This window comes from Gobio gobio, assembly GCF_949357685.1.
Source record: "Gobio gobio genome assembly, chromosome: 19".
NCBI lineage: Eukaryota > Metazoa > Chordata > Actinopteri > Cypriniformes > Gobionidae > Gobio > Gobio gobio.
In genome coordinates, this window is record NC_137112.1 from 24,773,888 (window position 1) to 24,845,976 (window position 72,089).

The 72,089-nt window shown below is 38.8% G+C and overlaps 2 protein-coding genes across 2 annotated transcripts; one reads left to right on the top strand and one right to left on the bottom strand.

The window, feature by feature from the left end:
* Window positions 1-4,558: 4,558 nt before the first annotated feature.
* On the bottom strand, window positions 4,559-34,324 carry LOC307143620 (uncharacterized protein; the record flags this gene model as incomplete). Its single annotated transcript, XM_079845347.1, has 15 exons — window positions 4,559-4,571; window positions 4,676-4,896; window positions 5,265-5,390; window positions 5,549-5,713; window positions 5,834-5,990; window positions 6,503-6,585; window positions 6,671-8,293; window positions 31,981-32,015; window positions 32,103-32,116; window positions 32,243-32,463; window positions 32,808-32,933; window positions 33,077-33,241; window positions 33,413-33,569; window positions 33,663-33,745; window positions 33,851-34,324. The coding sequence occupies 15 exons, from the start codon at window positions 34,322-34,324 to the stop codon at window positions 4,559-4,561; spliced, it is 3,663 nt and encodes a 1,220-aa protein (XP_079701473.1).
* A 12,153-nt stretch (window positions 34,325-46,477) lies between these two features.
* Window positions 46,478-49,648, top strand: LOC307143597 (uncharacterized protein). The gene is made up of 2 exons (XM_079845324.1): window positions 46,478-46,736; window positions 48,684-49,648. The coding sequence occupies exons 1-2, from the start codon at window positions 46,559-46,561 to the stop codon at window positions 49,370-49,372; spliced, it is 867 nt and encodes a 288-aa protein (XP_079701450.1). The 5' UTR covers window positions 46,478-46,558; the 3' UTR covers window positions 49,373-49,648.
* Window positions 49,649-72,089: the final 22,441 nt, after the last annotated feature.

The window sequence follows — 72,089 nt, forward strand, 5'->3', positions numbered from 1 at the left end:
TTAATGTATGAATCGGTTTTTAGATACTTTTTTGTATTTATTGTTTTTGATTGATAAAGGCCCTTCTAGGGACAAGTGTTGCAAATTAGCCTTTGGCTATATACACTGTGATACAGACATCAGATTGTTTAGTCAAAATGATCTATGTTGGTGGTATCTGTCCCTATCAAATAAATTATTAAATAAATAAAATAAAAATTTAACACAACACACAAGATCAAATATAAGATGTTGAATCACATGAAGCCTGCATCTCTGTAGACATAACTTTCAATAGAGTAGCCTGTTTATATTAGTTTAATAAATGGATCATTTGCTATATAGATTTCAGCTGGTTTGATGTTTAAATATGTGTATTTGTAAAATATTGACTTACTAAATTATACTTTTAGCTTATTAGCAATTTACATGAGGGTTTTAAGCTGGGAAATATAATCCAACGGCACATAACAACTAAAAGCCCATAGACTAGCACTGAAACAACTTAATTTGACATTTTTAACAGTCAATAAGTCTGCAAAAGATGATCGTAAAAAAGGTGAAGGTCTGATTGATTAAGAGTGCAGTATATGAGTTTGCCACAAATACATGTATGTGCAAAAATACACTGTATACAGTATGCATGTACAATTGATGAATTTTGCATTTACTGAACTGAATCAACAATGAACTGACTTGAGCTGTAATGACACTATTGGTTGTTAGAGCTGCTTTACAGCATAATTTGAATGTGTACTATTGTGAAGCTGCAAATTGGGAGCTCGTCCAGGATAAATTATGGTTTGGAGTTTTATTTGTTGTTTTTCAAGATTTTTTTTTTTTTTAGATTGATTGGAGTGTGGAAAAGGTTCACAGACTCTGGTGAGTGGTCCAGCTGGGTTAAGTTAATCTTTCCAACGGAGTTGCTGGTTGCTGATACAAAATATCCATAGCAGTAATGTGTTAATATGATCTAATTTTGAAGAATATTACAGAATATAAAAATGCAGTAGCCTAACCAGCAATATTTGCCTATAACTTCTCCATTGTTGTTCTGTCGTTGTAGAAGTAGGATGAATGGTTGGTGCAGTAGCCTATTTGTCCCGCCCCTCCTCGACTGTGATTGGATGGGTATAATTGACCGTTAGGAGCGCTGCATATTACCCAAAGTTGAACCGTTAAAAAAAGAAAAGAAAAGAAAAGAAAAGAAAAGAAAAAAGACCAGGCAAATCACCTCGGATTATGTATATAGCTACACAGTGACATCAGTTTGCCTAAATTAAAACACAGAAAGTTTAAACACGTGGTAGGGAGCAGGTGTAAGTTTCTTTCGTAGCTACCAACAAAAATTTTGAAAATACGAACATTTTCGTGAATCCGAAAATGTTGGTCAGAATGGCTTTACGAACGATTACAAATTCGTTCTGCTCGTGTTTCTTGAATTAGGGCCATTGTGTGTAGCCTAATTAATCGGTAAATGGGTGTGCCATTAACAGAAAATGCAGTTTCCCAAATGAAACACAAAAGTAGTTTTGAGCGATGTGTCTAATGTGAACTTGTTTAGAGTTTGTTTTACAATTGCAAACTGAGTAGGCCTATTTGTAATATAATATGTCTAGTGTTTTGGTTGTTTCAGGTTATGGATATCTGAGTTCTGGAGTCGAAAGGCCAACTTCATATTAAACCCTACGGATTAAGAATGGGATGTTCATGTGCATAAAGGCAGACGTCCCAAAACTTTTGGCCACAAAGTGTTAATGGTTTCACTGAGTGGGCCTCAAGCACTTTTAGGGAGTAAGCAATTAAAAAAAAAAACTGTAATAATTCCTTGGATTATACACTCTAAAAAAAAAGGCTCGTAATCATATGGGAACCTTTTTAGTGCTATATAGCACCAATTTTGGTGCTTCAGTGGTTCTTCAGCGGTTCTTCAGAGGTGCTATATAGCACCTTAGTCAAAGAACCGGTGAAGAACCTCTGAAGAACCGCTGAAGAACCGCTGAAGAACCACTGAAGCACCACTGAAGCACCAAAATTGGTGCTATATAGCACTAAAAAAGGTTCCCCTATGATTACGAGCCAAGAACCATTTTTGGTGCAATATAGAACCTTTTTTTTTTAGAGTGTACACTGAAAAAAAAATTAAAATGTAGCCTATTTACTTTTTCTTTTGCATGCATATTTTTGAAATAAATATCATATATGGAATTTAACTAACAATTAACTAAGTTAAGTAAAGTTAATAATAAAAATAAGTACATTTAATTTGGCCAATCAATACTAAATAATCAAATAGATATTGACACCACATAATAGACATAGCACCTGAACACAGAGACCTTGGTACAAAACAAATGGTGACGGTAACATTCGATGGATCGTTTTTGAGTAGAAAATTAACTCCAAATGTTGGCAAGTTACTAAATAACAACAAAACAGTGTACAGCTGGAAAAATCAACCTAATTATTTAAGCCCTAGTGCATGATGGGAGCACCAGTATCAGAAAAGTTGAGTAGTTTTACTTAATTTTATAACGTTTATATTTACGCTTTAATTTCTACAAGCTTGAGTTGAGTACTAATATAGCATATACTTAGATTTTTTTATTCCTGCCTGAACTAACTTTTTCATGTAGAAATTACATTTGTTTTCTCTGTAGTCACCACTGAATCATTTTTATTAATAGGCCCAATGGATTCATAAATCTCTTTTAAAAAATGTGGAAGAACTACACCTGTAGGACAGCTGGAGGGTTTCATCTGATCAATAACATATTTTTAAAAAGAAAGAGACACAGGCTCAAACTGGTTAAAAACAGAGCAGGTGGCCAAAATGAGGTCCTCAAAAGGAAGTAAGATGTGTGTGTGTTTTTACCTTGTCCACAAAATAAAAAATAAAAAAAAAATGTCAATTTTGTATTAAGATTTAAGAAAGTATTTAGTATTATGCTTTCATAAATAAGAAGAACATCACTTTGGTTAGTATTAAGATTTAAGAAATTATTAGTCATCCATATGTTAACATCCTGCAAACACGAATAATTAAATAACCAACAACTTTCCATTGTTCTTTATTGTGGAAAAAGGTTCTTTAGAGTATTCAAATGTTCCTTACACTAAGATAAATGGTTCTTTTGTATTAGAAATGTTCACTGAAAGGTTCTTTGGTGAACCCAATTCTATGGCATCACTGGGAAAACTCTATTTTGGAACCTTTGAGCCTGTATGTCTGTTTGCAGCTGAGAGATAATATGATGAAAATGCTTTACAAGAATATCAAACTCACTCGAATCAGCTTGAGTTTGGTGCGATTTGTGGTGTGATTCTTCTGTCATCAAATACTGGTGTGCCTAAAACTGCTACAAGCTGACAGTCAGTCTGACTAAAGCAATCTACTCATCTACTTATGAATTGTGATTATGCTTATATTACAATAGGGTGAGTAGAGTGTCTATATAGCAATTGTCAAAGATAATATAGTGGTGTGCAGCCTGAAAACATTTAGAGAACAACAGATGTAAAGATACTTAAAGATGCATAGTAAAATTTCAGTTGTTTCCACACTCTAAAAAAAAGGTTCTATATGGCACCAAAAATGGTTCTTGGCTCGTAATCATAGGGGAACCTTTTTTGGTGCTTCAGTGGTTCTTCAGAGGTGCTATATAGCACCGTAGTCAAAGAACCGGTGAAGAACCTCTGAAGAACCGCTGAAGAACCACTGAAGCACCAAAATTGGTGCTATATAGCACTAAAAAAGGTTCCCCTATGATTACGAGTCAAGAACCATTTTTGGTGCCATATAGAACCTTTTTTTTTTAGAGTGCACTATGCGTGAGCTTCCGTTTCGGTTTCCAAATATAATTTGCCAGCATTCAATTAACACATGAAACTGTTTGCACATGATCTCTAAATATAAAAATCCAGAAATGTGTAACAAAGATTGTGTGTGTTTCCTTTTATGTTGTGATGTACACAAAAATAAAGAAACCAAAATATTGAGACTGAACTTTAATAAGGAATGCACACCATACATTTTCCAGTCAGCAGCCCCATAATGGTCTTATACAGTGAATGGTAAGAAAGGCATTACAGAGTGGTTATACTTAAAACTGCACTTTAACGAGTTTGTTTGGCCATATAATCTTAAGATATTAGGTTAAACTTATTTGGCTTGCTGTCCACTGATGAGGAGCAGCTTCAACTCGAGCTCTGATATACCCCCCACAGTGATTAAATATAGGATATGATTATGTCTATGTAGGCCAAGGTACCCAAGATAAAGGTGGAGTTTGGGGAGGTGGTGGGATGCTGGAACAGCGGAGACCGAGGAGAGGTTAGCAGCTGCTTATACTCTGGTGGTTGGCTGTTGATTGGAAGATTAGATGGGCTCGCTCCTCCTGAAATTGCATTTAGGAACTTCACTTAACTAGGACCCTCCACTGCATTCATTGTTACACAGCCCACCTGCAGGGTAGAATAACATAAATGTATTGTATAACCCCCCCCCCCCCACACACACACACACACACACACACACACACGCACTGGAAGAGAGAGAGAGAGGGGGGTTGTAATTACCTTATTTTTCCAACCTAGAAAAGACAGATGGAAAGATAGTTGTAAAACCAGGAAAAGATTATGAAATATAAAACCGATTATCTGTCACATTTATTTTAAAATAAAAAGATGAACTTACTGAATGCCCTGATTTTCCAGGAGGCACCTGTAAGTGGCGATCTCCTGCTCAAGACGACTCTTGATGTCCAGTAGCACATCATAGTCTCTGCCATGCTGCTCAGTGCCAGAGAGCACCTGACAAAGCTCTGCCTCGTATGTGTTGATACGTTTCTGGAAGCCTGCTAGCATATCGCTGTACATAGCCTCTGTTTCCAACAGTGAGCACCCCAGTGCTCCTTTCTGTGTAGGTGAAAAGGGGCAGAAAGAAAAAAGACAGATTTACATTTGTCCAAAGACAGTTAACTAGGCATTGAATAGAACAAAGCAAAGACAAGTTTACCTAAGATAACTAATCTAAATAACAAGGCTAAAAACCTTTGGCATACAATTGTAAAGAATAGATACAGCTTCACTGTCCACTTTGCATCAATTTAGTTTTGGAAGTCATGGATTAACACGCAAAAAAAATATTTCTAGTTATCACTTAACATTTAACATTAGTTAAGCCTTTTTCGTCCCTCAGATGATGTACCAAAACTCTCTTTCCACTGCCTCTCACAGCCCTTATATATTTCTTTCTATCACATTCTGTATTTCCTCTGTCTCACCATGCTGATTTGAGACTGTAGCTCGATCTCCAGGCTCTGCAAAGTACGTCGCAAATCTGAGATCTGTGACCTAGAGGTTTCTTGGCACTCTGTGTGGGTGGCAGCATCTTTACACAGATCTGCCATCTTAAAGAGAGTCACAAACACACACATATCATGTGAGCTATTTAACGCATCAGTCACTGAACTATATTGTTTCACTGTAATGCAATTTGAAATCAAAAGTCTGCCACTACATATGATGGCTGATTAGTGTTCACATGTAGAGGAATTAGAAGTCTCACCTTCTCTTTGAACCAGCACTCCTGTTCTCTGCAGTGTTTGTCTATGATGGTCTCATAATAACAACGGATTTCATCCAAAGCTTTTTCCAGGTCTTGCTGAGGAGCAGCATCCACTTCCACACACACTTTTGCGTTTGTCAACTGACACATTATTGCAGCCACATCCTATAACCACATATAGCTCAAGCATTAGTTGGGAATTTAAGTTATTTCTTCCAGTTATCTTCATTTAAAAATATACATCATTACAAAAGTCTTGTGCTACACAGGCAAACTGCTACAAACCTCCTGATGAATTTTCTTCAAATATACCAGCTCCTCCTGCAGAGCACAGATCTGCAGCTCCAAGTCGGCCTTTGCCAGGCATGTCTTATCAAGTATGCGACGCAGGTTATCGATGTCAGCCTTCACACACTGCCTTATCGATGACTCATTCTCATACCTGATTGGTGGAAAGGTCGGAGGGGAATTAAATTATCATGTCTAAACACAAAAATGATCTATGTATAAAGAAAAAGCTATATAGTATTGCATAAATACTGTCAAATCTATAAGATTAGGGTGTAAGCTATTTTTTATAGTTTCCACTATGACTGCATATATATTGTATTTATGGCTGGATTACATCTGTTCAAATGCACATTTGCATATGAAAGAATGTACGTACATTTGCTTGCATACATTTGAATTTATATATGTGCCACCCTGAGATTGTGCTTCATTTTAAAGGACTAATTTTCCATTGTATTTTATTTTTTATTTGTCTTTTAAAAAGTAATATCCCTTACTGTTTACTTGCTTGCGTGAAAAAGGAACACAAATTAGAGCTTACTATTAACAGATCTTTTTTTTTGGTTAGTTAACCCAAATTAATGAATACATTTATAAATATCTGTCAGTTTTCCAGAATGTTTTGAATGTTCTCCAAAAGAACTTGATGTTAAAATGCCTTACTTTATCCTGAAGTCATCAGCAGCCAATTTAGAGTTGTCAATACGCAGGAGGATTTTGCCATTGTTGATGGTAGCATCTTTAATCTATAATGAAGAGCATTGACATAGGAAACTATCGATGTAGCTCATTTATAACTTATAACATCAGATTTCCACTCTTAAGTTGTACCTTTTCCTGAAGGCAATCGATGGTGTTCAAGTAGCAACTGTAGTCCCTCTGGCAGACCGGCCCCTTCTTCTCATAGTACTCCCGGATCTGCCTCTCCAAAGTGGCATTGGCAGCCTCCAGAAAGTTTACCTTATCTAGGTAGGATGCCAGACGGTCATTCAGGTTTTGCATGGTGGCCTTCTCCGTCTTCTGGATGTAGTCATAATCCCTTCCATAGCACCCTCCAGCCATGATTTTTGCACCAAATCTTTCACCATGTCCTCCGTTGTACAGTCCACTATGACATTTGTATGCTCCATCAATTCTGTATTGTGGACATGGGGAGCAAGTATTCGAACCAAAAGAGCAGGAAGAGATGCGTGTCCTTCCTCCAAAACCACATCCATACACACTGTAGGCTTTGGGTGCGACAGTACCACAATGACGAGGAATGATTATGGACGTTGAAGTCATGGAACAGGTCTTGGAGAAGGTGCTGGAGGAGGACTTGGGGTTGGTGTCATAGCAGGTCATGGAGCAGGTCTCAGGGCAGGTGAAGGAGCAGGACTTGAGGCAGGTGTCGGAGCAGGTCTCAGAGCAAGTCTTCAGACAGGTCTCAGGGCACGGTTTGGGGAAGGTGAAGGAGCAGGACTTGGGGCAGATGTCGGAGTTGGTCTCAGAGCAAGTCTTCAGACAGGTGTCGGGGCAGGTCTTGGGGAAGGTGAAGGAGCAGGACTTAGGGCAGGTGTCGGAGCTGGTCTCAGAGCAAGTCTTCAGACAGGCCTCAGGACAGGTCTTGGGGAAGGTGAAGGAGCATGGCTTGGGGCAGGTGTCGGAGCTGGTCTCAGAGCAAGTCTTCAGACAGGTCTCAGGACAGGTCTTGGGGAAGGTGAAGGAGCAGGGCTTGGGGCAAGTGTCAGAGCTGATCTCAGAGCAAGTCTTCAGACAGGTCTCAGGGCAGGTCTGGGGGAAGGTGAAGGAGCAGGGCTTGGGGCAGGTGTCGGAGCTGGTCTCAGAGCAAGTCTTCAGACAGGTCTCAGGACAGGTCTTGGGGAAGGTGAAGGAGCAGGGCTTGGAGCAGGTGTTGGAGCTGGTCTCAGAGCAAGTCTTCAGACAGGTCTCAGGACAGGTCTTGGGGAAGGTGAAGGAGCATGGCTTGGGGCAGGTGTCGGAGCTGGTCTCAGAACAAGTCTTCAGACAGGTCTCGGGGCTGGTCTTGGGGAAGGTGAAGGAGCAGGGCTTGGAGCAGATCTCGGAGCAGGTCTCTGGGCAGATAATGGAGCAGGTCTCAGGGAAGGTCTTCAGACAAGTCTCTGGGCAGGTCTTGGGGAAGGTGAAGGAGGTCTCTGGGCAGCTTATGGAGCAGGTCTCAGAGCAAGTCTTCAGACAGGTCTCTGGGCAGGTCTTGGGGAAGGTGAAGGAGCAGGGCTTGGAGCAGATCTCGGAGCAGGTCTCTGGGCAACTAATGGAGCAGGTCTCAGGGCAAGTCTTGGGGAAGGTGAAGGAGCAAGGCTTGGAGCAGATCTCGGAGCAGGTCTCAGGGCAGGTCTCAGGGCAGGTCTTCAGACAGGTGTCAGGGCAAGTGATGGAGCAGGTCTTCAGACAAGTCTCGGGGCAGATTTTCGAGCATGACATGGTGGATAACTGCAGAGATGGGATGAACGCACAAGGAACACAGTCTTTGGAGTTGTCCTGAAGTAGATGGTACCTTTGAACCAAGCTCTGTCCTGTTATATAGTTGAGCTTGGGGGCGGGTTCTACACTTTGCTGATGGGTGTGGGTGCGTGTGTGTGTGTGTGTGTGTGTGTGTGTGTGTGCCAGATCCTGCATCCAGCACCTGTAGTATTGGTATTTTAAGACCAGATTTGTGTTTCCACCCTAATGAGGAAACTGCAAAGGAATTGATGTGTGTGTGTGTGTGTGTGTGTGTGTGTGTGTGTGTGTGTGTGTGTGTGTGTGTGTGTGTGTGTGTGTGTGTGTGTGTGTGTGTGTGTGTGTGTGTGTGTGTTCTTGATAAAAGATGGTGCCCCACATGGACAAAGCAGACAATTATGAGTAAGTTTAAAAATTCATACTCTATGACGACAGAACAAATAGCAGAGAGTTAGTTTTGGGTGGAGTTTCATTTATACACATGACTCAAAGGTCACTGAACAGACTAATGCATTTACAACAAAGACATGCTTAAGCACAACAAAGCTTAATCATCATGGTAAGGTCAGAGAGGCCAATTAAAATAATTTAAAGATAAAACGAGAAGTTAATTTTGAAATTACTTTCATTGTTTTTACACATTTCATGTGGTCTTAACAGAAAAAAAGGCTTAAGTTTGTGATTTCACCAAGGATATTCAAACCTGCTCCAACTAAAAAGTCTTTCAAGCTTCTTGAGGCTTCATTTCAATACAAGAAATCAGTTTAATATTTAAAGGTTTAATATGGAGGCTTATGTGAAACTACTCAGCTGATTATAAGATGTTTGTCAGCTAATTTTATACTTATTAAAAACATCAAGCAAGAGTGATTCAGGTAATTGACAAGTTAAATATGTTTTAGTAATATCACATATGATTTCATACACACACACACACACACACACACACACACACACACACACACACACACACACACACACACACACACGCACGCACGCGCGCGTCTGGTTCACTTTGTTTGTGGGGACTCTCCATAGACGTAATGGTTTAAACTATATTCTATCCCCTAACCCTAAAAATACCCTAAACCAAAAACACAGATTTATAAACATGATTCTATTAAATATGTATTAATAGATGTAAATAAAGAATAAGCCCATTTTCAACAATGAAACCTACATAGAACTTTGTAATCTCAGTGTTACACAAAACTCTCTTTTATTCATAGATTTCGGGAAACTTGCTGAATATTAACATACTGAATGAACGTTTAATAATTTTTTTTTTTACTTTTTAGAAAAGTAGAACTGTTAGACAAAAATAACTGTTTGCATGTTCAAATTGAGGGATCCCTGTTGCAGTAGGCAATTTCATAATCTTTTTTGGATTTATTTGCTTCCAGCATAGTTTTCTTCCAGTCCGATGTGTTAAGACTTGGATACCCGGAAAGAACCAGACAAGAAAAATACCTTGAAGATGGGTGTAAATGTGTGATCGTGCAGCCTGACAAATCAAGTAATTACCTACTTAATGAGTAATTAAACCATTTAGTTATTTTAGAGAAGCTAGGGCATACAAAGCAACGGAGTGTCTATAAGTACTATTTTTGACTTAATAGAATAGAAGCATGAGGAATTTTATGTGCAATACATTTTTTAAGATGTGCGTGAGAGTAAAATGGGATTAGGAGATAGACTCACCTGTTAGTGGTGATGCATGTATATTGTGATCACATACCATAAAAATACATGACAAAGGCAAATACATTTCTGTTGAATCTGTCACTGTGTCATCGGTGAAGGAAAACAATTTTGTTTTAATCTTATTGTGAATATATTGATATTTAGTAATTCTCTGGCCTAGGTGTTCCCAGTCTTGTTCCCCTTTCTCCTCTCCTATATTGCATTTGTCCTATTAAAATAAAGGTTTTATATATATATATATATATATATATATATATATATATATATATATATATGTATATATATATATATATATATATATATATATATATATATATATATATATATATATTTTTTTTTTTTTTTTTTTTTTTTCGTTAGCTTCTGTTTTTTTTATTTTATTTTATTTTGTGATTGTGAAGCACTTTGGGCAACTTGTGTTGTGGTAAACTGTGCTATATAAATAAATAAATACATACAATTATATCAATTTATTGAGATTTTTTGTAAGCTTGTATATAGTGTGGCTAATCTTTTTGTTTTGTTTTTTGTTTTTCAAAACTGGACTTTTTTTTATTTAAATTATGCTTGTTTGAAAAGTTAGTTTCAAAATAGCTTCAGCCACGCCTATCACCTTTATGCCAATAAAATGAGGCAAATATTGTCTCATTAAGACTAAATAAAAGGGTACACTTCATAATATTTAAATTTCACTCAGATGAAATTATTTCACAAAAGATCCACCCACTTGAACATTTTTGGCATCGCCTTTGGTACACACACTGTAAAAAGTGAACATTTGCAGTTGTGCTTTAAAGGGTTAGTTCACCCAAAAATGAAAATTATGTCATTAATTACTTATCCTCATGTCGTTCGACACCCGTAAGACCTCCGTTCATCTTCGGAACACAAATTAAGATATTTTAGTTGAAATCCGATCGCTCAGAAAGGCCTCCATTGGCACAATGCACGGTTCACTCTCAAGACCCATAAAAGGTACACTGTTAGAAATTTCTTGTAATTTTACAGGAAATTCCTGGCTAATAGTTGCCGTAAATTGACTGTAAACAGTATACAGGACTGTTATTGTAAAATGACTACAACAAGGTACTGTATTTAATACAACACAATCATGTAAATTTACTGGTACTTTCCAGGAATTTCCTGTATTTTCACAGGATTAAATACTGTAAATATTACGGTAAAATGTTATATTTATGGCAACTCAGTAGCCAGGAATTTCCTGTAATTTTAAGGATTTCCTGTAATTTCACAGGAGACAATATTGTAAATATTACAATTAAATGTTGTAACTTGGATAAATGTCCTCTTTCAAACTTCTGCAAAGAAAAACAAAACACTTAGTATTTTTTTATTTTTTTATTTTCTCTTAAAATTGAAGAGAAAACAGAGTGCACAATGCACAAACAATCAATCACTCATTTATTTACAACAACAATCTTTAACATGTAAAATCACTGTCCCTGTACCCTGTACATTGCAATACAAAAAGAGATGCTTTCCATCTGTTATTGCTATACATGAGTAATATAACAAAAGAGAAATATTCAGCAATTTCAAACACATCAATCCAATATTGTGATTAAGTTTATTGACATGTCTCCTAATGTCCTGTAGTGTCCCCTGCCCACTAATGTCCCTTACCCACCAAGTCCCAAACACACACACTTATCAGGTCACATTTAAGACTGATATCAGGGTATCTGCAGGTTTCACCAAGTCAAATTTAAGACTTTTTAAGACCTTTTCAAGACCATTATGAATTAAATTTAAGATATATCATGCAATAAAAAATAAAAAAAAACTTACAAAAGGAAATGCAGAATCACAACATTACTTGCAAAGCAAATTATTAAAATTGAACAAAGTATTAGTAAACTTGCACTTCCTCATGGCTCAATCCCACCAGGATTAATATACAAACACACCACCGGTCAAAAATTTGAGAACGGTCAGATTTTTTAATGTTTTTACAGAAGTCTCTTCTGCTCACCAAGGCTGCATTTATTAAAAATACAAAAAGCTGTAATATTGTGACAGTTCTGTTGTGACTGTTCTCTATGTGAATATATAGTAAAGTGTAATGTATTCCTGTGATCAAAGCTGAATTTATCATCATTACTCCAGTCTTCAGTGTCACATAACCCATCACTACTCATTCTCATATGATGATCTGATGATCAAGAAACATTTATGATTATTATCAGTGTTGAAATTTTTTTTTTTTTAGGATTCTTTGATGGATAGAAAGTTCTAAAGAACAGCATTTATCTGAAATAGAAATTAAAAAAAATGATTTCTGAAGGATTATGTGACTCTAAAGTCGGGAGTAATGATGAGCCATGGTGCACAATGACCAGCTCTAGAAGAAATTGTTGAATAAAGTAATTTTTTTTGTTTTATTGCGCACAAAAAGTATTCTCGTGGCTTAATAACATTAAGTTTAAACCACTGGAGTCACATGGACTATTTTAAAGATGTCTTTATTATCTTTCTGGCCCTTGAAAGTGTTCATTAAACTGCTGTCTATGCAGGGGTCAGAGAGCTCTCGGATTTCATCAGAAATATCTTCATTTGTGTTCTGAAGATGAACGGTCTGACAGGTTTGGAACGATATGAAAAAATGAATGACAGGATTTACATTTTTGGGTGAACTAACCCTTTAACAACTTAACATTTAGAATTACATTGGCTTTTGCATTGTTTTTCTTCATTATATGTCATTGTATGTATGCATCTACAGTATATTGTATGTCGCTTTGGACAAAAGGATTTCTTCCTAGTGTCTGTCCATTTCTAATTTGCATAACAGAGCTGATGGAAACGCTCTCCAATTAGAATGTTTTTTTTTGTGTGCCAAATTTGTATGAATGCACTTAATGAGCAAATGAGTTGGATGGAAACCTGTCTATTGACATCAATGCATAGAGTATATCATTGAGCCTAATAATGGACAAAAAGGTGATTAATGGGACTTTCCATATGAGAATGATGGATCTATTTTCTTTATTAGTGTGTAAACAGTTTAAACATACCTTTGGACAAATTCAAGAGTGCTTGAGTCCTCTTTAGGATACTGCAAGTTAATGTCGTTCCATGGAGATCATTGTCCGCATAGTGTCTCTCCTGAAATGCATTACAATATGATAACTAAAAGAGAACTAGAAAGCTGCACGACATAAACACACACAAGTGGCGATGTTGGCATGATGAGCAAAACAGTTACCCGATTTAAATTTGGCTGCTACTCCCTTCAAAGTAGTCTCCTTGTGCAGCGATATACAGTTCTCAGTGCTCCTGGCTCGGTTGGAACGCTCCCTGGAAGCCTCGGTGCTATCCAGCACCGTCTGAGACGTGTTTTAGATCTCCTCTACTGTGTCAAAATGGTGACAGTTTTCATTTTTGAAAACTTGCGTGTTTTCCACACGCTGTGAGCGTGTGTGTTGTTATGTTGGAGCATGCTGTATACGCTTTGATAATCTTAAATAATGCATGTTCCAGAGAGCGTTTAAACTGAGGCAGAAGCACTGGGAGCTGTGCATCACTGGACAACAAGACTACTTCAAATGGGATAGTGGCAAAAGTTAAATCAGGCATATTTTAGCTTTTTATAGTTACAGTCTCAAGTCTTTGATTTTACCTCATAATTATTTTTCACATCTACAACGGCCATGTGCCAGAATTCCAGCACAGTGCTATTAAACAAAAAAGGGAAGAATATACCTTGCACAATTAAGCAAGGTGTACTGGGCAGTGTCTCTCTCTGGATATCAGCAGCTGTGGCATTGGGCTACGGAATAAAAATGTAAACATTACAAAAGGTAAATTACACAGCAAATTCCAATTACTATTATTTTAATATTCCTTACAGTATGCCAGGCAGCCATATATAATTTGAGACAAAGAAAATGGTCCACTCAACACAGAAGAAAAAATGGCTAATATTTTTAATATACTGTATGCATGCTACACCATCTAAAACAGTAAAAGGATGTTAGCCAGTCAACTCCCTATAGCGGTTCAGACTGTCTATGGAATATTAGAATAATTGTGAATAGATAGTCTGTGTGAAGACTATATTATCAACACAATGGTATTGCACAAACAATTTACAAAATAACTGTTGGAAGAGAGAACGAGCCAGAGTAAGTGTGTGTGTGTATTTGCAAGTTATACTCACATCAGCCTTAATAATGCAGATGGTCTTGCTGCCATTCTTTACTTAATAGACATCCAAGACTTCACCCACACCTGTTGTCAATTACAAGACAGCAAAACAGAAGTCATAATAACGTTACAATAGCCTGTCCGGTAATCAATGCAATAATAACCTGAGCTAAGGAAGCTGACCGGGCTAATGCTTATTTTTGCAGTCTAACGTTAGTTCCCATTCAGTCGGTCACGTTCGATGTACATCGGACGTACCGACGAATTGGGATCACTTCTGGGAGCCCCTATCAGCTTCGAGCTATCTGGAACCGGCCAATGAACAATTGGCGTGCGCGATTTGCATCTCGCGCTCCGCCCCGCGGGTATAAACAGGAAGCGAGAGCGAATGCACGCTGTCATTCACTTCGGAGCCAAACAGCAGATAAAGAGGACTCTGAGATTACTGAGCATATCGCTGCTATCAGCAAGACTTTCGTTAAAGGACCGGAGAATCCAGGAGACGCGTGTTGGAGGAACGGCACACTTCAGCGGGATCCGCGCTGACTCATCGGCTGCCTCTGCAAGCAGAGAAAAACTGCTGTTTTCACAGCAACAGCACTGTTGGTCTGGTTGGGCGTTTTTCTTGCTGAGTACAGGCACGGGCTGCACACAATCACGTGCGCTGTCGCATTTCCCCCTGAGTGCTTCAGCACAGAGCGTTTCCTCACAAAAAGAGCTTCACGGGTGATGCTGCGTCTTTTTCAAGATGTCATACCACCCGTGCGTTTCTGGATGCGGTCGTTCCCTGTCGCCTGCTGACGGTCACAATCGCTGTCTCACGTGTTTGGGCAAACAGCACGCTGAGGCGGCGTTTGTGGATAGTTCATGTTCCCACTGCGGGAACATGACTATCTCGGAGCTAAGATCGAGACTCTCCTACCTCCGGGCTGGGGGAGTCCCCTTACCCATCCCACAATCTAATTCTACCCCTAACCCGGGTAGACCTACTTCTTTGGATGGCCAGGGTGATCTGAGGATTACGTTTAGGGCAAACCCGCCGAGCGAACCTCCGCAGGCCCCTAATCCCTCAGCTCCGCAGCCGGTAGAGCCTCCAAGAGAACCCGCTGGACCCTCCCACGGGAGACCAGTGGTGACTTTTGGAGCTCCAGCGGACGAACAGATGTCGATCGCTGCATCGGAGGGGGAGTTTCAGTCCTCGGAGGATGAAGGGTCAGTTGTACTGCCTCCCTCTGGGAGAGTGGCAACGGCTGCCCCGGACCCCGAGATGGCTGCTATGCTTGCCCGGGCCGCCGAAAGGGTTGGGCTCGTGTGGAACCCTCCACCGTGTCCCGAACCCTCTAGGTTGGACGATTGGTTCCTCGGGGCGGGTCGCGCTGGTTCTCAGCGTCCCGCCCGGACACCTTTCTTCCCGGAGGTGCATGAGGAGCTCACGAGGTCGTGGACGGCACCTTTTTCTGCCAGAAACCGGTGGAGTGACTCCTCCCCCCTCACTACCCTCTACGGCGGACCAGCCAAGGGTTACGTGGGGATCCCGCCAGTGGAGCGCGCCGTCGTGATGCAACTGTGTCCGGCGACCGCCTCTAGCTGGCGCGGTGACCCACGTCTCCCGTCTCGAGCCTGTAAGTTCTCTTCCGGTCTGACTGGAAAGGCTTACAAGCCTTACAAGCCTCCAAAGGCAGGACAGCGGTACCACTGAAACATTTTCAGAGGCTCCTGGGGCATATGGCATCCGCAGCCGCAGTAACGCCGCTCGGATTGCTTCATATGAGACCGCTTCAACGCTGGCTACACGATTGAGTCCCGAGATGGGCGTGGCACAGCGGTTCCCTCCGTGTACAAGTGACTCCGAAGTGCCGCCAAACCTTCGGCCCGTGGTCGGACCCTTTGTTTCTACGGGCGGGAGTTCCCCTAGAACAAGTGTCCAGGTACTCCGTTGTCTCCACGGATGCCTCATCCACGGGTTGGGGTGCCACGTACAAGGGGCTTGCAGTTTCGGGTCTGTGGACGGGGCCTCAACTGCAATGGCATATCAATTGCCTCGAGTTGTTAGCAGTTCGTCTTGCACTCAGCCGCTTCAAAGTGCCGCTCAGAGGCAAGCACGTTCTGGTCCGGACGGACAACACTGCGGCCGTAGCGTACATCAACAAACAGGGTGGTCTACGCTCCCGTTGCATGTCGCAACTCGCCCGCCATCTCCTCTTATGGAGTCAGAAGCATCTGAGGTCGCTTCGTGCTGTTCATATTCCGGGCCTGCTCAATCGTGCGGCCGACGAGCTGTCACGTCAGCAGGTGCTTCCGGGAGAATGGCGACTCCATCCCCAGGCGGTCCAGCTAATCTGGAGTCGTTTCGGGGCCGCACAGGTAGACCTGTTTGCCTCCCCAGAGACGACCCACTGTCAGTGGTTTTATTCCTTGACCGGGTCGGATGCCCTGGCCCACAGCTGGCCCCGGGAAGAACGCAAGTATGCCTTTCCCCCAGTGAGCCTTCTTGCGCAGACACTGTGCAAAGTCAGGGAGGACGAGGAGCAGGTCCTGTTGGTCGCTCCGTATTGGCCCAACCGGACTTGGTTCCCGGAACTAGTGCTCCTTGCGACAGCACCTCCCTGGCCCATTCCTCTGAGGCAGGACCTCCTGACTCAGAGACGGGGCACCCTATGGCACCCGCGTCCAGACCTCTGGAAACTCCATGTCTGGTCCCTGGACGGGACGTGGAGGTTCTAGGTGACCTACCGCAAGCGGTAGTTGACACCATTACTTCCGCTAGAGCCCCCTCTACGAGGCGCCTCTATGCGTTGAAGTGGAACCTGTTCGTCGATTGGTGCTCTTCTCGCCGAGAAGACCCCCGAAGATGTTCGATCGGATCTGTGCTTGCCTTTCTACAAGATGGGTTGGAGCGAAGGCTGTCTCCCTCCACCCTCAAAGTCTATGTTGCCGCTATCGCCGCTAATCATGAGCTCGTAGATGGAAAATCTCTAGGTAAGCACGATCTGGTCGTCAGGTTCCTTAGGGGAGCGAGGAGATTAAATCCGCCTCGTCCTCCCTCCATACCCTCTTGGGACTTAACTCTGGTGCTAACTGCACTACAGAGAGAACCCCTTGAGCCTTTGCAGTCAGCTGAGTTGAAAATTCTGTCGTTAAAGACAATACTCCTGACAGCGTTGGCCTCCATCAAGAGGGTAGGGGACCTGCAGGCATTTTCGGTCGACGAATCGTGCCTGGAATTCGGGCCCGGTAACTCTCATGTGATCATGAGACCCCGGCCTGGATATGTGCCCAAGGTTCCCACTACTCCCTTCCGGGACCAAGTGGTGAGCCTGCAAGCGCTGCCTTCGGAGGAGCCCGCTCGGGTTAAGAGCCCACTCCACTAGGGGTGTTGCCTCTTCCTGGGCGCTGGCTCGTGGCGCCTCGCTGACAGATGTTTGTAGAGCTGCGGGCTGGGCGATACCTAACACGTTCGCTAGATTCTATAGCCTCCGTGTAGAGCCGGTATCTTCCTGTGTGCTCACTTCCCATAGCCAGTAACACCGAAGTGCCTGTTCTAGTGTCGGCTTGCTGCTCCATTCCCTCCCCTATGGTAGACGCATGCGTGCGCTTATTTTGCTCCAGTCGAGTTCCCCGGAATGGCGAACCCTGTTGAGTCCTCCGCAACCCACTGCAGTCAGACGTGGCGGAGCGTTCGACGCTAGGTCTAACACTCGTATGCATTGGTGGAACTTGTGTTAGGCTGGGTTCCATATGTAGTGACCCCCACGGCGGTCCCATATGTGTATTCTTCCACGGTACGGCTCCCTACGGTGAGCCCGTGTCTTTCCCTCGGCAGAGTCTCCTCTGCCGTCCCAGGTACGTGTTGTCCCCCTCCACTAATTGGCCGGGGCCACCCCTGGGACTTCCGTATGTTGTGCTGCCCACGGCCAGCCCATACGTGTATTCTCCACATGGTAACTCCCTCTGGGCATGATATGGCTTCAGCAGCGGCCTTCACAGGCACGCTTTCCCAGCGTTATCCAATACAGTCAGCTGAATGGGTCTTGCGGAACATCAGCTTGGACTCTCCCTGCGTGAATTTTCCCGCCCGCATCAGATCGGGGTCTGAGGGGCTCATCGCTGGGCGCTGGAAGTGGTAGTAACTATGGCGTTTTCCATAGGGATCCCAATTCGTCGGTACGTCCGACGTACGTCGAACGTGACCGACTGAATGGGAACGTCTCGGTTATGTATGGTAACCCTCGTTCCCTGAAGGAGGGAACGGAGACGTACGTCCCGTCGCCACAGTTGCTGTACCATCACTGCAGGTTGAGCCACTACGTTCGGCTCCTCAGTGAAAAACAGTGTGTATTCGCTCTCACTTCCTGTTTATACCCGCGGCGCGGGGCGGAGTGCGAGATGCAAATGGCCGGTTCTAGATAGCTCGAAGCTGATAGGGGCTCCCAGAAGTGATCCCAATTCGTCGGTACGTCCGACGTACGTCTCCGTTCCCTCCTTCAGGGAACGAGGGTTACCATACGTAACCGAGACGTTTAGTGGGCCAATGTTAATGATGCTAACATTTTTTGAGCTATCGTCATTGTGGTGGTTTTCCAGTAGTTACTAGTTCAGCTCGCCTCATCTGTATTCACCATGTTTACTTTTCCATTGTGAAAATCTCATGCCTTGTACCTGCATGTGGCACCTTTTCCCGTATCACCTCCGTCAAGGTAACAAGGCGAGCCGATGAGATGACGTTCAGATCAACGGCTCTGGTTCTGATATAATTGACAACAAATCCGTGTCTGAAATAATCCAGCTAGGAGCCGATGTGCAGCTAACTTACTCCCGCGGCGGTGTTACAGCTGCTGCTGAGTTTGTATTTACGTTAGTAACGTTATATGATTCCTTTGGTGTTGACCGTTCAGGGCCGCGGTGAAGTTAGTTAAGATGAATCGAGTAAAACGCGAACTTCACCGCGGTCAGTTCAGGAGGTTTCTACCAGGAGCGAGCGAGGCGAGGCGAGCTAATTTTAGTAACGGGACCTAACGCTAATGTCACGGAAATATACCAAACCAAACAAACAGCACTCACTCAGATCACCGGTATTAATATATCCATAGACTTATAAAATAAATGTCATGTTACATACCTGAGATGTTCCTTCTAAATAACGACTTATATCATGATGACCGATTTCAAAACAAGGCATCACGAAGCTTCGAAACGTTATGCATCAGTGAGTCGATTCAGCGGTTTGAATCGCCAAAGTCACGTGATTTCAGCAGTTTGGCGGTTTGACACGCGATCCGAATCATGATTCGACTCGCTGATTCATAACGCTTTGAAGCTTCATGATGCATTATTTTGAAATCGGTCGTCACTATATAAGTCGTTATTTCGGTTTTTTTTGCTCACAAAAACTATTCTCGTTGCTTTATAAAGTTATTGTAGAACCACTGTAGTGAGATGGACTTTGTAACGACGTCTTTAGTACCTTTTATGGGTCTTGAGAGTGTACTGTGCATTGTGCCAATGGAGGCCTTTCTGAGCCATCGGATTTCAACTAAAATATCTTCCTTTGTGTTCCGAAGATGAACGGAGGTCTTACGGGTGTCGAACGACATGAGGGTAAGTAATTAATGACAGAATTTTCATTTTTGGGTGAACTAACCGTTTAAGGAGGTATTTCTACTTAATTATAAATTAGTTTGTTGTAACCTTCAATCAGTTTAATGTAACATAAAACAAGGGAATGATGCTTTAACCTAATTGAGTTACATTGACCTAACATGCAATTTCAAATCAAGCTCAGGACACATTCAACCCATGTGCACCTGATCTTTGCTGTCTGGTTTGCTTCAATGAGAAATTGTAATTTGGGGTGAAAATCACAATTGTCAACGCTATACTCTTCAGCACAACAGTAACCACAGTATTCAAAAACAGAAACTCCTCTAAATGTCCAACATAACTGAACATTAAACATTAACATAACCCAACATATTTCCCTTTACTGAAAAATACATAAAATAACACTTAATCTTTTGGGAAACGCAGCTCTTGGCAGTGGATCTGTAGTTCACAGCATGATTTGCAAGGGACTGCATTAGGAGAGTAAATGTTTTTCAGTAATGGGAAAGATGTTTTATAGTTTATGTTTATTTTCTGCCTGTGGTAACTATGAGTGAAACTTCACACCATCATTGTGTTTCAGACATTGCCACCTTGTGGAATAAAGGTGAATTGCACTTATTCAGTCATCAAAAATTAAATTTTTGTTGTGCTGAAAAAAATAAACACTGTTAAAGGATTAGTTCACTTTTAAATAAACTTTTGCTGATAATTTACTCACCCCCATGTCATCCAAGATGTCCATGTCTTTCTTTCTGCTGTCAAAAAGAAATTAAGGTTTTTGATGAAAACATTCCAGGATTTTTCTCCATATAATGGACTTCAATGGACTCCAAACGGTTCAAGGTCCAAATGACAGTTTCAGTACAGCTTCAAAAAGAGAAATATGTTCTCAGTTAGCCCCAAATTGATTGCTGAGTTAGTAATACAGAACAATATAGTAATCCATACATTTTTTTTTTACACATTTTTCTCAATTAGCCTACAACTGAAAATCAATGTGACACTATTTATGTCACTGAAGCCCCGGCCACTGTTGACAGGGAATGAGGAAAAAAGATTGAACAGGGAAAAGCTCTGGCTTCGTGTGGACAGGGCCTTAGTGGAGCAATTTACTCTCTGTTCTTGTCTTTCCATATGGTGTTGTGGCTGTGCACACATAAACCAGTCTGATGCACTTGTAAGACTGCAGAAACTGGAAGAACTAGGAGATGGCGACTCTCTGAGGAAATTAACATCTGAACTCACTCTTGTGCATTTAGCGTCCCCATCCGAGAAGACATCACACTGAATTAATCATCCAAGTATTGCCTTAATTTACATGTCTTCCCCTTCACTGCCTCTTCCCCCATCTCTCCTTTATAATACACCCAAAATCTTTATGGGTTAATGTGAACAAGTACTATACAGTATTATACATGCTTGGTATCATTTCAAATGTCTCAGTGCGAATTGGTACAAAGGTCTCATTCTCACAGAAGTAAAGCAAAAGGTAACAAAGGTTTTAAGAGTTTAGAGATATTTTGCTTATTGTGTGTGGGTGTGTCCTCTGACAATGGGGTCTTTACACTGTGAAAAATGTAAGGTTCAAATGTTCAAAATTTTCAAAATTTTCTAGTTTTTCAATTGGCCAGGCATCTCCAATTTAAAGATTTCTAGTGACCGATCACATCTAAATTTTTCAGTTGGCCAAATTGAATTGATACAATTTAATTCACAGAAATTCAATTTGGCCAACTAAAAAATGTAGATGTGATCGGTCACTAGAAATTTTTGAATTGGAGAAATGTTTTACTGTGAAACTGTGAGGTTGGTCCAATTAAATCTTTTAAATTGTAGTAACAATTGTTTATTTCTCACTGTCCCAAAGGACAAAAAATGACTAAAAACATAAATAGGTCTATATTAAGCAAAATGAACACAGACAACAGGGTTGACATTTTATCACATTACTTTATTAACAAGTCAATTCCGACAGGATATTTGGTGAAAATACTTTATTTTCAATAAAGAAAAACTCTTAATATTCAAGAAGTTTCTGCATAACAGGATATGTGGTGAAGAAAACGCGGCACTGCATAGGCTAAAAACCTGCAAATAAAAATAAAAACATTAATGGCAAAGTTTCCCTGCATCACATCTGGCAAATTAAAGAACAGAAGTTCTTCATTATAATGAGGATGAGACGAATGAATGGACGAATAAGAAAATCATGAGCTTGATGTGTTTGATATTAAAAGGCAATAACTTAAGCTCTGATTGAGGCCGACGCCAAATGCAATCTAACGTCACCGTGTTCAACAGTCGCATGCCGTATAGGCTATATCACACAAATGACTTAATTTACTTATTAAATATTATTTTAGACATATAAGACATGAGGAAAATAAAACTATTGGCTACCATTAGACAATTATGTGGTAAACGAGAACACTCTCATGAAACCAATGAATGCATGAACTCGTGATTATACAAAATGCAATTTTTCCCCCAATTTTTTTTTTTATAGTGTACCTCCTGTCCTCAATAAGGTGTAAATTAAAGGTCTAAAGGACTTGATTAATGCAAATTCCCATTGTGAACTATGTGGTGCGACTACAGTGTATAACTATTTGGTTATACCTTCTGACATAAAAAGTAAAATATGTTTTTATTTATTATATGTATCACACATGTAATTTAGATTTTACAAATAGCCCATAGCCTAACATTGAATGATCAAACCAGTTGAAAGTCTAAATATATAGCAAATTATTCATTAATTAAACTATATAATTGTTTTTTAAATAATAACAATATGTATTAACATTAGCCTACAAGCTCCTGGGGGAGCCCGGTACCACCAGGTCGTCTAAGGAGGGGTGAACCGGCCCAGGTCGGAGACGAAGCAGGTCAAAGTCCCCGTGCCGATCAGTAGTGGGATCGCACCTGTGAATAGACACTGCAGTGCAGCCTGAGCAATACAGCGAGACTCGTATGGTATGATCTTAGACTCAAAACGATTAATGAATATACACACAATTATCCATGTACTAGATAAATGTTATGAATGTATCTTACTAGCCACAAACAAATGCCATTCGATTTGAATCTGTGCACTGAAAACCCTAATAAGTTGATTGAACTCATTTGATTTGAGTAAACTCGTTGCCTCAATTTATTTGAGTAATGGAGTCTCCCAAAACGTGTATATTTAAGTTCACTCAACTTGGTGCTCATGTTGACTGTACTTAAATTGTTAAGTTCACCAAACTTGGTGTTTATAAAATGTACTTAAACAATTCAGTCCACTTAACTTGGTGTTAAGTTGTTCTTACTTAAACCGGTTAAGTTTAGTCAACTTAATTCTATCTGGGATCTGAGGAAGTGTACTCCCAGAGTGCATTGTGGCATGAATAAATTAATTGCTTCGTTTGACTATTTTTGGCTTTATTTTACTATTGTTCTTTTGTCAGTATAACCCCAATAATGACAACAAGTAAAATAGTAAAGGTCGTATTAATAATAATAAAACAAATTAATTTTTTTTAAAAAAAATCCTTGTTACCATTGTTGTGTTTTGCATGCTGATTGTTGAACTCTGTGTTTGACACACTCAAGCATGGTCAAATGATATTGTGACAAATATAGAGGGATTATATCAACTCAATTAAAAGGTTTACCATAAATATTAGAAAAAATAATGTTAAAAGATCATTTTCTGACATGAAATATAGTTATGCTATATGTCATTAATGGACAAATATTATATATATATATATATATATATATATATATATGTAAATGTATATATTACTTCCCTTCTTTTGAAATCATACATCTATGATTTCGTGTTGCATTGCTGTATTAATAGGAAGTTAATTACTATAATATGAATGAAGTTCCAAGTGTCCAACTAAAGGGAACACTAATCACAATTATGGTGAGAGGAAGTGGAGGAAATAAGTGATAAGTCTATACAAAAATTGCCCCACCTCAAAAACACGTACGATTTAACCAAACAATATTGACTTCTTCTTGCCATTAAAAATCAAACAAAAAATAACTTTATATCTAAATATTTTTACTTACCAAATGTAAGATTGCACACGATGAAAAGGTCTCCATCTTGATTTGAATCAGCAGCAAGCAACAGACGAGGCGAAAAGGACTGCCTTTTTTAAATATCCTCCAATCAGTGCATTAGTTTAGTTATTGCCAGGCAGAACTCCTTGCATGGCCAATCACATCAAAGCAAGAACAGAGTGAGCTATTTTAATTAATTATGATTTTGAGTTAATTAAACTTGAAATCTTAAGTTTATGTATTTTGTAGGTTAACAAGTTATACTAACTTACATTTATGAGTTTCTTGACTAAACTAGAAATATTTAGTCAAGATTACTTGATTGTTTAAGTAAAGACAACATTAGGGTTTACAGTGTGGAATTCGGGTTTGAATGATTGTGCAGCGATTTGTACATGTTTGCGAATAAAAATGTTCTGTTCTGCATTCATAAATCATAAATTGCTCATTCAAAAAGTAATCTGTGCATTTGTGAATCAGGTGACACGCGTGCATTTATTGACGTCTTGTTCGAGTGGATCGCGTTTGGTTCATTTGGATTTTGAGACTTCATTTTCGCAGTTTACAGCATTTCAAGACCCGCACACCAGAGGTGGACAAAGTACACAACTCTATTACTTGAGTAAGAGTAAAAGTACTACTAGTCAAATATTACTCCGTTACAAGTGAAAGTTCTAAAAACAGATTTTTACTTAAGTAAAAGTACAGAAGTATTTGTTTTTAAAAATACTTAAGTATCAAAAGTAAATTTCCTTTTTTATGTCAATGCATTAATCTATTATTGTTGCATTGTTGTATAAATGCACATTATGCCACCAAGGTGGTTTAAGCCAGTCAGTGATGCTCCATCCGACATGCTAGCATACGACCACCTTGAACTCATTTCTTTACATTTTTTATAGAGCATTGTAACTTTTATACAAGTATTGAAATTTTCAATTTCTTGTATAAAAGTTACAAAGCTCTTTACAAAGCTGCTATCACTTTAAGGCTGAATGCATGGACCCTATTCACTGATACGCATCTGATATTCTCCCAACTGTTTACTCTTCTCTTTCTCCCAGACATTTACATTTTTGAACATTTTATGAGACATGCATCAAAGTGTATGCCAACTAAACTAATCTTTAATCTTTTGAGAAAACTGAAACATACTTTTTAAGTATGGCCAAGGGTACACACACTGTGCCAAGGAACCGTCTTCTTCCATTTTGCTGTAAACTGATCAGTGTTAAATTTTTTTTGGGAAACTTCACATGACCCTATACAAGAGTGATTACTGATAGGCTGTCTGCCAAAAAACAACAAAAAAAAACTTTTAAAGAAGAAAAAAACCAGCCACTAACTTCTAAAGCTGCTACAGAAACGACTTTCGATTTTGAGGACCCTGATAGAAATGTAGTGGAGTAAAAAGTACGATATTTGTCTTTCAAATGTAGTGAAGTTAAAGTAAAAGTATCCCTAAAAAATAATACTTCAGTAAAGTACAGATACTCAAAAAGTGTACTTAAGTATAGTACTCAAGTAAATGTACTTCGTTACTGTCCACCTCTGCCGCACACACACAAACTACCAACGAACAAGCCCAGTGCTATTCATTAATGTGTAAACGATTTTAAAAATTTGCAAATGTGCGTTTCTACACTGAAACAAATGCTTTTCAACTGGTGTCTGTAGAATTAAGATTTTCATTAACGTGAAGCATTTTGTACCAATAAAGTCATTTTTGTGAGTATAACTGTTCTATTTTGTAGTAAAGTGTCATAATTTCCACGTGCAATAAGTAATCCGTGCATTTGTGGATCAGGTGACGCGCATGCATTCATTGACTCGTTTGTGAGTCGATCCTATTTGATTCATTTGGATTTTGAGACTTTCATTTCGCCGGTTTGGCCTTGCACGATCCACACACAGAGAGATGTGTAAGAAAACCAGCTGCCACTAGATGGCAGTATCTGCCAAAACAGACACCGGCACCGGAATCAAGCGTTCTCACCATAGACTGTAAAAAAGTTCTCACCCATATTATGCTTAAAGTGACTTAAGGAAGTGATATTAAAACACCAAATTCACTACACACTTTATTTATAAAACATATTTTGTAGGCTACAGACAAGCAGAAAAATATGAACTCAAAACGCGAATGTTTCCTCGTTGTAAAGAAAACGCTTAACAGGCTAACATTAAAATCATAGTCTAGGCTACTTTGTATAGGCAAGCAGATTAAATCAGGTTATCAACAACATTTGTTCATCACAACATTATTCTCCAATAGAAAACCATTATACAATGCTTAACATGCAATATAGCGAGTGGATGTTCAATTAGGTGTATAGTTTTATCATCACCATCTTACTGCATTAAGCCACGTTAAGCGTTTTTTTTATAGGCTCTACAGTAGGAAACCGCTTAGCATAGGCTACAGGCAAGAGCCTAGAGTATAACACAACGCGTTCTGGGGATTTCTTAGAGCCCGTTAAGAAGAAACGCTTAACGTGAAACTCCCCAGTTGCGCTCATATTCTAGGCTTCTTTTTATCTGCTAAATTAATAATGTATGCAGGCCTATACGGAGTTTGGTATTTTAATGTCTTACTACATTAAGCCAGGTTAAGTGCTTTCTTTACAACGGGTTTCTAGGAAAAGGCTTAAGTAGGCCTAAAATTTTATTCTGGACTCGTCTGTTTTTATGTAGCCTACATATAGGCTATAGCCTATTCTTTAGCCTATTAGTGAAGTACAGAATTTGTTCTTTTAATACCACTGGTTAAGCCATGCACGTTAAGCGTGCAGAAAAATGCTTAACTTAATTATAGAGCTGCCTTTTTGCACATGCTTGCCTATGCTTTATTAATAAGAGTTTGGTCTTGCACGGTCTTCATAATGCGTTTTGGAATATTCCCGAGGAAACAATGTGAAACTTTGCGCGTTTTGAGTTCATATTTAATGTCACTGTCTTGCATTAAGTAAAAAAAGAAAAGCGTTTTCTTTTTAACAGGGGACGAAATGCCCTGCACGTGATTTTGCGCGTCGCATTCATAGGCTCTTATCATAGTAAGCGTTTTCTCCCATAAAGCCTATTATAAAAGAAAACGCTTAATGTGGCTTCTTGCATTAAGACGGTATTAAAACTGAGTAGGCTATACACTTTATTGAACATGCTATTGTAACAAAGTTCAAATAGCAAGGAGGATGAAGACAATTAAGGGTAAGCGTAACTGGAACTAGTGCTTTTATTCAGAACTGTCTTTGTCCAACACAAAGTAAACGTTGCGCTCACAGCGCTCTAATAACTCAGAACTATAACTTGTTTCCTCTCAGCTTTCCAGCTCCCACTGGGAGCCTCCCTGCCTCCCAGTGTCCGCACAAGTTCCCAGTCAGTCTCTCTCTCCTCCATTGATGATTTCCCTCAGGTTTTATACTGTCTCTCCATGCCAATCACTGTAATCAAACACAGGTGTTCAGTATTTGAACTTGACCTACTTACGCCCGTTTCACACATACTCCGTCTGCAGTGCGTATGCGGTGCGTGTTGCGTTGCGTATGCGGTGCAGGAGCAGCACGCGCTGTTGTGCTTTCATATATGCTGCATTTGCAGCGCGCAACTGATCCGCGGTTGTACCACAAACACAGCATTTATTCATTATTATTTTCATTTCAAATCCAAAAGTTGTTACTGAACATGGCTTGTCAGAATTGCAATTCTCTTTGTTTACACTTTCATAGATGTCACGTTTTAACGTAGTACATTTAAACAACGTTTTATTCAATTCATTACTTTATATTTATATAGCCTATATAACTTTATATAGCCTATAGCCTACTTTAGCTCACACAAGTGGCAAAACATTGAAATATAACGTATAGCCTATAAACATTTTAAATTAGAAACTTACAATAGAAACAGCCGACTCTCGTCTTCTCTTTCGTTTTTAAACCCTTTTAAAAGCAGGTCATAAAGACCTTTTTGTTTTTCCACCTCCAGGAACGTACGTGCTCTTCATTATTTCAATTTTTTTTAACCTAAATGCCAGGTAAGGTGTCGTTTCCTTGCTTTACCCGAGAAAAAAAAAAGCCATGTGTTGACTTTGAAACAGAGTATATTTTAAATGACATACATCTGTGGTAAAATTACTAGATTTTCGTGTCAGTACATGTTTATTTTAAAGCGAACATTGTGCTGTCACTTTAATTACGCAGTGCAGCACAGCAAAAAATAGACTCGGTACGGAAACGATCGCCGGACTGCTGCAGACGCAACGCACCTGGAACGGACTGACGGACAGCATCCGCGCGCAGTGTGAAAGCTGTAATCCGTTAACATGGGTACGAAAAAAATACGCACCGCATACGCACTGCAAACGGAGTATGTGTGAAACGGGCGTTACTCATCGCGACTCTCCCGGCTCTCTCTCCGTGCAGACCTCGCTAAACCACGCCTCCTCTGTCACAGCTATAGGCCTATTGCAAATTAAGCATTTTATAATGGTTTTCTATGGGAGAAAAATGTTGTGATGAACAATGTTGTGTTCATAACCTGATTTAATCTGCTTGCTTATACAAAGTATGCGTTATTAATACCTTTGCTAGCCTACTGTTAAGCGTTTTTCTCGTCTTTAGAAGGAGGACACAAAGCGTCTTATAAGGCAGAATAACGCTCACGGTGCCGGTGTCTGTTTTGGCAGATACTGCCATCTAGTGGCAGCTGGTTTTCTTACACATCTCTCTGTGTGTGGATCGTGCAAGGCCAAACCGGCGAAATGAAAGTCTCAAAATCCAAATGAATCAAATAGGATCGACTCACAAACGAGTCAATGAATGCATGCGCGTCACCTGATCCACAAATGCACGGATTACTTATTGCACGTGGAAATTATGACACTTTACTACAAAATAGAACAGTTATACTCACAAAAATGACTTTATTGGTACAAAATGCTTCACGTTAATGAAAATCTTAATTCTACAGACACCAGTTGAAAAGCATTTGTTTCAGTGTAGAAACGCACATTTGCAAATTTTTAAAATCGTTTACACATTAATGAATAGCACTGGGCTTGTTCGTTGGTAGTTTGTGTGTGTGCGGGTCTTGAAATGCTGTAAACTGCGAAAATGAAGTCTCAAAATCCAAATGAACCAAACGCGATCCACTCGAACAAGACGTCAATAAATGCATGCGTGTCACCTGATTCACAAATGCACAGATTACTTTTTGAATGAGCAATTTATGATTTGTGAATGCAGAACAGAACATTTTTATTCGCAAACATGTACAAATCGCTGCACAATCATTCAAACCCGAATTCCACAGATTCAAATCGAATGGCATTTGTTTGTGGCTAGTAAGATACATTCATAACATTTATCTAGTACATGGATAATTGTGTGTACATTCATTAATCGCTTTGAGTCTAAGATCATCCCATAGACTCGGTCTTTTGTTTGTTCTGTGGGTATTTGTCATAAACCGTGGCAACAACAAATGAAAACAAAAAAAAGTAGAAGAAAAAAACCCTTTATTGGCCATATTAAGTGATCCAGTCCAGTCTGAGTCAATGACATGACGTGCATATTTTTGTGTCCAAGTGCATTATTTCCTTTTAAAATAATTAGATAAATTCACGAAATATATCAATTTATTCTAGAAAACCTATTTATTTAGAGTTAATTTTTTAGTAGCCTATAATAATACATTTCATGTTTTGTTATCTTGAACCCCCAAAATTGGTGCAACTTTCCGAACACATTTAAATGGAGTATCATAAATAAAAAACAATTAAAAACGAAAATAATAATATGGCATCTTTTTAGGTTTGAAACATTTCACATGAACACATTGTATAAATATCAGTTGTTTTAAAGCAAATGAGATCATTGAAAAAACTTTTGTCCAGCCATTTGTATATTCTCAAATGTCAGGGAGGCACAACTGCAAACAAAGCTCTTTTATTATGAATTGACAATTAAGGTAACTACAGTAAACATTATAATGCATCATCTAGAAGAGCCCAACTGATCCTTGTGTTATGAAAAGTTTTGTAGATCTCTCTCAAATACTGGTAAAAGCTGCTAATTTGTTGGTACACTTTCCATGTCAGGTGGTGCGACTACAGTGTACAACTATTTGGTTGTACCTTCTGACATAAAAAGAGTAGAAAAGTATTTTAAAAAGTTTTTTAAAATTTATTTTTTTATATGTAGGCCTATCACACATGTAATTTAGATTTGACAAAATATAGCCCGTAGCCTAACATTGAATGATCAAACCAGTTGAAAGTCTAAAGATATAGCATATTATTCATTAATTAAACTAAGATAATTTGATTTAAAATAATAACCATTAACATTAGCCTAACTACAATAGATTAGGAAAAAATAGACTACTTAGATGGAAAACTCGGGCTATATGTGTATGACCTACATGTGGTTAAACAGCTAATTGTTTGATTTTGTGTATAAGCATAAATTTGAAGGGAAAAACTGTGTTTTTGAAGAAAATGTACCACTGACCTTTAACAATATTGTTAGCAAAGAGATCGCAAAATGCTTTGGTCCACCCTGCCTAATCGTACCCTAGTATTCTGCTTTCATACACTAGAGGGCGCTGTGAACGAACTAGATTCAATAGCAGCGCTGATTCTCGCAGCTCTCGCCGGGTGCAGTGGCGCGCGCCTGTAGTCCAAGCTACTGGGAGGCTGAGGCTGGCGGATCGCTTGAGCTCAGGGGTTCTGGGCTGCAGTGGACTATGTCGATCAGGTGTCCACGCTAAGCTCGGTATCGATATGGTGCTCCCGGGGGAGCCCGGGACCACCAGGTCGTCTAAGGAGGGGTGAACCGGCCCAGGTCGGAGACGGAGCAGGTCAAAGTCCCCGTGCCGATCAGTAGTGGGATCGCACCTGTGAATAGACACTGCAGTGCAGCCTGAGCGATACAGCGAGACTCGGTCTTTTGAAAATAAATACAAATAAATGTAAAACTACATATTTAAACGTTTCTGTTCTTACACACTTGTAAATCTTTTCTCTCATTTAAGCATGCAAATATTATTAATAGCCTAATGAATTAGCCTACATAATTAATTACAGCAAGACAAATAGGGTAAACAATTAACTGTCACCATACTCTCTCAGATGATTTATTAGTCTAAGAATCGCAAGCATTTTTTATATTACAAGTTTTCTGAAATGTTATGTTTAAATGTGCATTCTTGTTAAAAAAAATTACATATTTGAGTCAAAGGTTTTTACAGAGGGGATTTTGGATATCTCTTTTTATCACTCCATAAATCAGAAAATAGTCAACAGCCAGAATTTTTTTTTCACAATTTGTTTTAGGAATAAAATGTATATAATTAGGTATATGAACAATTATGAACAAACCCCTCTGATAAAAAAACCTTCAGAATATAGGAATAAAACTAAAGTTTGGTGTATGTGCTACTGAAGTGGAAATTTAGAGTATAGAAGAAAAAAATCATTTTGAGAAAAAGGCCTTTAAAGATATGTACTGTAATTTAAATCTACAGACTCTAATAGATAAAGTTCTTTAAAAGAAAAGGTGTATTTTGCACATTGTCTTTCCACAGGTCGAAAAACACTTTATGAAAAGCCCAAAATCTCAAAACTGACAGATGCATGAAATAACAGTGTTTTTTCCTGTAGTGACAAATAATATAATCATAAATAAAATAATAATATTTTTTATAAATAAAGTGCATCAATACAGTGAAAAACCCTACACAATGTTACTATAACCTACTATGAAATAGGAACTATAATTAATCTAATTCATCTACCATAATCTCAAGGTGGTGTTTTATTATTGATTTATACATTCCATTGAGTGAATAATCTAAATATAGAAACAGAAACTAAAATATACATTTTAAAGGTTATGCATAATGTCTCCCAATATCAATAGTTGTAAAAGGTCTTTTAAAATAAAATGAGAGTTTAATGGACTTTTAAACATGACTTTTTGCCGATGCAAATGTTTTAACAGGAAATACATCAAGACAGGAAAGAAAACTGCTTCTCAACTGGTCTTTAATGGTGAATTTCGATACAGAATGTTTAATACAGTTGCATTACAACTTTTTTTTACATTTGCTGTTGTTCATATGACTTGTTTGCATCTGACTACTCTTTCGACTGGCGTTGTGCACACAAACACCTCACCTGAAAGGGAGAGAAAAAGAGATATTAACAAATAACATACAATTTGAAGCTGACCCAAACCACAATATATAAGGAGATTTTAATTACCCTGTCCTTGGGTGCTATAAGAGGGGAAAAAGATTAGTTCATTAGTGAAGTCATTTCAGAAAAGAAAAAACAACAACATGCATCACCCATTTTCCCAACCTTGTTTTGTTCAGTTGTTTGAAATAAAAAGATGAACTTACTGAATGCCCTGATTTTCCAGGAGGCACCTGTAAGTGGCGATCTCCTGCTCCAGACGACTCTTGATGTCCAGCAGCACATCATAGTCTCTGCCCTGCTGCTCAATGCTAGAGCGCACCTGACAAAGCTCTGCCTCATATGAGTTGATACGTTTCTGGAAGCCTGCTAGCATATCGCTGTACATAGCCTCTGTTTCCAACAGTGAGCACTCCAGTGCTCCTCTCTGTGCATGTGGGTGATGAGAAAAGGCAGAAAGAAAAAAAGGATTAGATAATTCCTCCTCCTGTATACCTCACCAAAGTCTCAAGTCAGTTCACTTGGGGGCCATAAAAAGACAAAATATACCTAAACAAATGTCTGTTAGTGTGTGATCCTCAGTGGTTTAGTGTATGATACCCAGTTTTTCCTCATTAACCATTTAAGTTTATGATACCTATAGTGCTTTCAAATCTGTTCAGATTTCAACAGTAATTTGTATTCCAGCTTTAAAGCACAAATCACTCAAAACAATTATATTTCAGCCTAGTTTAGCTAATGTGCATTCAAATAAACCGATGATTTTCTCACCATGCTGATCTGAGACTGTAGCTCGATCTCCAGACACTGCAAGGTACGCCGCAAATCTGAGATCTGTGACCAAGAGCTTTCTAGACACTCCGTGTGGCTGGCCACTTCTTTGCACAGTTGTGCTGTCTTAAAGAGAGTAAGAAACACCACGCACGCACACAACATGAGAACTGTATAATCATTTGTAATGCATGCTGTCATACTGTACTGTTTACTGTTTCCAGTATTTACCTCTAGAATAATTAAAGAGACAAAGGCTGAAGTCTCACCTTCTCTTTGAACCAACACTCCTGTTCTCTGGTGTGTTTGTCTATGATGGCCTCGTAATGACAACGGATTTCGTCCAAAACCTTGTTCAGGTCTTGCTGAGGAGCAGCATCCACTTCCACACACACCTTTGTGTTTGTCAACTGACACAGTAGTGCTTCCACATCCTGTAACCACACATGGCTTATGCATCAGGTCTTGACTAACTCATTTACACGTGGCTTCTGAATTTTCATTTAATGAAGGAATTTCCATTGCAAGTCCTTTCTAAGCACACTTTACATTGCTCATGGCCCACATTTTCAAGACCTTAGCTAATCTGCTACAGGCAAACTAACCTCCTGGTAGTTCTTCTTCAAACATGCTAGATCTTCCTGCAGAGTCTCGATCTGGATCTCCAGGTCGGCCTTTGCCAAGGTCATCTGGTCCAGCAAGCGACGCAGGTTGGCAATGTCAGCTTCCACACCCTGCCGCACTGCTAACTCATGCTTATATCTGATTTGTGGAGTGGCAGGATGGGAAATACATTTACCAATCATGTTTTAAATATGGCCTGTATGATCTCTTAAGATGCTAAAGCAAACTCACTTTATCCTGAAGTCATCAGCAGCCAGTTTAGAGTTGTCCATCTGCAGCAGGAGGTTGGCATTGTTGATGGTAGCAGTTCCAATCTATCAATGCAGAATATTGATATAAACATATATTCATGTAGAGCATTCTTACAAATGTTACAAGTTTTCCATCATTTCATCCTTTATGAAAGTATAAATGTATACCTTTTCCTTCAGGCATTCAATGGTGTTCCAGTAGGCGCTGTAGTCTCTCTGGCAGATCGGCCCCTTCTTCTCACAGTACTCGCGGATCTGCCTCTCCAGAGTGGCATTGGCAGCCTCCAGGGAGCGCACCTTATCAAGGTAGGATGCCAGACGATCATTCAGGCTCTGCATGGTGGTCTTCTCATTCAGCTGGTTGAAGTCACAGTTCCCAACCATGATTCCAAATCCTCTACTGTTCAGGCTGCCATAACGTCCATGTCCTCCACCAATTTTGCAGTGCAGATCAGGGTAGTAACCACCACGCCGATAACAGGAGGAAGCGATGCGAGTGCTTCCTCCAAAACCACAGCCATACACACTGTAGGCTTTTGGTGTACAAATATTCTTTGTACCACAGCTAATCGGAGTAACTATGGATTTTGCGGTCATGGTCTTGGGACCGTGGCAGGATGAAGTACGGAGAGAGCACGACATGGTGGATGGATATGGAGATGAGATGAACCCAGAGAGGACACTGAAGAAAACCGTTAGACTGTCCTGATGAGGATGGCACCTTTGAGCCCGGCTCTGGCCTCTTATAGAGATGGAGAGCCAGGGCGGCTCCTGCACTTTGTCGATGGGAGAGGAGGTAGGGTGTGTTTGGAAGTGGTTTGTGCCAGTTTAACGCCCATTGTCAGTTAAAAGCAGAAAAAAAAGTGGTTATGCAATTTAAGGTTATGCAAGAGTGAATATATGGCACAAATCTTGATCTATAAAATTCTTCCACACTTGATGTTGTCAGTAAAGTTTTGTGGGAATTGAATGCCATTTTTGGTTATTTGTTGTCCATTTAAAATGATTTCTCTTCTTTATTAATTCTATCTTTTTTCTTTTAGTGTTTTCACCTGTGTGATTGAGTTAATACTAAATGCAAATGGCTTGTCTTGCTGAAACAATTGGGCTACTGTTAAAAGATCTGCTATTCACTGTAGCTTAGCAAAATGTTGGTCTGTTCATGAGTGCCACAGTCATAGTTTTATATAACAGCAACGACTCTTTGCATGTGACCAAAATTGGTCTGTCTGTTTCTTTGCAGTGTAAAATATCAAAGAAAAACGCTTTGATGGCATGCAATTTATCATTTTTATTAATTTCATTTTGAGACCCAGTAATTGTCTTGGTGTGAACAGCCCTTAAAGGGTGTGAGAGAAAGATCATAATGATTGCGTTCAGGGTTGCTTGAGCACAAGTACAACATTAATGACAGCTTTTAGTTAGTTTTTTAAAGATTAAACTAAATTTCCAACCCCATCCTACGGGACAGCATAACTATTTTATAATGTGGAAATTTCATATGAATTTGTATTAATGTGCGCTTATACGAAAATGTACGACTTTTAGAAAAAAGTGAGCATGAAGGTCTGTCCACCCCTAACTCCACCTCTAAACATAACTATGGCATAAGCAGTTTGTACAAAAACTTACAAATGAGATGGGAGAAAAATTAGATACAATTAGGTTTAACCACAAATTTTAAATAGTAATATGCACACATCCAGAAACTTTATGCAGGTGCACGATCAGATAAAGCACTTCACTAAAGAATAAACAAAAATTGGCACACTGACACTGATGCTCCCAAAAATCAATTTATTAAAATATGCAACATTTCAATCTTCGTCAAAAAAGCAACAAGAACACAGCAAACCAGTTTATATACAAACAGTTTATATCTGCATGATTCATCTCACCTGATCTTATTATTCAACTCATTACCCAATCATCCGATAAACAAAACAAAAAAAAACACAATAAACAGAAAAGTACAAAACAGTCACCAATATATCCAGAAAATAATAATCAAAAAGGTTGAGAACAAACTCCAAATAAAGACACTTTGGGGACTCTGGGGTCTTTATTTGGAGTTTGTTCTAAATCTTTTTGTGTTAATGATTATCTTTTACCTCTCCTTGAACTGTCACCTTATCGTGGTGGAGAGGTTTGAGTACCCGAATGATCCTGGGAGCTATGTTGTCTGGGGCTATATGCCCCTGGTAGGGTCTCCCAAGGCAAACAGGTCCTTGGTGACAGGCCAGACTAAGAACAGTTCACAAACCCTTATATTGACAATTACACCAAGGACCGTGACATCGCCCGGCATGGCGCAGCCGGGGCCCCACCCTGGAGCCAGGCCCGGGGTTGGGGCTCGTATGCGAGAGCCTGGTGGCCGGGCCTCCCCCCATGGGGTCCGGCCGGGCTCAGCCCGAAGTAGTGACATGGGGCCGCCCTCCTGTGGGCTCACCACCTGCAGGAGGGAGCGTAAGGGGCCGGTGCATAGTGAATCGGGCAACAGTCGAGGGCGAGGCCCCCGACGACCTGATCTCTGGACACGGAATCTGGCTTTAGGGACGTGGAATGTCACCTCATTGGCGGGGAAGGAGCCTGAGCTTGTGCGGGAGGTCGAGAGGTACCGACTAGAGATAGTCGGGCTCACCTCCACGCACAGCTTGGGCTCTGGAACCACACTTCTTGAGAGAGGCTGTACTCTCTACCACTCTGGAGTTACCCATGGTGAGAGGCGGAGGGCTGGAGTGGGTTTGCTTATAGCCCCCCAGCTCAGCCGCCATGTGTTGGAGTTCACCCCGGTCGCTTCCGATACAACGAGAGGGTCGCTTCCCTGCGCCTTCGAGTCGGGGATAGGTCTCTCACTGTCATTTGTGCCTATGGCCCAAATGGCAGTGCGGAGTACCGAGCCCTCTTGGAGTCTCTGGGAGGGGTTCTGGAAAGTGCTCCAACTGGAGACTCCGTCGTTCTACTGGGGGACTTCAACGCCCACGTGGGCAGTGACAGTGACACCTGGAGGGGCGTGATTGGGAGGAACGGCCCCCCTGATCTGAACCCGAGCGGTGTTCTGTTATTGGATTTCTGTGCTAGCCACGGTTTGTCCATAACGAACACCATGTTCAAGCATAAGGGTGTCCATCAGTGCACGTGGCACCAAGACACCCTAGGCCGGAGGTCGATGATCGACTTTGTGGTCGTGTCATCAGACCTTCGGCCATATGTCTTGGACACTCGGGTGAAGAGAGGGGTGGAGCTGTCAACTGATCACCACCTGGTGGTGAGTTGGATCCGATGGCGGGGGAGGAAGCTGGACAGACTCGGCAGACCCAAACGTACTGTGAGGGTCTGTTGGGAACGTTTGGCCGAGCCCCCTGTCAGAGAGATCTTCAACTCCCACCTCCGGCAGAGCTTCGACCTGATCCCGAGGGAGTCTGGAGATATTGAGTTCGAGTGGACCATGTTCTCCACCTCCATTGTCGCTGCGGCCGCTCGGAGCTGTGGCCGTAAGGTCTCCGGTGCCTGTCGAGGCGGCAATCCCCGAACCCGGTGGTGGACACCGGAAGTAAGGGATGCCATCAAGCTGAAGAAGGAGTCCTATCGGGCCTGGATGGCTTGTGGGACTCCGAAGGCAGCTGACAGGTACCGGCAGGCCAAGCGGACTGCAGCCCGGGTAGTCGTGGAGGCAAAAAAATCGGGCCTGGTAGGAGTTCGGTGAGGCCATGGAGAAAGACTATCGGTTGGCCTCGAAGAGATTCTGGCAAACCGTTTGACGCCTCAGGAGGGGGAAGCAGTGTCCTACCAACACTGTTTATAGTGGAGATGGGCACCTGTTGACCTCACCTGGGGATATCGTCGGGCGGTGAAAGGAATACTTAGAGGATCTCCTCAATCCCACTGACATGTCTTCTGTTGAGGAAGCAGTGGCTGGGGACTCGTCCATCACCCGGGCTGAAGTCATCAAGGTGGTTAAAAAGCTCCTCGGTGGCAAGGCACCGGGGGTGGATGAGATCCGCCCTGAGTACCTCAAGTCTCTGGATGTTGTGGGGCTGTCTTGGCTGACACGCCTCTGCAGCATCGCATGGCGGTTGGGGACCAGCTCTAAGGGGCCGGTAGTAAGTCAGACCTGTTCCCGGTGCATGTTGGACTCCGGCAGGGCTACCCTTTGTCACTGGTCCTGTTCATAATTTTTATGGACAGAATTTCTAGGCGCAGCCAAGGGCCGGAGAGTGTCCGGTTTGGGGACCACACGATTTCGTCGCTGCTTTTTGCGGAAGATGTTATCATGTTAGCCTCCTCAGACCAGGACCTTCAGCGTGCACTGGGAGGGTTTGCAGCCGAGTTTGAAGCGGCTGGGATGAGAATCAGCACCTCCAAGTCCGAGGCCATGGTTCTCAGTCGGAAAAGGGTGGATTGCCCACTTCAGGTTGGTGGAGAGTTCCTGCCTCAAGTGGAGGAGTTCAGGTATCTTGGGGTCTTGTTCACGAGTGAGGGAAGGATGGAACGGGAGATTGACAGACGGATCGGTGCAGCTTCTGCAGTAATGCAGTCGATGTACCGGTCTGTCGTGGTAAAGAAGGAGCTGAGCTGTAAGGCAAAGCTCTCGATTTACCGGTCAATCTACGTAGACCTCTCGACCTACGTCTCCTTGTAAGCCACACATTAAGTTACTTTTTTCCAAGCTACTTTTTTAAAATATAAATTGTATTATTTTCTACATTTTTTTAAAGTACCATGAAACAGTAAACCAGCATCTCAATACAAAACATTTATTCACTTCAAAATGACAATGCAACAGTGCAAAACACAGTAGCTTATTTTTTCACCTTTACATAAAGCTGACTTCAAATAAATAAATAAAAACGTTATGTACTACAAGAGGTAGCAACAGTATTTCATTTTCGTATAACAGTTTTTTCAATGACCATTGGTCTGTTTAACCCACTGAGAACAGTAATTCAGTCATCTAATTAAAACAATGTTTCGAACAATGTTAAAAACATAAAATTCAAATACATCATAATTATTACATCAACTGATAAAAAAAAATCACTAAGAAAAGTGAACACCAATTTAAAGGGTTTCACCCTCATGTCGTTCCAAACCTTCGTTCATCTTCAGACACAAATTAAGATATTTTTGATGAAATCCCAGAGCTCTCTGATCCCTCCATAGACAACAATGTGATGAACACTTTCAAGGCCCTAAAGTATAGGAAAGACATAATTAAAATAATCCATGAGACTCCAGTGCTTCAAACTTAATGAAGCCAAGAGAATACTTTTTGTGTGCAAAAACAAACAAAAATAACGACTTTATTCAGCAATTTAGCTTTAGCCTGTTAGGATTAGCCAAGCCATGTAATTCAAGGCAAATTTAAGTATTTATTAATACAAACATTTAGCTTTATCCTTGCTATATTTAAAGCATTAAACCGTTGAACAGTTCATATTTAATGTCATTCCTTTTTTTAGTGTCGTTGGGTTGCCAGCAGTGCGAATTCAGTCCTGTCACCCATCAAAATGGCGTCTGTCATGAACATTTGTGTTTTTTGAACAGCCAAATCCACTTTTCCACAAATTTTACTTAAAAAGTATCTCGAAAAGGCACACATCTAAAAAACCTAGTAAACATTACTCAAGATAAAACACGCACCATTTAATTGTAAAAAAAACATGTTTTTACAAAAACATTATATTAAATAAATTACTCAAAATATTAAGTAAAGTACCAAACATAGATTTATTTGTTGAAAATTTGAAAATGTATTTTTGTTACAATTACAACCCCACAGAGTCATTTTTCCCAGTGTAGGGAGAGGGAAGTCTGGGCGTCTCTGCTTAGACTGTTGCCCCCGCGACCCGGCCCTGGATAAGCGGAAGATGATGGATGGATGGATGGATTATCTTTTATTTTTATTTATTTTATTGTGTTTTTCAGTTTATAGGATGATTGAGTAATGAGTTGAATAATTAGGTCAGGTGTAATGGATCATGCTGATATAAATTGTACCTTGCTGTATACTTGTTGCTTTCCTGACGAACCTTCGGGTCGAAACGTTGCATATTTTAATCAATTGTTTTTTTGGGAGTGGCAGTATGCCAATTTTTGTGTATTTTATCAACCACAAATTTGCCAAAATGCAAAATAGTTGTGAAATGCCATGACATTGCTGAAATTTCGACTCAATTCTTGGATGCCGCAGTTGGTTTCACTGAGAGAATCACAAATTTTGTTGAGATATTATCAAATGCACAACAATAAATGGATTATTTCACAGCAAATACAACTGTGAACACAACTTCAGTTCACCAGCATTATTGCTAACCAGCCATGTTGGATTTTATCCATTCTGTGGCATTGCAATAGTAAATCTTCATTATAAGAAATAAGAAAATATTTCCATAGCTTTATGGAGCTGGTGTATCATGGGTAAAGTCTCAAACGGAAGCTTTCTTTGATATACAAGTGTGGCTTGTATAGGGCTGAGCAAAGTCAAACTCTTCACTGCCCTGAGTAATCCCTTAAAGGTGACCCTGGACCACAAAACCAGTCATAAGGGTACATTTTTTGAAATTGAGATTTATACATCTGAATAAATAGGCTTTCCATTGATGTATGTTTTGTCAGGATAGGACAATATTTGGCCGAGATACAACTATTTGAAAATCTGGAATCTGAGGGTGCAAACAAAAATCGAAATATTGAGAAAATCGCCTTTAAAGTTGTCCAAATAAAGTCATTAGCAATGCATATTACTACTAATAATAATTTTTTTTAGATATTTACGGTAGGAAATTTACAAAATATCTTCATGGAACATGATATTTACTTAATATCGTAATGATTTTTGGCATAAAAGAAAAATCGATCATTTTGACCCATACCATGTATTGTTGGCCATGCAACTTTGTGGTCCAGGGTCACATATGTGAATTAAGTGAAGTTCACTATGTAATTTTGGGAGGAGTGAACCCATCTAATCTTTTAATTAACTGCCAGAGTATACAGTATACGCAGCCACCCACCTTTTTCTGGCATCAGCTGTTTTGGCATCCCTCCACCTCCCCAGATCCACCAACATAAATTTCAGCATCTCATTTACCATACTCCTCTCCATAGCACTAGTAGTCCCTGGGGGGCAAATCTAAGCTCAAGTTGAAGCTGCTTTCTCGAGCCCTTCCACTGAGGACAGCAAGCCAAATACACTTAACCTTACTAGCTTAAAAAGTATTGGTAAACGAACTTGTGAAACAATGCCCTTCATCATCACAGTATGCTAAGGCCTATCTGGTTCAAGGGAAACATATGCTGATTGAGGACTGTTGGGACAAAACCGCTAATACACATCTGTATACTATTTGCTTCACAGGAGACATGTGCTTCCCACTTATTTATCTACTTTTGTTTGCTAGCATTTTTTAGAGATTAAACTAAATTCCCAACCCGATCTTATGGATTCTTAACGCTTATGTCAAATCATACGTTTTCCAATCAGTTCAATTGCGATTATTAGTTCAAAATAGCAGCGTAAGCTTTAAGCATTAGCTCTTTTCTGAAGTGTGAAGTTATATGGTTTCACCCCACCTTACGCTCTCTGCTATTGACAATTACTAAGTGGACTATAACCTTTTAAAATGTCTGACCTGTCTAGTCAAGCACCTGCTTTTATTTGGCTATGGAAATTGCCAGTGACTGTAGAGAAAATGATAGCCTCACCCATGTCTGGTTTTGAATTAAGCTGTGACTGAGTGTACTTTAATGATAATAGTTTTGAATATTATAATTGATCCCTCATTACTCATTAGGTTGTTATGAGTCCTTAGGTCTAGATGAATAGGGTGTCTTTAATTTAGTTTATTGTGTGCTGGTTATAGTAATAGTACAGATTGAAAAGATTAGCAGTTGTATTGGTGCTATAACACACCCTGATAGTAAGTTGGTTGAAACTACTGTCAGAATACTGTATGTACTTAATTGACATTGATACAGTTTAGGGATACGTTGTATATTTCTAAACTACTTTCATGTATAGCAGATAAATAGGAAAATATTATATGAACGTTTGAGACATACAGTGGTGGCCAAAATTATTAGAACACCTGACAGATCAGATTAAATGAATGTATATATCTGTGTACTGCAAAATATGTTTTTCAGGAGATCTAATTCTCCTGCCAGGCTGTTGTTGAAAATAAGAACTTGTTCTTAAGTAACTTGCCTGGTTAAATAAACAAATATTGAAAATATTGACTTTTTCCCCCTCCAAAACATGATTTAATTTCATAATGTTCATGAAACATGCAGATGGTTGCTCTGACCATCAAATATCAGATGAAGTGAGTCGTAGTTTTATCCACTTTTAACTTTAATATTTGTATGTCCACCTTTTGCAGCTATTACAGCAGCACATCTCTCTGGCATACAGTGTCAATATATTTCCTATGAGAACTTCAACTCTAATGTTATCCCATGCTTTCTGCAACTGAAGCCAAAGGCTTTCCTTTGAATACAATAGATCTGTCCAGTTTATTTTCCAACTCTCCCCAAATGTGCTCGATGTGGTCAAGGTCCGGACTTTGAGGAGGCCAGTCCATCATTTTTATTGTTCCAGCAGATTCTTTCCGTCGCAGGTAGTTCCGGCAATAGTTAGAAGAATGTTTTGGGTTATTGTCCTCTTTGATAATAAAACGACTCCCACATGCAAAGTGTTCTAAAAATTTGGGCCACCACTGTAGCACAAAAAAACAGAACATGTTATAGACAATGAAACAAAATGGTACATTTCTTTAAAACTCTTCAAGATTTTCACTTGATACTAAATGCATTCAATGACCACATCTATCAAAATTCATGAAATCTTTTATCCAAATTAACCTACATTTATCTATGCTTAATAATAATTTGTACCATACGCTAATTCTTTATTGAAGAATATTCTTAATAATAATAAAATTAAATACATATAAAATGAGATAACGATACTGAGTGAATGTTTTCCGCATTTAGTAAATACTTTCTCTTCAAACCCACTAAATCCCAGCTTCAGCCCATTCAGAAATACAGCTACTTTAGGTAGAAACCTAGAAGCCTGACAAAAATGCTTATTTTAAAGAAAAGTGTCAGACGGACTTTTGCATCTGAAGTCATTCTTGCTCATGAGATATTGGAACTGTGATACTGTGATCAGTCAGTGCTGTTACTTGTGCTACTAGAAGTTTGTTGTGGTCCTTGCACAGATGCTCCTATATAAGATGTTAGAGGGATGTTAGAGGGAGTATGATCATAGATCCTGAACCGTCTGTAATATTTTAATTAGTTGGCAAGTCAAGATCATGTTACAAACTGTGGTGTTAATAGAAGTTACCCCCAAATTAAAATCATGTTATCCTGTACTTAACTATGTTGTTTCAAAGTACCTTATTTCCTCTGCTGAGCACAATGTAAACGCACAAGATCTTTCTTAAACAACAAAAGCAACAAGACACTAATTGAAATGTATTCATAATATCAATTTTTGTGTGACTTCTAAGTCCAAGTATGGAGAGTTTGCTGGTTAGTTACTATTGTGCTGAAAGTCAATGAAGTGCATTCTAAGTGTCTTTATTATCCAGAGTGAACAGGCTAAAGATGACGTGTGATATGGTATGGTATGGAGTGTTGCATGGGTTCCAGTATAGGTGGGACAGTTGCGTTGATGTCGGTCATGACAAGCTCTCAAAGCACTTCATGATGATGGGTGTGAGTGCTACAGGGCAGTAATCATTACGTTAGGTTATTGCTAACTTCTTGGGTGCAGGGATGATTAACTTTTAATTTGGGGGATAACAATCAAACTTCTGTATGAAACATGACACAAACAAGGTGTATCAAACACATTTTTACCATCACTCCCAAGGACGCTGTATTAGAAACACCCTCACAGCAGCGGTAACTTTTTTTTATTTTATTTGATGCAAAAGTAATGTAATACAAAGTATTAGTGTTATAAATGTACATACCTTTAAAAAAAAAAGGAAAATACAAAAAACTTTGCAGGATTGATTACCGTTAAAACGTGTCATCACAGTCTATGAAAAGGACCTATAGACATGTGGGAAAAGCTGCTTCACATTGGACACTGAATGATATTTATTTAATTTGTCAAATGTTTGTAAAGTCATTAAACCTACACCCATGACGATTTTATGCTTAAAAGCTCTCTCCCTTTGGTTCCCTCTCCTGTCCCGTTTCTCACAGGTGATACCGCCCAACATGCCATCAGAGCGCACGGTGGTGGTTCACGCGGAACGAACAACATCAGACCAGACCAATGTTCAATCTTAATTGAGCTTGGTCTGGTGATAGCCAGACAAGCTCACCTCCTGTCTAATAAAACACATAACATTAAAGCGTCTTTGGTGTTTCCATGATTTAAACAAAAAACAAAAAAAAATGAGGGTAAGGCGGGTATGATGTCATTGATAGGCAACGCACGTTCTGTGTCCTGGTCAGAGCCGGCCCAGCCACTAAGCGAACCTTGCAATTGCAAAGGGCCCCGTGGCCAGCAGAGGGCCCCCTAGAGTCATTGCTGAAAAAAAAAATTATACATCAAAAGTAACATAAAATAAATAAATAAAAAGAAAGAAAGAAATTGGCCTACAGCGCTCTTTATCAGGCATCATGATAAGCACAGTTGTTATTTATTTAGTTCTTTATTATGGCGAGTTCCCCGCTAATCTTGACCCCTGACTGACCCTGTGATGTCAGTCACATCATGTCACTCGTCACCTGTCAGTCAGTGACTCCGACGTCGACGATGTCTGACAACAAGAAACGAAAATATCTTTCTGGCCATGAAAAACGACAAAAGAAGAGGCTGGAAGAAGAAAAGAAGCAAGAAGATAAAGGTACGTAAACCTGTAGGCTTAATTTTCCGATACCTATGTATGTATGGATAATCTGCAGTCTAAATATAAGTTAGTCTCTCTCGCTCGCAGTATAGCGAGGCGGTTGTTATAGCGAATAAAAACCGCCTCGCAGCTCGCTATAGATTATCCCTCTTATTACATGGATACCTACCAAATCAATTAATAATTTGACACAAAATATTGATTTAAAAGGGAGTTTATTGATTTAAAAACGATTGTTGCTTCCGCTAAAGAAAATAGTCCGTTCCGCGTCCATAGCAACGCTCTGCTCAACGGTGTGTTATAGCTAAGTTACTTCACAGCGGGCTGTTATCAAGACGTAACAGACCCGCATTCTACATTGGAATTCAACCAAGCCATGTAATAAATGCTAATAACATGCTGCATAAAATTAGTTTAGTATTATACCATTTGCTGTGATGTTAAAGCATTTAACAGAACAATACAACCCCAGTTTGGCTTCTTCAAAGGGCTAACATTAATTTACTCATGTCCCCTTTCCAGGGGCACTATTAAAGTATATGCTGCCAGTAAGCAAAGCTCCAGCTGTTGGTGAATATAAAGGTACTGTAAAATGATAACCGTCTGCATTTTAAAAAATTAAGTCTAACTTTATATATAATTATTTTCTTTATTGCAGCTCCATCAACCACTTCTTTTCCTGGTTCACAACACAGTCATGTCACCCAAGAAGACACAAATACACAAGTTTGGATTTTAATAGTTCTATTGAAATGTTACCTAATTATTATTATTGTTACTTTTAATCTTGTTTGTGGTGTTTTAGATATTGTTAATTTTGTTTATTTGAAAAGTTAAATCATTTAAATGTTCTATTTATTATTTTATATAATAGTTTATTTAAATGTATTAAATATTATTCTATTTGCTCTATTTCATTTCAATTATATATAGGCTGTTGTCTGTGCCTCTTAAACTCTTGTGTCAATTAAAAATGTTTCTTTGATTCTCAGTGAAAATCACTTTATCAGTCTTTTTATTTAGCAAGTTCATCAGTGTGTTCATTGCACTGCACTGCCATTCAGCTCAGTGGTATCATAATTTTACTGTTAGACATCAAACATGGAACTCAACTCAAGAACTCAAGGTCTTTTATTGTCATTCTGTACATGTTGCCACATAAGAACGAAATACGTACTCAGGACCAGCAGCGTCAAAAAGAAAATTAGCATACAGTATACATAGAATAATTAAAACATAATTTAATAGACTAAAAAATAAAATAAAAACATAGTAGATATAATATGTACAGTATAGTTATAAGGTAGTCATTGCTTTTCTTTAGGCCTTACTTAAAACGGTCAAAGGGGCCTCCAACCAAATTTTGCTTAGGGCCCCCAAAGGTCTAGGGCCGGCTCTGGTCCTGGTTAAAATACACTCAAAAAAAAAAGGCTCGTAATCATAGGGGAACCTTTTTTAGTGCTATATAGCACCAATTTTGGTGCTTCAGTGGTTCTTCAGCGGTTCTTCAGAGGTGCTATATAGCACCTTAGTCAAAGAACCGGTGAAGAACCGCTGAAGAACCGCTGAAGAACCACTGAAGAACAGCTGAAGAACCACTGAAGCACCAAAATTGGTGCTATATAGCACTAAAAAAGGTTCCCCTATGATTACGAGCCAAGAACCATTTTTGGTGCAATATAGAACCTTTTTTTTTTTAGAGTGTAGCTTATTTCTATGGATTAAACATTCTTGGAAACTTTAAGCACACAAGTCAACAAAATATATAACTGTTCTAGTGTTTTTAGAAAATTTTAATAAAAAAAAATCAAAACATATTGTGCCTTTAATTTGCTGGTGTTTTTTTTCTATTTGCATGCGTTTTATTCAGTTGCAGTCCGTGGAGCTCTCTCGGCCACCGTACCCAACTACTGCACTTGACGTCACTGTAGGAAGACACTGCGGTTTTACCGTGTTTACTAGCTTGAAAGCAACAATAAAAAACACACACACTAAAATGGGAAAGAGCTGTTGTGCGACTGACTGTAAAAACAGATTCAGCAAGACATCGGAGCTATCTTTTTACAGACTGCCGAAAGCAAAAGAAAAGAGAAACAAATGGATCGCTGCAATTCGCAGAAATAACTGGAATCCAGGCAGCGAAACGTGGATTTGCAGTTGCCATTTTGTGTCAGGTAAGTTAATATGGTGAATTTTGGGATCACACCTCCCAGGAGTTTTTGTCAAGGTGACAGAACTGTTTGGCTTTTATTCCCTTTATGAACTGACATCCTCTCCAACAATCCTCAACGTGTTACTATTAAATATTCATTTTGTAGTGAGCTATATTTCGAAATCGAAGTAACGTTAAATGCCACTGCACACGTACGAGAACATTATATTCTTGTGAATTTCTCTGACACCATACATGTCACAGTTTTAAGTCAGGATGTTCTGTAACTTGAGGTTTCAAAAAACTTTTTTTCCTGGGTCTTAGGAGGTTATAAGGGAAGTACTGGATAATTTTCTTTTCATTTCATTTCTATTCTATTTCAATTGTATGATATTTATATTTATGATTATTCTGTGCCAGTCCTTAATTGCTTGCTGATTTAATCCATTTAAAAAGCCTTTTAATCACAAAGTGATGTCTCACACGCATGAACGGTGTATACACATTCCCAATATTTTCCCCCCAAAACGATACATTTGGTGGATAGGAGTCGTTATATGTTTAGGAAAAAAGATGGAAAAAACATTTTCTGATGGAACTATCAAATGTGTATTTGTCAAGTTAAAATAATAAACAGTGCTGTACTTTCACAATTAAATGTTATAAGTTTGTATAACAGCTGTTGGCTCTGTTGTGAATCATTAAATAGATAAACATAACACACAACACAATCTATACAATTATGTGCATAGATGAACAATTATATGTTGTGATATTAAAGGCACAATATGTAATTTTTTGTTGCTAGAGGTTGCCTATTCAAAACAAAGGTGTAGCTTGATGACAATGAGATTGAGCGCAGATTAATGGGAGGTGTCGTCTTCAACTCACAGCCGGTGGAAAATAATTGGGATGGGATTTAGGCAACATATTTGGGCTAATGCAGCGCTGTTTTATAGGGCTGGGTAAAAAATATTTTGATGAAAAAGTCTCAGATTTTAAATGACATCCATTTTATTATGAAATGTACAAAAATAAATACAGTTTTGCCGCTTTTTAATGTGGAGTGACAGATCGCAGTAGCGCCTCAGTTCAAGAGAAACAGCAGCGCGCAGATCACGTGAACTGATAATTTCCTCCACTTTAATACCAGTTACAGCAGGAAATAAACATGAATGAATGTCTAAAGGTATGCTAAAAGATACATTACGACTTTCCGAAATCCTTATCATGTCTCATGTAATCGCCCAATCAGTGTTTCAACTGCGGAAAGACGTCAATAAAACAGCTTGTAAACAATGTCACATAACGTCACATTTACCTCAGAAAAAACATTCAGTGAGTCAGTCAGATCGAAAAAGAACCCTAGAGATGAGCATTTTGATAAATATATGCACCACATTACATATTATAATTTTTTATGTTCTTCTGATATATATTCACAATAAATCAATATCGAAATCTTGAAATTTGTGTCAATACCCAGCCCTACTGTTTTATCATATTAGATACATTTGAGCATGTTGAAAATTATGTATTAGTATTATGTTCTAGTACTAGCATGTACTAGTGCTCGGCAGCTACTATGCGACACGCTGCAGAAAGCTAGATCGATATTTGGCATAGTAAAACATGGGACTCGTTGTAAATAAAGAAAACAAGACTTAACGTGTTGAGCTATTTATCAATGATTAGTTTTCTGTCGATTAATGTATCCAAACAGTTCCCTCAAAAAAAAAAAAACATAATAAATTAAAGCGTCCCATGGTTTTTACAAAATAAAACGGAAATCAAGAGTAACACCGGTATGATGTCATGTGCTAAACTTATTCGTTGCCTGTAACTCAATCACTGGTGAGTGAAATCTTAACGATTTATTACCAGTGGCTAACAATATAGATAATTTATTCACCTAGTGAGACATTTAGTCCAAGTGTTGTTACTAATAAACCATTTTTGTTTCTTTCAGGAAAAAAGAGTGATGATCCTCTCCACCCCGACTATGTGCCAAGTTTATTCAGTTTCACCTCCACCACTGATCGAGTTCGTGCTGTCAACAACCTGGAAAGATATCAACGATTTCGAGAAGTTTCTGTAAAAAGACTTGTCAGTGCCGACACAAGTAAAGAGCTAGCAGCAACAGCTCTCATCAACCTGCATCAAAGTACAATAAAGAACGAGGTACAGACAGTTGAAATCCAAAGCACTGAGGTCCAACAGACGTTTGAAGTCCAGGGCACTGAGGTCCAGACGGATGAGACGCACAGGGACATCGCCTCTTTACATGATCAGATCAAATCTTTAAACAATGAATGTCAATCACTAAGAGAAAAAGTTTATGGATTAGAAAGCGAGTTGAAACTTCATATTCTCGATCCCTCACATTTTGATGACAGCAAAATCAAATTTTTCACAGGACTACCCAATTTACAGACTTTCATGCTATTGTTCAGTTCTGTGTCATCAGCTGTTCCTTCTACTGCGAAACAGTCGCTCAAGTCTACTCAGGAACTTCTTCTTACACTGATGAAGCGGCACCTCAGTCTTTCTGAGGAATTCTTAGGTCACCTCTTCAGGATTCATCAGTCAACGGTATCAAGAATTCTTCGACGTTGGATACATGTCCACGGAGCCATTAATTCCTTAATGGAAAAATAATATATTAAATAGGATTAAAATGTTTTGGCTTAAAAATGTAACTGAATCAACACCGGTTTTCGCTTGTTGAGTCACATTTAGAACACATTTTTTGTGGTCAGAAATTGACAGCATTTCACCTGTTTTGTAAGGAGACGTGAATTAAAAACTGTTGTGACCTAAATGGAGGTCTGTCTTTGGTTTTCCATCAAAATAAAAGCCCCCAGGTCTAAAGCATAAAAGGTAATTATTAAGATTTGAAGTCTTTATTGTCCACAAATTCATATTCAGTGTCACAAAAACATTAAAAAACATACCACAAATACATTTGACTTCACAATTCAATACAGCAAACACACAAAACATACCTAAAAAACTTGCAAGAACTTGCCCCATGGATTACAAACACAAAACTATATATATATATATATATATATATATATACAGTGAGGAAAATAAGTATTTGAACGCCCTGCTATTTTGCAAGTTCTCCCACTTAGAAATCATGGAGGGGTCTGAAATTGTCACCGTAGGTGCATGTCCACTGTGAGAGACATAATCTAAAAAAAAAAATCCAGAAATCACAATGTATGATTTTTTAACTATTTATTTGTATGATACAGCTGCAAATATGTATTTGAACACCTGAGAAAATCAATGTTAATATTTGGTACAGTAGCCTTTGTTTGCAATTACAGAGGTCAAATGTTTCCTGTAGTTTTTCACACACTGCAGGAGGGATTTTTTAGCCCACTCCTCCACACAGATCTTCTCTAGGTCAGTCAGGTTTATGGCCTGTCGCTGAGAAACACGGAGTTTGAGCTCCCTCCAAAGATTCTCTATTGGGTTTAGGTCTGGAGACTGGCTAGGCCAGAACCTTGATATGCTTCTTACAGAGCCACTCCTTGGTTATCCTGGCTGTGTGCTTCGGGTCATTGTCATGTTGAAAGACCCAGTCTCGACCCATCTTCAATGCTCTAACTGAGGGAAGGAGGTTGTTCCCCAAAATCTCGCAATACATGGCCCCGGTCATCCACTCCTTAATACAGTGCAGTCGCCTTGTCCCATGTGCAGAAAACCCCCCCCAAAGCATGATGCTACCACCCCCATGCTTCACAGTAGGGATGGTGTTCTTGGGATGGTACTCATCATTCTTCTTCCTCCAAACACGTTTAGTGGAATTATGACCAAAAAGTTCTATTTTGGTCTCATCTGACCACATGACTTTCTCCCATGACTCCTCTGGATCATCCAAATGGTCATTGGCAAACTTAAGAGGGGACTGGACATGTGCTGGTTTAAGCAGGGAAACCTTCCGTGCCATGCATGATTTCAAACCATGACGTCTTAGTGTATTACCAACAGTAACCTTGGAAACGGTGGTCCCAGCTCTTTTCAGGTCATTGACCAGCTCCTCCAGTGTAGTTCTGGGCTGATTTCTCACCTTTCTTAGATCATTGAGACCCCACAAGGTGTGATCTTGCATGGAGCCCCAGTCCGAGGGAGATTGACAGTCATGTTTAGCTTCTTCCATTTTCTAATGATTGCTCCAACAGTGGACCTTTTTTCACCAAGCTGCTTGGCAATTTCCCCATAGCCCTTTCCAGCCTTGTGGAGGTGTACAATTCTGTCTCTAGTGTCTTTGGACAGCTCTTTGGTCTTGGCCATGTTAGTAGTTGGATTCGACTGATGGGTGGACAGGTGTCTTTATGCAGCTAATGACCTCAAACAGGTGCATCTAATTTAGGATAATAAATGGAGTGGAGGTGGACATTTTAAAGGCAGACTAACAGGTCTTTGAGGGTCAGAATTCTAGCTGATAGACAGGTGTTCAAATACTTATTTGCAGCTGTATCATACAAATAAATAGTTAAAAAATCATACATTGTGATTTCTGGATTTATTTTTTTTAGATTATGTCTCTCACAGTGGACATGCACCTACGATGACAATTTCAGACCCCTCCATGATTTCTAAGTGGGAGAACTTGTAAAATAGCAGGGTGTTCAAATACTTATTTTCCTCACTGTATATATAAATAAGTAATATTACTAAGTAAATAACAACCCTTAGTTAGTGTACATAGACCTAATCATAAATTATTTCTTTTATAAAATAATGGCAGATGGTATAAAAGAGTTCTTAAAAATATTTCTTGTTACTGTGGGTACCCTGTATCGTCTGCCTGAAGGAAGTTTGAGTAGAGTCCTGCGTTATTTGTAAAGCTTTTCTCCTGGTTTGACAGTTCCCCTAGCTGCCTCTGGGGTCCAAGATAATCTTACTGCCTGCATTAATAATCTTTGTGAGTTTGCTTTTACTTCTAGCCCCCAAATGCCCATACCAGCAAGTGGTGTTATATGAAATAATACTTTCCAGCAAACTGGTGTAGATCATCCCTAGGACTTCCTTACTCACATTAAAACAATTTAATATCCTTTAAAAAAATCTCTTATAATAATCTGTGTGCTCAATAAAATTAAGATTACAATCTAGGATAACCCCCAGATATTTAAAGCTATACAATCTCATCATGTTGCCCCCCATTTATAACCGGCTGACATATAGATGGCCCTTCCCTATAGTACTAACAATGAGTTCCTTAGTTTTAAAAGCATTTAGTGACAAAGCACTCTCGCACTATGTTACCAGGCGGTCTATATGTTCAGAGTAGGCCCTCTCTAAATCCCCCTTTCCTTCGTATTTTCCTTTCCTATATATATATAAGTAATTACACTAAGACCATAAATAAGATAACATAACTAAGTTATATTACTAAATAAATAACAACCCTTAGTTACATAGTGTACATAGACCTAATCATAGATTATTTATTTTATAAAATAATGGCAGATGGTATAAAACATTTCTTTAAAATATTTCTTATTGCCTGAAGGAAGTTTTTCAAATTCATGTTGGAGAGGGTGAGTAGAGTCCTGCGTTATTTGTAAAGCTTTTTTTTTAATTAAAAGCTGAGCTAAAATCATTAAGTAAAATTCTGTCAAATTCTAGAATACTGAACATGCTTGCTAATCACATGGAGCAGAGTTAAGCTGGCATCCTTAGTGCTTCTCTGTGCTTTATAAGCAAACTGCAATTGATCTGACAAATGGGTGTTTGGCAGATGCCTTAACACAACCCTTTCCATGCATTTACTGCTGGTAAGAACAATAGGTCTAGAGTCCTTATGTGATACAGGCTTGATGTTTTTAGGCACAAGGATGATTGTGTTTCTTTTCCAAGAAAGTGGAAAAGCAAAACGTGTCAAGCAAAAACTGAAACATTCTAGTAAAAACACCTGCACCCGGCTACGGCCCTCCCTCTAAGACCGTCTAGGCCAGGTTCTTTAAGAGGGTTTACCCTATAGCCAGACAGCCAGCTATCTCTTCCTCTGTCAGAGTAATGGTGTTCCAGACATAGCTACTCACTTGGCCAGCCCTATCTAGATATATGGTTTTATGAAACCTACTGTAGAACTGATTTAACTCATTTACAGTTTGTAAATACACTGTATTTCTTCTGGGTGTCTGCCCATCGTATTATTCAGACTGCTCCCCTCCATGCTTTATGAGCATCCCCAGTAATGAACCGTTTCTATATTGTTGCCTAGATTTCCTAATAATCGCTTAATAATAATCTTGTCTTTTGTCTTTAAAAAAATCCACTTTATTGCAATACTGCAGATTTAAAGTTTGCATTGTTGTAATTTAGCTATATCACTCCAGGACAAATGGATTTCTACTGCTCACGTCTTCATGGGATACCAATTCAGAGTTCACCAAACTTGAATTTGAACTTGATCTTGTGTTTTCACTCTCCTGTGTTCACATCCATAGGAAAGTCAATGGAATGAAAAGTGTAGTGTGACTGCCCCTTAAAATGTATTTCCAAATTACAATCTGGGATTATTCTCTTAATTTGTAATTCTGAAGGTGTCCACACACAAAATCAGTGATTTTGAAATATGAATCTGGCACTACTTGAAAGTAAAAGTTGTGTTGTCTGTTATTTACATTCATTGAGATTCATTCTGCAGAACTCTGTCAGCTTTACAGCTCTGATTAAAGTGATTTGCTCACTTTCTATAGCCAATCATACTCATTTTTGTTTTTCATTCTGCTAAGATCAGCAACTTACTGCAAAGTGTCAGGAGTGACAACTCATTCATATAATGCAAAATGTGAAATGATGAATGCGGCAACATTGGTTTGTACATTATTAAAAAATTAATTGGTTAGTCTTGAAATTAATTCTCAAAGAATAAGAGTAGGTGTCAAACTCAGATTCTGGAGGGCCACAGTCACAGAGTTTATATAACCAACCCTGCTCAAACACACCTGTAGTTTTCAAATAAGCCTGAAGGACTTAATTTGCAGGTAAAGGTTGAAGCTAAACTCTGCAGGGCTGTGGCGCTCCAGGAACTGAGTTTAACACCCATGGAGTAGACTAAACACAAACGCCTGAGTCTCACTGTTTCGCTCAGGCTGTACTGCAGTATTTACAGGCGCGATCCCATTACTGATCTAGTGAAAAGCCAACACAGTCTCACTCCCACTCGTCACATATTGACGCTTGGTCAGGACCCCTCGTCGTCACTTTTTTACGTACAGGGTACCCCTTGAAAGGCATTTTTCGACGTTAAGGGTACTGCAGTGATTCCAATGAGACACCTTTGGCGTCATACACAGACGTGTTGGGCATGTGAATGTTATCATGATGTAACTATTTATTGGGTTATAATGTTTCCATTATGACATGTTGGAGTATGATTCTCAATTTAATCAGCCAGCATTATTTTATTTACATTTATTGATTTGTATTTACGCTATTCAGACACGTTTGAAAGTAGCCCAAACCCCGCCCCTTAACCTACCCATTTGCGTTATATGATATAAAACACAGAATATAACAGACAACATGCACACTTTATTGAAAAATGTCAAGTATTCCAACTGTTCCGAGGCCAAACGATTGATTTGTGTGAAGAAAAGACCCAAAAGCGATCTGCGTTTCCCTCCGCACCCCGGCGTCATAGTGAAGACGCCACAGGCACGGCCATACCCCTCGGCGTCAGTCTATAGACGAACTGGGAACTCCATTGCTTTCAATGGGAAACCTTTGCCGGTATTCTATCGGTATGAAATCTCGCTGAAGAAGTCTCATTCAGAATACATCGCGATGTTTGGCATCAGTGCACGTGGGCCACATGTTGGTGAGTAGCCATGAATATTTGATATAAGTATTTTCTGTCGTTATTGATCAGATTATGTTCAGTCACTGCATTATATCTTTAATTTCCACTCAGGCTTCGCTTTTCTTTGCTTTCTAAATCAACACACCTTGCTAATAGGGCGATTAAACACTGTCACGTGACGTGCTAGACCTTCTAAACAGTTATTCATATTTAATAATAACAACTAGTGTAGTTCCAACGTGGCATTTGTAGTAGAAGCACAATAAAAACAACCTTAGTTGTAATGTGATGATTGTTGTAAATAGACAGTATCCACAACACTTACCATGCTTTTTAATGCCTTTTAATGTAAAATCCAAATATTGTGATGTAAATAGTACTTTGTCCTGTATATAATGTATCTGTTATATATTATGACTTTTTCTCTTTTTTTTTTTTTTAACCTGAAACGACCAAAAGGGCCTTTCGGACTCAGTCAGCCCATTCTTGTTCATGGAAAAGTAATGGAGAAGACTGAAAGCAGCAACAGCAAATATTTGCAATGGTAAGTATGTGTTGGTTTGAACTCTTTATCAAGCATTTGTTATTTCTTAAACATATTCTTACAAACCCCATGGCTCAATCAGTGAGAACATGTTCTCAAAGTCTTAATAATTCACAAGATTTAACAAACTGTCAAATTCATATGATACTCGTACATATTTGTACAAATACTCATACATAATCCTGCAGCTTTTACTCCGACTCCTGCCATTGGCTACAGCCTCAATTCCTGTACATATTTATCATGATTTTTGTAAATCAGTTGCTCCCCTTCTTGGAAAGCAGTCCCAGAAAGAAAAGTTTATATTAGGTCCAATGTATTCTTTAAAATGATTACAAATTGGGCCATTGGGGAGGTCTCTTCACACCTCATGACCTACCTCTGTTTGCAAGAGCGGAAATGCTCACATAACATCAGATATTCAATTATTTTGTCATCAGTTGCACTGCTGATAACGTCCTGTTTGCATGTAAATAATTTACGTGATCAAAAGATCAAGTAAATAATCAACATTTTTAAACAAATTAATATGTGCTACTAAAAATATACTTTTAATAATGGAAATGCACACCTATCAGTGAACTTGTTTCATAAATGTATTTAACATTTAATTATGCAACACTTTTTAAAGAAAGAAACAGTTATGTATGAAATCACAACTTGCATGCAATGTAATGAAATTTCCTTTCTTTCTGTTTTGCAGGATTACTTGCAGATTACTTTTATGAGCCAACCCTCACAAGAGCTACTAGTTAGTTGTAGTGAATCTTGCCGTAATCAGGTAAATAATATTTGTAGTATATCAGTATTTACTCATGAAATGCTCCCCTGAATTGTATGTAAATTCATTTTATTGTAACTGTCTTAATGTATATGTTTCAAAAACAATAGTAATTGCACATAAAGTAAGTGAGACTTTCTTGTTTTACAGCAGAGAAGAAAGACCAGACCCTTATATCGAAGCAAGCTAATCGAATAAGTCCTTTGTTTAGGGTGAGGAAGGAACATGGCCATCTTGTGCCCAAAGACGACAGAAAAGTGCGCAAGTCCATTGGTATGTCTTGTATTGATGTATTGTCTTGCTTTAATATGTAGTACAGAATTTGATGTTGATCTCTCAAAGGACAGCTGTGATCATTCTTTCTATACTCTGATAAAATACACACCATTATTCATGTCTAAATCTTTTTATAACTCCTAAAATGAGCAAATTAGGTTCTGTATCTTGGATTTATCTAAAATGGTAAATATTTGTTTCCCTTTTTGATACAATTATTATTAAAATGATTGCCTTTTAGCCTAAAGGCTGGAACACTTTTGGCCTTCAATTCTTAAAAATGGCACCGTCTGTTTGTCTTAGATAAAAGCAGACATGTATTGAAGGGTTAAAAAAAGCATTTAGTTGGTATAAACTCCAGGTATTTCTCTATTGTTTTGTAGACCATGGGTGGTTCTGTGTAGCTTTGGAAGATAATGAGTTGTGGCATATATTAGGAATCAAATAGTAAATGTTCTTTGAATTATGTGAAATATCTGGTTAGTTTTTTGGCTTGAAACAAGGCTTTATACTCCACAGACTAAAACACATTGCATTTGTGTTTTAAGATGGATAGCAAGAGAAGGCACACACTTCAGAAGATTCTACAGGAAAAGACTAATGTGCAGCCAAGGAGGAATACAAGAGGCAAAAATTACAGTCTCTGAGAACTATGCATGGCCATGGGTGCTTCATAAGCATGGTAAGTCTTGTGCCTCTGTACCTATTGTATTGCCTTATTTTAACAATTTTACATTGTGCAGGGCAGGCTATCACAAGTGATGCTCTTGAAACAAGTGACAGAAGAGTATGTTGTCTTAAAAGAAATCTAGAATCACTGGCAAAGGCTAAGAAGAGACCATGCCTTTCTAAAATATATTTTTAAAGATCTGCTGTTTAAAAGGTTGCTGTTGATATGGGTAAAATATTTTTTGTCAGTACTTGGCTAATATAATGTGCTGCAATATTATATACATAATGCTTCAATGTGTATATTATATAATGTACTGACTGCGGCTTTGTAAATTTAAATTAGGAATGGGCAAATCTGGGCCTTTTGAAATGGAGAGTTTACCTCCAAGACTAATCGAGCATGCCTGGAATTTGTAACTAAAGTCTTCAGGTTTACTTATAGATAATTATAGGCAGGTGGGTTTGAGGTTGGAGCTAAATCTGCAGGACAATGGATGCTGAGGCCCAGAGTAGCCAACCACTGCTTAAATCATGCAGAACATATGCTAACCTGACTAAATTAAACTTAATTTGAATTGTGTTTTTTCTTTTACTTTTAGACCAGGACTGGAGAATGCCTGACAATGGGATGTTACAACTTCTTCCTCTGGTTGAGAAAAGGCTACACCACATCAGTGACCACATCATCTGTTTATCAGTTATACACTGTAGGGTACAAGTGGGCAAACTGTTTAGAAGAAGAAGAACAGGATAGAACATGAACATGATAGAGGGAAGAGCAAGAAACCAGTCTAGCTGTGATAATGAATCATTATTTTTCAACACAATATCAAATCTGTTTTCTGTATCATAGTTGACTGGATGGGATTCTGTGGCACTCATTTGTGTGGCTTCAGCAGCTGTGAATGGATTAATATGATGTTAATGTATTTTTGAAGACCCATTTTTATTTATCTTGAATCTAATTTTTCTTTATGCTACTTTATCAACTGTATATACTGTATCCTCCAATAAAGAGTTGAGTGATAAAGTATGGTGAATATTGTGTATGGTGTTTTTAAAGTAAATACACATTTTATGAGTTGATTTAGGTTATCAAAGTAATTAACAATATTATTTTACTTGAAACATAAACATTTTTCATCTGGTTATATTATATTTGGTACAACAATGCACCAAAAAGTTGTATTTGCATGCTGTGACAATACGCCAGTTTTCAGTGAAATAAAGGGAAGGATTTCAAACACTTCAAGCTTAACTGACGATGATCCATGTTGATAAATCTGGTACATCTACTACTGCAATAAAAATTAAAGCATGCACATTACAGATGTCAGGTACGTGAAAATACATACAATTTTGGCAATGTCTCTTTTGTTATTTTACTTAATGGTGCATTGTCCTATATTTAATAATAATAGTGAAGTGTAAATCTAAATAGTTTTTGTTTACACTGGAAACTGGATAATGGCAAGTTGTTGTGGGTTCATCCATTATATTTATGGGTGTTTATCCATAAAAGAAAATAAATATTAATAATTATATTACATTTCTTTCAAATATTTCTGTATTTCATCAGATGGTCTCACAATACCCATCAAAACCTAATACAAGCATGATGTTAGAATAGAAAAGAGAAAATACTCTGATATTTAAATGTGACTCAAAGTTTGTTGTCCATGATGAGGAAAATAGATCTGTGTATGTTGTACTGCCCTTCCGCCCTCAGGGACCCAGTAGAGGCCCCTGGAAGGGCAAAAAAAAGCACATTTCAAATGGCTGTTACTCAAAGTCTGGTTAGCGTATCACAGAGAAAATTGGCAGGACAACTGCTTATGCTATGTTTACTAAATAATGTTGGGCACAGTTTTCAGACAGATATGTTTAATATCCTGTAGTTGAAATGACAATATACAAAAAAGTACCTTTCTCATCACACCTAATGTGTTTCATCTAGACATGCTTTTCATTTAAATAACTGCATTCTGAAATGTAGAGACATTTTTTGTTATTTGTATTTGCTTTAACTCAATATAATACACAAGACTGTATCATTTAATTTGATTAATTAATGGTTTATTTGCATTGGTTCGTTTATGTTTGTATAAATGTAGGCTATTTTTGTGAAGTATCTATTACATGTGATAATGAGCTGTTACAATTTATTTCACTTTTTCACATTCATTTATAGTGCACAGTAAATTACCATTTATATTTGCATTTTTTGAGCAGCAGGATTAGAGATCTATAAATATCATAAAGATACATTTTCAAAAATCCAGGGGAAGGCATATATCAGTGTTGATTTTGTGGTATAATACTAATAGTCACAGTCACAAAAAACATTAAAGCTATCCCCTTTATCTCACTTTTTCCTTTTAACATTGTAAAGGGCTCACATACTGTCCATTCTTGCTAAAAAAATTCCTAAACAATTGTTACATAAACAGCTGGAAAAAACAAATTCAATTGTGCATTTCAGAAGCTTTCACATCCCATAACCTCATCATCTGCAGAGAGAAACTTTCAAAATACACACAAAGATGGGCTTAAAAACACCAGAGGATTACAATATTTCACTGGAACTTGGTCTTCATTACATATCATGTTCAATGTCAATTGTTATTTATTAATGTATTTAGCTAATAACTGTTGTTGGAGCACTGTCATTTGTCCTAAAATTTTGCATGTCAAAAAAAATAAAAGTAGCCTACCTAAGCCTCCACTGTTAGACATTTTATTTTTTTTAAAGGTCCCATGGCATGGCATTTTTCTATTATTTTATAGTGTTTCCTGAGGTGTACTTATATTGTTAGTATGATTTTTACATCATAAAATGTCATAATTTAGAAATAAAAGGCATTTTTTTCTATACTGCTGTTTGCCCTGTGGCTGAATAGAGTGCCGAAGTAATGACGTCACTTTGTAGGCCAACCCGGAAGTTAGCGGCGCATGGGTTCCCTCGATCAAAAAGCCATTCATTTTCCCCATAGACTTTTGGAAAATCGCAAAAAATAAGATCTGTGTTCAACAAAGAGTAATGACCCTTACACGTTTTGTCTACCAAGATAATCTTTACAAGTTAATCCAAAATGTATACATTTTGAAGCCCAAATAAAGCCGTCAGATATAAAATGCTAACGGTAGGCTATAAACGGACTACAGCACACCATGGTCGCGGATCAACGTCATCATCAAGCTTCCTCAAACTTTATTTAAAAAACAGGCTCGCTCATTATGATCTGCGCTGTGTATGAACACTTATCCACTTTTTCATGAGAGATATTGCCCATTCGTTTTTTCCAAAAATGTTAGAAACTAATTTTGTTTATGCGTGCCTCTCTGAGATTTATATTTTGTTAATGTTTTTTCAGACAATATGATTATCACTGTGATAACATTAAATGACATGAAACACAACCCAGTCTCTTTTTGTTAAATGCAAGTTTATGTATGATCAATAATACAAAACGTATAATAAGCTACACATGAAATAAAGCAAACAATTCAGTCAAACATTCAAAGTCAGTGCTAGTCGGCTAACTTACAACGGTAACGTACAGTTATAGCCTAAAAATAAACAAGTAATGAAACTTATCTTTGCACTCAGCCTAAACGATTTGCCAGGGAACAAATTATAGATCCATGAGAGCAAATATGGGCCGTTAAATCTCCACAAGACTAATTATAGCTGGAGACGCCACAGAGACATCAGAGCCAGCGGCAGGCGGCAGAAGAACTGGCCGAGGAAAATCTACTCTCGCCGGGTAAACAAGCACGGAGCGCCGCGGACCCACTGGAGCTCACAACTCCGATAACACCAGATAAAATGTTTAAATAGGCACTCTTCTTATAAATAAACCACATATTTGAGCTTTAAACAACTACATTATCGACTGAAAAAGTCTTAAAACTAAGTTGTCACACATTAACAGTAGATTTTAACACAAAAAGACGTGTAAACACAGCCCATGTCAGCCATTTCTCAACGAGACAAACATGTGAAGAGAGTAAACTCCAAATGTTCAAGCATCCAACTTTGCGCGAATAGCGCGATTTATTCACGCCACATAAGTTCTTCATTCTAGGCTGAAACGCGGGCTAGTGAGAGATTGCCTGTTTGTCACGATGACGTCTAAAGTCCCCGCCAAAGGATGTAGTCCCTTTTAGCAACTTGTTAGCAACCATCGTTTTTAAGACACAATAAAGTCTTAAAAAATCACAAGCAGGTTATAACTAGTGTGTTTTATGTCATAGATTAAAACGTGAAAATATATAGAGGCTTTGTTAACCACAGACCTTATTTCAGGCGATTTAGCAAAAACCCATTCAAAAAACCCATAGACTTTAGGGCGAGGGAACCCATAGGGCTAAAATGCTAACTCACTTCCGCGTTTTGGCCTACAAAGTGACGTCATTACTTCGGCACTCTATGCCCTGTTACAAGAGGCGTGTCTGCTGTGAGACTTCAGTAAAAACGCCCACTGTTGTGATTGGCTGACATCTTGCATTTTAAATGAGCGGAGGGGGCGTGGTTTAACGAGGTCTAAAACGCACGAGCTGCTGCCAGAGAGACGGATGGACTGAGTTCACTTCTCATCAGTTCTCTCAGCATGTCTCAGTTCAGGGTGAACTGTTGTAGTTACAGCATATACTTCAGGTTATTAGTTTATTTCTAGTCGGAGGGGCTGTCACTCATGTCAGAAAGTCGATTCAGTCCGATTTGGTGAACTGGTTCGGTTCACTAAAAAGAACCGATTCGTAAGAATGATTCGTTCGCGAACCGGACATCACGGAGACGGAGCGATTGCTAACAAAGTTATTTATAGTAACTACTGAGTTATGAGAGCGCTGTCTGTGTTTGTATCTGAGAGTTCTGAATAAACACGAGTCCCAGTCACGCCGAGTCCGTCTTCATCATTATTCTACCAACTTTGTAACACATGCAATGTACCATTACAGCGAGATGAACGAGTTAGTAAGTGTTGATTAAAGCATTATTTATAGATATTTTCCAACCATATGAAAAGCGTCAGTGATGCGCATTGAGTACACAGCGCAAACAAAGACACAACAGCAGTAATCGAATGTAATCCAGTTTATTGTGGAGAAAGCTGGCTAGCCTAGCCGGATACCCTCACGTTTACCCTCCTTCTGCTTAATCTCACGCCGCCTATGGTGCCTCCGCTGTGGGCCAGATGCAGTACTGGGGGTCGGGGATGTTGAAGGCCGAACTTCTGCGTGTGTGAGGTTTATCTCTAAAGATGTGGCTCTGCCAATGTTGAGCAGAAACTCCCGACTGTATGCACATTTAAGAACAGATAGACGCGACGAGGATGTACAAAAACACTGACTCACGAGATAGAAAACACCGTTCTGTCGGGAGAGAGAGAAGCCGCAGTGTGTACACGAATAATAAATAATTAGCTACACATAAGAAATCAATGATCACAGATCAGAAGGAACTGAAAAAAGACTTCTGTTTTCATTTGTACATCCAAACACTGAGAAACTACCAGCATTTACTCGTTCACAAGTAATGATCTCTCGAGCGCTCGCATGGGCGTGCCAGATTCTCTGGGTGGAGGAAAGGGAGGGAACCGTTCCTGCTTGGACGTCAAACCAGGAGACTTCAGGATTGGCTAGTCTGGCCTGTCATTTTCTCAAAGGCAGAGAAATACAGCCAGAACTCGGGTTTACACCGATCAACATTTCTATCCACTTGGGGACAATATTCAGGCTAGGGGAACTCATATTAATGTTGAAATACCTCATAAAATGAAAATTTCATGCCATGGGACCTTTAAAACCAATGATATTTATACAATGTGTTCATGTGAAATGTTCATGTGAGATGATGCATTATCATATTTACTGTTATTACCTTAATTGTCAATTCATAATAAAATAGCTTTGTTTGCAGTTGTGCCTCCCTGACATTTGAGAATATACAAATGGCTTGACAAAAGTTTTTTCCAATTATCTCAATAGCTTTAAAACCAATGATATTTATACAATGTGTTCATGTGAAATGTTTCAAACCTAAAATGATGCCATATAATTATTTTCGTTTTTAATTTTTTTTTCGGAAAGTTGCACCACCTGACATTTAGGGGGTTCAAAATAACAAAACATAAAATAACATGTATTATTATAGGCTACTAAAAAATGAACTCTAAATAAATAGGTTTTATAGAATTAATTGATATTTTATATAGAATTTATCTAATTATTTTAAAAGAAAATAATGCCCTTGGACACAAAAATATGCACGTCATTTCATTGACCCAAATAGAGATCACTTAATTTGGCCAATAAAGGTTTTTTTGTGTGTGTGTGTGTTCATTTGTTGTTGAAATACCACAGAACACACAAAAGACTGAGTCTCGCTGTATCGCTCAGGCTGCACTGCAGTGTCTATTCACAGGTGCGATCCCACTACTGATCGGCACGGGGACTTTGACCTGCTCCGTCTCCGACCTGGGCCGGTTCACCCCTCCTTAGACGACCTGGTGGTCCCGGGCTCCCCCAGGAGCACCATATCGATACCGAACTTAGCGTGGACACCTGATCGACATAGTCCACTGCAGCCCAGAACCCCTGAGCTCAAGCGATCCGCCAGCCTCAGCCTCCCAGTAGCTTGGACTACAGGCGCGCGCCACTGCACCCGGCGAGAGCTGCGAGAATCAGCGCTGCTATTGAATCTAGTGCGCTCACAGTGCCCTCTAGTGTATGAAATTAGAATACTACTTGAAATTAGCAGCTTTTACCAGTATTTGAGAGAGATCTACAAAACTTTTCATAACACAAGGATCAGTTGGGCTCTTCTAGATGATGCATTATCATGTTTACTGTTATTACCTTAATTGTCAATTCATAATAAAAGAGCTTTGTTTGCAGTTGTGCCTCCCTGACATTTGAGAATATACAAATGGCTTGACAAAAGTTTTTTCCAATTATCTCAATAGCTTTAAAACCAATGATATTTATACAATGTGTTCATGTCAAGTCAAGTCAAGTCAACTTTATTTATATAGCGCTTTTCACAAAGTAGATTGTTTCAAAGCAGCTTTACAGTGTTAAACAGGAAAATAATGCAGCATAATTTTATTCAGCCGCATAGCCACTCCGGAAAAAACGCTGATGTCATCAGCACATCTCAACCATCACACAGCGACAGTGTGGGCTTTAGATCAATAATTCGATCAGTAATTTAGTTTAAATGGTTAATTTAGTTTATTATTTAGATATATTTCGATGTTTATTTGAAAAATTTAGTGTCCCCAACTGAGCACGCCAAGCCAGAGGCAACAGTGGCAAGGAAACCAAAACCCCATCAGGTGACCTAATGGAGAAAAATAAACCTTGCGGGAGAAACCAGACTCAGTCGGGGTGCCAGTTCTCCTCTGGCCAATTAACAAACAGCGTATGATTATTATTATTATTCTGGCAGCTTTACAGCTCAGAGGTCATAATAGATCAGAATATTCAAGGGACCGGGGGGCAACATGCTGGAGACGGGTTTATTGAGGATGATGTTGATTAAATAATTATTAAAGTGCAATATTCGAATGATCGGAGGCAACACGCCGGAGACGGGTTTATTGAGGATGACATATCGATTTAAGTATTATTTAATTGTAATATTCGAACAATCTCAGTCAACACGCCGGAGACGGGTTTATTGAGATGCCGTGTCGATGAGGCAGTTGCAGGGGGAGTCTATGTGAAATGTTTCAAACCTAAAATGATGCCATATAAATATTTTCGTTTTTAAATTTTTAATTTATTTTCGGAAAGACGGGTTCATTGAGTATGATGGATGAGGATGAGGATGATAAAACCAATGATATTTATACAATGTGTTCATGTGAAATATTTCAAACCTAAAATGGTGCCATATAAATATTTTAGTTTTTTAATTTATAATTTATTTTCGGAAAGTTGCACCACCTGACATTTAGGGGGTTCAAAATAACAAAACATAAAATAACATGTATTATTATACTAAAAAATGAACTCTAAATAAATAGGTTTTATAGAATTAATTGATATGTTATAGGCTATATAATTTATCTAATTATTTTAAAAGGAAATAATGTCCTTGGACAAAAAAATATGCACGTCATGTCATTGACCCAAATAGAGATCACTTAATTTGGCCAATAAAGGTTTTTTTTTGTGTGTGTGTGTGTGTTCATTTGTTGTTGAAATACCACAGAACACACAAAAGACCATGTCTCGCTGTATCGCTCAGGCTGCACTGCAGTGTCTTCACAGGTGCGATCCCACTACTGATCGGCACGGGGACTTTGACCTGCTCCGTCTCCGACCTGGGCCGGTTCACTCCTCCTTAGACGACCTGGTGGTCCCGGGCTCCCCCAGGAGCACCATATCGATACCGAACTTAGCGTGGACACCCGATCGACATAGTCCACTGCAGCCCAGAACCCCTGAGCTCAAGCGATCCGCCAGCCTCAGCCTCCCAGTAGCTTGGACTACAGGCGCGCGCCACTGCACCCGGCGAGAGCTGCAAGAATCAGCGCTGCTATTGAATCTAGTGCGCTCACAGTGCCCTCTAGTGTATGAAATCAGAATACTACTTGAAATTAGCAGCTTTTTCCAGTATTTGAGAGAGATCTACAAAACTTTTCATAACACAAGGATCAGTTGGGCTCTTCTAGATGATGCATTATCATGTTTACTGTTATTACCTTAATTGTCAATTCATAATAAAAGAGCTTTGTTTGCAGTTGTGCCTCCCTGACATTTGAGAATATACAAATGGCTTGACAAAAGTTTTTTCCAATTATCTCAATAGCTTTAAAACCAATGATATTTATACAATGTGTTCATGTGAAATGTTTCAAACCTAAAATGATGCCATATCGTCCCCTTGGAATTATAAGGTTCTATCTGCGTTCTGAGCAGTTTTGAGATATTGAGCTTCAAAGTTTTTGCATTACATATAGGAAAATGTATATGGGGAACAAGTTTCTTTCAAACATTAAAATAACAGGGACCCTAAATGTATTCTAAATATACAATATCAAAATCTTCTCAAAATTGTAAATGGGAATTTTTGGAATGGGTCAAATGCAGATAGAACCTTCTAATTCTAAAAAAACACTTTTCGCTTAGAACTATAAGGTTCTATCTGCCAAAACATTATTTGAACATTAAATATAAAATTAATGTTGTAACAATGTCTCAACATGTGTTAGAAAGTTAAATTGTATCCTTTCTATGACATTTATTTCATATTTTTAGCACTTCCAAGTATTTAGGACATTTCAAATTGAGCAAGGTAGGTCTAAATATTTTGTCCAGTGCAGATGTTAATTGTTGGTACGAATTTGATGGGTAATTAAACACATTATTGCAGAAATTGTTAATCTTTCTTTTGTTTAGACAGAAAGCAGCTACTGTAATACATCTGAGCAGGACTTTATTCCACCTAAAGTGGGCCAGGTAAAATTGCTGAAATAACATGCTAACGTTTATTGTTTTAATTAAGACCCCATCAATTAAACTGTTGACTATTTGACCTTTAAGGCTTAATATTGTAAAAATTAAGACATTTTAAGACTTTAAAAACTGCAAGAAAACAGACATGCTTCAGCAAATTCATTCATAAAGTTTAATAATCATTGAAAAATGATTCACTGACTATATATAATCACAAAAAATGTCAGACTCATTTTTTAAAAAACAGACTTATCACAAAAAATGTCAGACTCATTTTTTAAAATACAGAACTATACTCTCTGTGACTCATTTTTTAAAGCGGAAATATAATACTCTCCATGACTCATTTTTTAAAAGACTTATACTCTCTGACTCATTTTTTAAAACACAGACTTATCACAAAAAATGTCAAACTCATTTTTTAAAACAGAACTATACTCTCTGTGACTCATTTTTTAAAGCAGAAATATAATACTCTGACTCATTTTTTAAAACACAGACTTATCACAAAAAATGTCAGACTCATTTTTTAAAACAGAACTATACTCTCTGTGACTCATTTTTTAAAACACAGAACTATACTCTCTCTGACTCATTTTTTAAAACAGACTTATACTCTCTGACTCATTTTTTAAAACAGACTTATACTCTCTGACTCATTTTTTAAAACAGACTTATACTCTCTGACTCATTTTTTAAAACAGACTTATACTCTCTGACTCATTTTTTAAAACAGACTTATACTCTCTGACTCATTTTTTAAAACAGACTTATACTCTCTGACTCATTTTTTAAAACAGACTTATACTCTCTGACTCATTTTTTAAAACAGACTTATACTCTCTGACTCATTTTTTAAAACAGACTTATACTCTCTGACTCATTTTTTAAAACAGACTTATACTCTCTGACTCATTTTTTAAAACAGACTTATACTCTCTGACTCATTTTTTAAAACAGACTTATACTCTCTCTGACTCCTTTTTTAAAACACAGAACTATAATACTCTCTTTGACTCATTTTTTAAAACAGACTTGTACTCTCTGACTCATTTTTTAAAACACGTATACTCTCTATGACTAATTTTTTAAAACAGAGAACTATAATACTCTCTGTGACTCATTTTTTAAAAAACAGACTTATAATACTCTCTATCTGCTAGTGGCATGAATTTAAACATGGACTTAATGTCACTCATCTTCGCCTCTGAGATGATGCTCTGTTTGGAGAGTACCCTTGGTTTGGGTAAGATGGATGTAGGTGCCAGGCTTCTCGTGTGTTTGCTTGGTCCTCTTATGTCTACTTTAACTCTTGGCTCTGCATGTGATTTTGTATAATGAAGAGTATATGGACACTGATCAAACACAAGCTGTGACACTTCAAAAAATGGAACCAGTTTGTACTGAAACAGCTTGGAACATGCCTGAAAGTCATAGAAATCTATACTCTTCATCTGTATGATTTCATATGGGTTGTTCCTGTTCACCTTCAGTAAAATGCGCAAGAAAGACAGTGGTGAATAGAATTCAGACACTGCCATTGCCTTTTCAATATGGCTGTGCATATTGTCTACCTCCTGCACTGCGGAGTGGCCTGGAGTAGAGTATTTCATTGTTATCTTTTTAATTTGAGGATGCCTTCTCAGGAAATCTGCTATAGCAAAGGCTATTATGGAATTTCTGTTCTGAGGCACACAACTATCACTCCATGTAATCAACTCAGTGGCATGTGGATGATCACGTACAACGCGTTCTAATATTTTCATTAGTGCACTTGCAACATCATTTCCTCCCCTACCTGACATTGCCTCTGTCCACAAAGCACAGTAGCCTTTTTTAGTTTGCGAACAGTGAGCAGTAAGATTATACAAGTTAAGTTTCCGCTTGTAGAAAAAAGAGCTAATTTCAGCACGTGGACACGAAATAACATTCTGTAGGTCAAAACAGACTGTTAGAGTATCTTTATCCTCTCTATCTTTTTGGCGCTCTTGGCGCATTGCCGTCTTGTCAGCTATATGCTTTGTTTGATGGTATTCATCACTTTGGCCTACCATGTTTTGCTTTACGGCAGTCTCATATGCTTCACACTGATCGCACCGATCCTTTTTAGGGGTGTGAAAGCTAAGGTTGAACTCTGTGTTGAATATGAATCGGTAATAAGATTCTTTCACAGGTGTATTTCCATTCTCGTTGCATTTAAGTCTGTAGAGATCATACATCCTTGAAACATTGAGTACTGGTTCAAGGTACTGTCTTTCTGTGCTGGCACGACAGTAATGTGACTCAACAACAGGAAAGGAACTGATGTGTGCCTTTACATTCTCTTTCTGATTTTCGTCAATGCATTTTTTTGCATGCTTTCCCCTTGCATCTGATTTTGGCATGCTAGTTGTCTGATTTTTTTTCATGTGTGTATTATACACAGGTTTCTGGCTGATGGCAAGTGTGCCCAGATAAAACTGCTTACAGACTCTCACCTTTTCACCCTCTACGTTTAGATAGTACTTAAATGAGTAGTTACGCTTTCTGAGTGGTTCATCACAGGTTTGTCTTTCTTTTTCTGTGCAGTCTGTAGTCATGGCTATAAAGTCATATTTCCTGTTTTGACTCAACTGGTAGAACTGTGTAAAGCATTTCTCCCTTTCATCTGGGGTTACTTTCTTTGCACATTTGTATTTACATGACATACAGTTCTTCAAAGTTCTCACTTGTTTGGCAGAAGCCTTTTTATTTGCAGAGTTGACATGTTCCTTGCCCTCCTGATAATGTTTCTTGCGGGTACATGCTTTCCATGTTGAAGGATTTGAAACACGTCTCCTGTTTCTTCTTTTCTGAGTAACCCCCAGCTCTTCAATTTGTAAACTGGTAGGTGCAGTCACTGGCTCGGTCACTGGCTCCACTGATGCAGTCACTGGCTCAGTCACTGGCTCCACTGGTTTGTCTGGTAGGACCCTAGGGCCTGCTGCATCTACCGTGTCACCTGCCTGGAGAAAAAATACATTTGAAAAAAATACATATTTAAACATAATATTTAAATACAATGTAAAAAATAGGAATGCAATAAATTCAGAAAATGTTCTTATTATTAGCTCACTACCTCTGTAGCTCTAAACTAACCAATTCTGACTGACTGACTGACTGATTCTTACCTTTCCTCTCTCTGTTGTTCTCTGTGTTGGTATTACTGGACTGCTTGTTTCTCCCTCTCTCTCTACAAGTCTGATTTTACATTGCTCCTTTACAACATTGCTCCTTCCCTCTTCTGCCTCAGTTTCTCTCTCATTCTCTGATGATGCTTTTTTCATATTTTCTTTGCCTGGTGCTCTCTTTCTCGTTCTCCTGCTGTTGTTTTTAGCATTACTTTCCCCCCTCCTGGATATGTCAGGTTCATTACAAAAATAGACAAAAAAAATATATGGTATACCATTGAGTAGCTACAGGCTACAATCATTCTGAAATCATTTTAATACTGAGGTAACTGCTTTAACAAGCTTTCACATGTTCACATTTTCACATAACGATCATAACTTACTGTAACCACACTATTTTGAGTACACTTAGGTTCGTTGGTAACACTTTACAATAAGGTTCATTAGCTAACATTAGTTAACTACATTAGTTAAAATGAACTAATAATGAACTGCACTTTTAAAGCATTTATTTATCTTTGTTAATGTTAATTTCAACATTTACTAATACATTATTAAAATCTTGTTAACATTAGTTAATGCACTATGAACTAACATAAAAAAACCATGAACAGCTGGATTTTTCTTAACTAACGTTAACAAAGATTAACTAATGCTGAATAGAGGTGTTGTTCATGGTTAACTTAGTTCATGTTAACTAATGCATTAACTAATACAACCATATTTTAAAGTGTTACCGGTTCTTAGTGCTTGCCTCTTGATATCAGGAACTATGAAGCTAGCGCTGCTGGCTAGTGTGGTGTCTAACTTAACTATGAAAACAATCTCCTCAGCGAGACCAACAACGGAAAAAAAAACACTGAACTTGCCTGGAATTCGGGCTGCTGTCCTTGACAAGATCGTCAATAAAATTGTCGATCTTGAGGTTTCTTAAAAACTTCGCGTTGCGTGCCATAATCCTCACAGATACTGTGTCTGCGATCCTGTCAAGGAAAAAAGCCGGCGAGCGGCGGCGACACGACATATAAAGTTGATCCTGATTGGTCCTCTTCTGTGCATTCGAAGTGCTGATTGGCTCACGCAGATAGAACCTTATAGAGCCAAGTCAGAGTTCGACTTTGTAGATAGAACCTTTTTGTTTTTCAATAAAAAGTCCCAAAATGTACACAACTTTAAAAAAAAAACATCACATAATGTAAATAAGTTGTCACAGAATAAGAATATGTGAATAACTCAATTTTGACAAAAACGTCAGATAGAACCTTATAATTCCAAGGGGACGATATAATTATTTTCGTTTTTAATTTTTAATTTTAAATTTTTTTTCGGAAAGTTGCACCACCTGACATTTAGGGGGTTCAAAATAACAAAACATAAAATAACATGTATTATTATAGGCTACTAAAAAATGAACTCTAAATAAATAGGTTTTATAGAATTAATTGATATTTTATAGGCTATAGAATTTATCTAATTATTTTAAAAGAAAATAATGCCCTTGGACACAAAAATATGCACGTCATTTCATTGACCCAAATAGAGATCACTTAATTTGGCCAATAAAGGTTTTTTTTGTGTGTGTTCATTTGTTGTTGAAATACCACAGAACACACAAAAGACCGAGTCTCGCTGTATCGCTCAGGCTGCACTGCAGTGTCTATTCACAGGTGCGATCCCACTACTGATCGGCACGGGGACTTTGACCTGCTCCGTCTCCGACCTGGGCCGGTTCACCCCTCCTTAGACAACCTGGTGGTCCCGGGCTCCCCCAGGAGCACCATATCGATACCGAACTTAGCGTGGACACCTGATCGACATAGTCCACTGCAGCCCAGAACCCCTGAGCTCAAGCGATCCGCCAGCCTCAGCCTCCCAGTAGCTTGGACTACAGGCGCGCGCCACTGCACCCGGCGAGAGCTGCGAGAATCAGCGCTGCTATTGAATCTAGTGCGCTCACAGTTCAATTCAATTCAATTCAAATTTATTTGTATAGCGCTTTTCACAATACACATTGTTTCAAAGCAGCTTTACAGAAAGTGCATTTCATAGATGTACAGTAAAAATGTTAGAAAGACAATGTTAAAGAATAATGTTCGAAAAAGTTAATCAATCGTGTATTAATTTAGGCCATAACAACGCTGGCGTTGAGTCGTCTCTTCACAGGCGTGGAGTCGTCTCATCACAGGTGTCGGGGCATCCGAAGTCTCCATGAGAGGCTGGATACAAACTGGAGCTGATGAACTATTTACCTCGGGACTAGTGTCCCGAGATAACAACAGAAAAGCAGATGGGAAATGATTAGCGTAGCTGCTGTTCAGAATATTATATTAATGCTTTTGATCCGATTTAACTGTATTATAAAAAGATAATTATAATGTGAATGCTTGGCTAAAGAGATGCGTCTTTAATCTAGTTTTAAACTGGGACAGCGAGTCTGAACCTCGAACAATATCAGGAAGACTATTCCAGAGTTTAGGAGCTAAATGTGAAAAAGCCCTCCCTCCTTTAGTGGACTTAGATATCCTAGGAATGACCAGAAGCCTAGAGTTTAGTGATCTTAAAGAGCGCGATGGATTGTAGGGCGATAGAAGATCCGTTAGATACACTGGAGCTAAACCATTTAGGGCTTTATAGGTTAGTAGCAATAGTTTGTAATT

What these genes read in the sequence shown, in the direction of transcription:
- LOC307143597 (XM_079845324.1), top strand. Translation starts at nt 46,559, where the DNA reads ATGGGAAAGAGCTGTTGTGCGACTGACTGTAAAAACAGATTCAGCAAG. An exon ending in CAGTTGCCATTTTGTGTCAG is followed by an intron (nt 46,737 to 48,683) that starts GTAAGTTAATAT and finishes TGTTTCTTTCAG; the next exon opens with GAAAAAAGAGTGATGATCCT.